At 38.5% G+C, this 57,884-nt stretch overlaps 2 protein-coding genes across 2 annotated transcripts; one reads left to right on the top strand and one right to left on the bottom strand.

Moving 5' to 3' along the window:
- Positions 1–16,303: 16,303 nt before the first annotated feature.
- Positions 16,304–34,261, bottom strand: gabrb3 (gamma-aminobutyric acid type A receptor subunit beta3). Its single transcript, XM_029501056.1, has 9 exons — positions 34,209–34,261; positions 34,038–34,129; positions 33,886–33,953; positions 26,570–26,790; positions 25,500–25,582; positions 24,756–24,893; positions 23,359–23,511; positions 19,051–19,295; positions 16,304–16,651 (listed from the first exon to the last, which is right to left on the bottom strand). The coding sequence occupies exons 1-9, from the start codon at positions 34,223–34,225 to the stop codon at positions 16,304–16,306; spliced, it is 1,365 nt and encodes a 454-aa protein (XP_029356916.1). The 5' UTR covers positions 34,226–34,261.
- Positions 34,262–38,684: 4,423 nt separating this feature from the next.
- Positions 38,685–54,379, top strand: gabra5 (gamma-aminobutyric acid type A receptor subunit alpha5). The gene is made up of 9 exons (XM_029501054.1): positions 38,685–38,767; positions 38,999–39,123; positions 40,365–40,432; positions 40,647–40,867; positions 43,955–44,037; positions 48,820–48,963; positions 51,992–52,144; positions 52,489–52,700; positions 54,089–54,379. Exons 1-9 carry the CDS (start codon positions 38,685–38,687, stop codon positions 54,377–54,379), a joined length of 1,380 nt encoding a protein of 459 aa, XP_029356914.1.
- Positions 54,380–57,884: the final 3,505 nt, after the last annotated feature.

Below are 57,884 nucleotides of genomic sequence, written 5' to 3'. Positions count from 1 at the left end.
GATGCTCCAAAAGGTACAGTGCAGACTTAATGCAGACTGTAGAAGAATATTCAGAGGATATTAGGTCTATGTGGTTACTTGAACAGAAACATTTCTTCAATAAAAAAACATTTGACCTTGGCAAATGAATAGGAAGGTTTTTGAAAACAGACAAAGGTTAGTATATTTTCGTGTTTTCTGACCATCATCATCAGTAAAAATGAACAACATTGGTGTGGGACATGGAAATGTTGGGAAACCGCGATGATCATGTGTCCCCCTGGCAGCTTTCACATGACTCGATGAGCAAGAAAGTGAACAGCAAACTATTGTCACTGTGTTGGCTGGGGGCAAAGTGAAGTTAAAAGTGAATGATATCTTATTCTGGAATTGAGAATATAATCTGGGTGCAGACACACATTTATATTCGAGAATAAGACATTTGACCAAGGTCCATGTTCATTATTTACAGTCCAAAAGTTATAGGTGCTCATGCCACTTTAAATTGTAGCCAGCCCCTCTAACCTATATGCTTTGACCTCATTTAGAGTTTGAATGAGGTCAATACTCAACAACCTAGTTCATATGAATTGCTTGTCCACTGTTTGGTTCGAAGGACCTGATTTGTCCAGTTCTTCTGTTCGCTTGTCCATATATGTATAAATGTAAAATATGTACATATATTGAATTCCTATTTATATATTTATACACACATTCTTCATATGTTGACACATATATTGATTCCATACAATTCAAAACATGTCTTTATTTAGGTAGGTATGTTAATATGCCTGAGATATTTTTCTAACATAGGAGGATAAGGACATTTAAGAATGATTTAAAAATTCTATGTTAACATTACAGACTGAATTTATGCTGGTCTATGAAAAAAAAAAAAAATTCTGCGAATTGTATATAGCATTAGCAGGACTTGAGGTAGATAAATATATTTATACATCATTTATAGACATTCAGTACATATATTAGTATAAAATATTTGTATATTCATAGCAACACAAAAGTTAACAGATCATTTTAGCATACAGCATTAACTATTACTGTGTTTATTTGTTCATTTTCTACTATTTGGTAAACCATTGCTTCAGTGATTACATTATAAACTTTCAAAAAATGATAAGAAACAACAATGCAAAGGAAACAATGATTAGAGCTGCCATTATGGCAGCTGTTGGACAAAGATGTTGGAGGATATTAGCCGACCCAATAATCCAAGGAGCAGTGTGCCCTTGGTGTAGTGAGGTGTGGAGGTCAGGGTGGTTTGTGGGAATGCCACTCAGCAGACTTTCATGCAGGAGAATGAGGTTCTTGTTTTGTCACCCACGTCTGCAATTTAGGTTTACAAACCACAATGTTTCCCTCACTGTGTTTAGATGTCTCAACCTAATTATACATTACCTATCATTTCCTTACCATAAACACGCTCTGTAACGACCCTTAACTGTCATGAGTATGAGTATGAATTTTTAGAGTGTTGATATGTGAGAAATGTTGTTTGGCTCTGGTATTGCAGTGCTTATTTTATGTTGCTTATTACTTAGTAATTTCCCTCAATGCCTGACACTCACTGTGTTTGATGGAGCAAGGGCATCCAAGGCTCTGTGACTACCTGTCTGCATCAAATTTGTCCTATGCAGGACTATGACTTTGATTAGTTCAGAGCAGTATCTCATGTTAATTAATTAATTAACAAATTAATTCTGTTTGACAACATTTTTCTTTTTCACTTGCACGCTTCTTAATGGATGCCATGATGTCATTTATATTAAATAAAACTCATTTTATTCCTGAAGACTTTTTAGATTAAAATTTGCAAGTCTGTCAGATTTAGAGCCGTCTTCAACGTGCTGATGTCTGATTGTCAGATATAACTATAATGATATAACCTGACTATAACATAGTTCAATAGCTGTGGTTGTATGCTTTTATTAGTGAAATGAAACCCTGTGTGCAACGAACACAGGGCCTGATTGGTGTTTAATGAGAAAGCTCATTAAATTAACATTTCTCCTGAGAGTTCGTGAAGTGGATACCGGTCTGCTTAATTAAAGAAACATGTTGCCATTTGACGAAGATGAGTTTAAAATTAGTATCTTCCTTTGCTGCGACTGGGAATCATAATTTAAATTTTGTGTCTTGGAGAACGTGGGCTGGTGTGACACAAACAGGGCACCAGAAGTATGAAGGGATACAACATAGATAATATCTAGCAAGATAAACATGAGGAAAGACTAGTGGGTGTTAGAAATTTGGCAATTAAAAATAGACACCTATGACAATACTGATTCCAGTTACCAAACTAGGATAGTTATAGGAATAAATAAGCCATATAAAATACAAGCTTTCTGCATAGTGATCATGGTGTTGGAGATGGATGCAGAATACCACTGTGCTAGTACAAACTCATAGATTTTTTTGTTTATTCTCACTAATGCTAACAAATTATTCACAGCACTTCTCTCTGTATGTTACTACCAATTCACAGTACTTACAAAAACACACGTCACTCACTGCTCTGAGTCCACAATTTCGTTATCAAAGAATTTATAGCTGACTGCCTCTTGAATGTGTAATGCACTCCGAAGTTCACTGCGTAGAGCCCCAAATAAATCAAAGTAATTAACTCTATAATTGATTTGATGAATGGATACATTTGTAAAATGGAGACATTTTTGCTATATCTGCAGAAATGTGCAGCTGACGGTGCTTGGGGAAATCACAGAGAAACTGAGAGAGAACTTACATAAACAATAGCCACATTGTGCCACAGGGTAAAGCACTTTTAATTACAGGACACTAGAATCTAAGGCCACAATATAACTCTTTAATCACTCATTGAATGGTGGACAACTACCAGCTGGATGTGAAAATTAAAGCAGCAAATCAACAGTACCACCTATGAAGCAGATGAATATTATTCTCTAATTTTCCTAAAATAAGACTAATATTTCACTTTATTGTAAGATATACACAAACTGGATGGAGTGATCATTTTAGAGTTATGGATATTGGTCTTTGCCTTTAATGCCAGTCTTATTTAATGGGATTTTATATCATTATGAGGCATATAAGACAAAATTACCTTTTCGAATGCCAGTGTAATGAGTGTAATCCATGCATCTAGTCAGCGATGCTGCCTATGACAGTCTCTTGAGGCCCATAAATCTTTGCCCTTGCACATGACATTATAAATTTGCATATACACCCTTGCACTGTTTCATAGACACTATAAACTTGTAGTGCTGGGGCATACTGGACTGGGTTTTTTTTAGTTAATCATTTTATCTATAATTTTCCTGTATTAGAACAAGTACATATACCATAAACACAAAAGAGTCTTTTAAAAGCCAGGCTAGGCTAATACCAACTGACAGGGAGACAAGAGATGCTAATGCAGAGCTCCGAAAAGCTCCAAAGAGATATATAAAAAAATGTGAACTGAAACAATAATTTATATGACGGCTGCACACTCTCAGCTGACATCATCCTTTGTACTTCCTCTCTGTACAGAAATAACAGGTCTCTACACCGTAGCTGAAAAGTCAGATGGTCTTTCTGTTTTCGAAATAGCATATCCCAAAAAAATGAAAGCCAGAACACTACGTCAAGTTTTAGACCCCCTCCATTCAACTCTGTCTCTTACGCAGTGATTCATTTTGATAGTGACCTCTCAGCTTCTTGCAGGAGACCTTCGATGTCAGTGCATTCTTCTCAAGAGCCTCTCTAAAAAAAAAAAGGGTTCCAGGAGAAATGATAAATACATTTATAGAAATAGTATCTTAATGCAGCGTGGTACACCGAAGGCAATAATAAAACAAACAACTAAGTTTCAGAGGGAAAAAGCATGAAAATGACATGAATGAAATTTTCTCAGAAAGTATATGTCATGATGTCCTTAATTTACTGTAAAAAAAAAAGACTATTATCAGAATATCACACTACAGCGCAGCATCTCAGTCCAAAATATGCTAAACATACTAAACCTCTGAGCCTGCCACCCTTCACCTGATTCTTCAGTGTATTAAGGACCTATAAGTGGTAACATCCCAAATTAAATGCAGTTTAGTCTCAGAAACGTTCAAATTAGTACATTTAAACCAGCGGCCCCTAAAGTGTAAATTACTGAGATCTGTGAATGCCAGACAGAAACATTTTTAGAAGACCTCCGCCGCGCTCCGGCTGTTTGACCCTCACCGTGACCCTTACCGCTCATTTTGAAAATGGCGGCTGTAAAAAAAAAAAAAAAAAAAGAAAGTTGACTGCCGGGGCCGCCGCTTCCAGGTCAGGTGGACAATGGAGTGTGTTTTCACCGAAACACGGAGCATCTGTGTTTGTCTAGTTCGGTAACAGACTGTGGTTGTTTATAAAGTGTTCAGTGTCGAAACACCACCGGCTGAAGCATGCTAACGGATGTGACGAGCTAACAGAGAGCGAGAAACTGAAGCTACTAAGCTGTTTTAACGCCACAGCAGCTTTTTGACAAGAGCCGGGGAGTCACATTAAAATGCCTTCACTCATTTTACTGGAGGTCACTTCTGTCAAAGTCTGTCAAAGACTGAACGGAGAATATCTGTCCAGAGAAGAAGCCGGAGTTTGTTGGTGTTTGTCCGGGTGCTAAAAACATTGATGGGATATTCAGACAGCTGGACCCGGAGGACTGTGAACGATGAAATGAATGAATGAATGAATGAATGAATGAATGAATGAATGAATGGAGAAACTGCTTTATTCAGCTCTGTTTGTTCCGCCGTGGACGCCATGAAACTCCGGTGGAATAAAGTCAGTGGGATTATTTCGGAGGGATCAGATCTGCCGTGGCTGGAAAACGACGTGGATCATCGACCGTAATCTGTAAAACAAAAATCAGCGGAGGAGGAGGTAAAGGTATTAAACTCCATTGTATTATTCACAAAGAAGTCTAAGATGATTATGCTATGAATCCGGTGATTAAAAACGTTTAATTGTGCTAAAGCTGCTATGCCTTCAAAGGATGGGTGGCCCTCTGAAAAAAAGTTTGGACACCCCTGAAAAGAAACCCAAAATTGAAAATGTATTTCATGTGAGGTGCAGTTTAATTATTTAATACAGCATATCAAATTCACCATTTGAAAAGGAATAAGGAAATAAGGAGCTTGGCGGTGGTCAAAGTTAAGTGCAATTGCAAGTGAAATTTCAATTACCCCCTTCAAAATAAAAGTTCAGATAATAATTCGCCATCCGAAACTGAAAATGATATTTTTAAGCACTAATGCAGTTCCTTTTCTAAAAAAAATGTGCTTGTGTGATAGATTAAGTGGACCTTTTTTCTTACGATGATTGATGATTAACTGGAAGAACTACAACCGGTTCTTGTAACTTGACCTTTTGAATGTAGTTACATCAGTTTCCTGTTTCCTGTCAGGAAACAGGCAGAGAGAGAGGGAGGGGAGTGATCTGCAGTGTAGGTGCCAGGCTGGAATCAAACCCAGTATGCTGTGATTACATGGCATGCACTCTAATCACTCAACAGCCAGCATTCACCTTCAGCCTGTGTAGTAAAAAGTTGAACTAACTTTATGTTTGATTTGGAACCATGAGCTCTTGCAATGTGCTGATGGCCCCAATTAATTTGTGTCACTGTGGCGTGAACTCTGCCATGTAGTCCAGTAAAATAAACATTTTGCTGATTTGATAGTCCAGCTGTCAGGTCCTCCAGAACCACAGTATGAGCCCTCTTTCTTGGCCCAAGTGGACCTGGGCTATGATCCCAATGAGTGTGCTGAGCCCAGTTTATCTTCTGATACAGGCTTGGGTGAATTCTGTTGGTTTACTCCCTTCCTCCTGTTCAGTTTTGTTGTCAGTCTTAAAAATTGCCACGTGTGGTCATACATTGAGTTTCAATTGATTAATTTCAGCCTTCGGGCTGGATTTTTTTATTCAGGCAGCATATTTAGTTGTCAGTTTATACAATTCAGTCTGTATTTCATAGACATGTTCTCACAAATATATTCCCTGATATCAAGCACGGACACAATGGAGCTGATAAGTAGATCTGTGTCTGTTTTCCCATTCAACACAACCTTTGTGAAGTCACTTAGCCACATGTCAGCAGCCTTTTGTCAGAGATTGAAAAGCTTAAAGAAATCCAAACTGGGGTATTTACTCAAAGCATAAAAAAATCTAAGAGATCAAAACTGAGCTACACCTATTTTGCACAACTATTACTTGAAAACATAGTAGTAATCAATTTCCATTCATAGTGAAAGTGTGACATGTCTATTATCTCCAATGATTCTGTCAGGTAATCTTTGCTTGGGGGCAGTGTTAACAGCTTCTCTTCAACATCTACTTTGCCGGGACACTCTCTGAATAGCAAACATGGAAAGTGAAACCATAAACTCAGAATGCCATTCAGAAGTATGCTTACTGAGGCTTAGATAATGTAGTAAGATTATAATGAAACTAATTTTATGGGACATTTATTGGCACAAAATCATTAATTAATTTTGTACTTATGAGCCAAAGGGCATATCCTGCATTCATTTACCTCTTTCGCTGTGCACTTCTTTGCTCTTTTGCCCTCTTCACATCTGTCAAGTCATTTAATGGTATTTGAGGTAAGGTATCAGAGGATAACAACGTATTTAATTTATTTTGATATAATTGGCTGATTGCGTTATTTAATCTATCATATTTTCTGTGCTGTTTTCTGTGCAAAGTTGAACATACCAAAGGCTGGATGCATGAATAAGGATACTGAGGAGAGTCCTTTAATATGCACCAGGAGGTAGACTCAAGTGCAGGATGTAGTTCAACATGCTTTGACATGTTAGAGATAAACATTAAGGATTTCATCTTATTCTTGTAATGTCCAAATTTAAGAGAGATATTCAGGTCTATAAGGATAATACTCTACGTTGAGGGATGCCAGTGGCTGATTTGTGAAACCAATCAAATTCTGCTGGCATTCTCCTCCACGGCTGGACACAGAGGCTTGTCCCATGGGCATGCAGCTGTGTACCACAGGTCCCTGTCATACTACAAGCAATGCAGTATGAGAAATATATAGAGAAACATCACCCACAACCATTTCTTTCTCTTAATACGAGAAGTGAGACCTCTTATATCAACCATCTGGCTCTGCTGTCTGTGTTGCCTCAGAAGGAGCATTGCGTTTCTCATATGGTAACCTCTGCGAGGAGTTTGTTTCACTTGGACACATCTCAAAGAAAAGAGAAGGAAATCATTTAATGAAAGGATTTTTCTGTCACATTCAGCTAATGAACCTCTTTTTGAGTTCTGATTTTAAAGAGGCTATGGTAGACATGTTAGTCAACAATTAAAATCACATAATAGATTTTTCTTCCCTATTGTGTGAAAGTGGCATTTCTGTTTAAAGATCACAGATGTCATTTGAAAAAAGGTGTAATGTAAAAATTATACTTTCTACTTTTTCTATTATTGGTTTCTATTATCTAGGTTTGTTTTAAAACAAGTCAGGCAATGACATAAGAATGCCGCATCAGTTGAGGGTGCTTTTAAACTCATAACCCCTCAGTTACCTGCAGCCCCTTGGGGTCCACTGAGCCCACCGGGTCTTTGCCTGTTGGAGCTCTGGTAATGGATTGCTGTTTTGGATGTGAAAGCAGACACAGACACATAACAGGCATTAAGTGGCTTTTAATGAGAAGATTTATATGGTTGAAGGGTGCAGGGTGAAGTGGGAAACGGCTTAGAAGGGAGAAGAGTGGATTGCAACTGAGGCGACGCAGGAGTTAAGGCACAATGGAAATCATAATAATCAGTACAAAAACACAAAATAATGTGTCTGCCATGTTACAAACTGATGAATTTTGCCACCAGTAGAAAAAAGGGTTATTGAACAGTGACGTTATGAACTGATTAGCAGCATGTCAAGAGTGGAGACAGAAGAGAGTGTAGAGAAGAAGGTGAAGGCCACCAGGCTTCACTGCTTTCATTTACTTTAATAATTAGATCAAACCAATGTGTGTGTTTAAAATATTAGGCAATTGATGCATTTACCTTTTATTGTAAATAAGAAATATGCTTGGTTTGCTGGCTGTGTGTCTATGATGATAATGATGATTCAGGTCATATAAGATATTGAGCAAAGTATGGTCAGTAACTTTGACTAAAAGAAGGACATGCTCATTCCTGTGCAATTACATAAATCAGGTGACACAATTTAAAAAAAAAAAAAAGAAAGGAAAAGTATTTTCTGAATTCTCCAGAGTCAGAAGAAGAAATACTTAATTAATACCCAGGGTCAATTTGTTAAGATTTCATGCAAATCTTAAGAACAATTTCTGCAAAGTGAACCCTGTCGCCAGGTAGCACAAGTATGGGCTGGGTGACTCAGGTGAACACAGCAAATGCACATTTATCTTGCTAAATTAAAGGACTTCTGGGCAGCCTGCCAGCACTAATGGATTATGCCAAAGTAGTAAAGCATCCTAGAGCTAATATTATTCTGAGATATTACAATAATCTACAATATGCTTTATTACAAACAGGGTTAGGCGTAAGTGTTGTACAGGGATGACTTTGCTTAACTGCTTGACTCTTGACTCTGAACGCTTACCAGAAGGGTGGTTGCAGATATTGAAATTCATGCTGTGTGCGTATTTCATAGAACGATTTATACAGAGTAACAAATCTCACCATGACAAACTAGATCACACATTTGGAGTGCAGTTTGTTAGACAAATTTGAGAACAACAGTGCAATTTATTAAAAAATATACAGTAGAGCTGAAATTGTTTCAATAATAATCAGAGTTAATAATGGCAATAGTTTAAATAAACTGATCATTATTTATTTAAGTCTGTTGAGTTTACATATAACACGTATATATAATATAATCAATAATGTTAGAGTACACGTATCTTATTATTTATTTATAATTTCTGTATTATTCAATTATCTATTTATATATCTAGGTATTAGAACCAGTCGTCCACATGGATTAAGACATGTCTATGAAAAACGAAGCATGGAAAGAAAACAAGTTTCTTGGTTTAAGCCCCTGGGCCTCTTTGTGTGGAGATGTCAAAGGTTTCCTGTGGTGTGTCTGGCTTTCTTTCAGAGGTGAAAGGAAGGGAATTATTGAAATGTATTGTTCGTGACTTTTAATTTGCAGAGAGAACTTCTTTGCTCCTTGCAGAATGTAAAAGCTACCACAGGGTTCAATATTTCACCGTGATCATGGTTGAAATAACAAAAGCCATTCAGTCATGTTTCCAATCTGTCATCTTCGGAAGTTGTGCTTTTGTAATGTCTCTGCACAATCTTTGTAAATCACTGTCTGCAGAATTAGGGCAAGGATGATACATGCCTTCAATTTGTATAAATCTTTAGTCAGGATTGTGGGAAAGCGGTTGTATTGCTTTATTTACATAGTTAAGAAAACCAACAACAAAAACAAAAAAATTATCCAATTGGAAGAACACTGCATTTGCTTTCAATCTGGTCTTACCTTGCCTATAATGGATGCCTTTGAGGTAACCCTCCCATTCTTCTGAGCGTGATAACTCAGGAACAGCATGCGAAAATGTACAATTTGTTAACAACATCCACTTGGACTCAAGATGAAATGATTTAGAATTTGCTCGTTAAACATCAAAGTCAAGATTGCGTCACAAAACACAGTTTTGGCCTCTTGCTCAGGAACACTTTGAGAGAATTTGTTTAAAGTCACTCTGAATGTGGTATCTCAGTTATAAGTGATTTAAGAAAAAGTCAGATTTAAAGCTAACTTTCATCAACCTTCCCATCTTGTATTAACTGTTTTCAATTAAATATTAGATTCATCCTAAAACCCCACACAAACTGAAAAAATAATAGACAGGATATAATTTTTACCATTAAAAACTGAAACAACTACATACAGCTACAGAATAACTAAACCCAATGACGAGATGGACTGCACATTCAAGTGCATGATTTATTATTTAGAAACACTTGACTAACCATATTCATTTTATGTTCTGCTGGAGTCAGGCCATTCAAAATGATACTCGAAGACTTGGACATTGCTGCAAATTAAATAGAAAATAATTGCATGGATGTAGGTGGGTGACAAATACTCATAAAAGGCAGTAATGTCATGATTTCCAGAGATTTTCTAAAACCACTGTGATAATTTAAAAGTCTTCTCGTGTAATGGGTTTTAAATCATTTTAAATTCTACACTGATGATCATTAATCATGTTTCCACATCACTGAATTCTGCAAAATTCATCTAAAAATATCTGCTATTATGGTCTACTTATTATGTTGGCTACTGACCTTGAACTAATGGCGCACTTTCTGGAGCACACTAACTGCTTACCAAACCCTTTTCAACTCCATGCTTATAACTGAGGGTAAACACCGACGTATTGCTTTTGTACTCACAAACACACATACACAAACAATTTTGCTGTGTTGCTCAGTTTCTTTTTAATTCCACATCATTTCACTTCAGCTTGGAATTTTTAGTACACATTGGTTTTACTGTATACTGATAAAACAAGTTCAAACCAGTCAGCTGTTGGCTATATGAATGCCTGATGTCACTTGATTGGTTTAATACATGAATGGACAGGTAATTAACCAAAAACTACCGTAATGTTACAATTACGAAGCACCTCTACAATATTTTTAGTGAGTTTAGTGCATAAATAAAAACAAAATCAATTGAAACACTGAAAAATATTTCATTTGGACATATTTAGCATTTTTCTCAACACTCTGCTAATTAATTTTGGCGGGTTAATAGAATAATATCTCATTATAATAACAGACTATATATCTGGGTGCAAATGCAGCAGAACCATCTGGACACAGTGCAGCCCAGCTGGTAAACAGCTGCTCTCTAGCAGCATGTTGTGGTGAGCTAACAGAAGTGATGGGCTCAGATGGTTTGCTGTAGGTGGCAGGATATTGATACCGTGAGTCTTTAGTCCATTTGTCTGATGAGTGTACAGTGTGGCCAGCTTGATGGTGGTCTTGGTAATGAGAGTGCAGAGCTTCAGCAGTGGATGCTTCACCTTTCTCTGATTTCTACCAGTCATCAAGACTGAGTCATTCCACAGAGAGTTTGACTTTGGAAACAGTGACAGGCGACATTAGACAAAATGTTTTCTCATAGACAAGTATTTGATCAGAACATGGTGCAGTTTCTCCAAACAGTTTTCCTACTCATGCACATTTTGTGTTGTGTTATGATCTGTATTTCTGGCAGTATACAACTGTGATATCTGAATACAGGACATATATGAAAGAATAAGATTGCTATTTATTTTTTAAACATAAAGAGAAGGACAAGACTCCGTAAGATAACTTCTGCTGTGATTTGGCATCCTGTGACTAAAAATGATCTTAACTTAAAAACATTTAGTGACCAAAAAAACAAGTGGTTTCATCCTTTTTCATTCACAGGGCTGTTAGCAGTGACTGAAGCAGAGCTGTTGAACATCACACATTTAATCTTGAGACTTTGCAAAGATGACAAAGCTGAAGGTGAATTATCTGAAGAAGGTCTTTTTGAACTAATGGGGAGCTTTTCACATCATGTGGTTGTACTGCTTCACAGGACAGACTTTCCCAAAATGTCTGGGACATTTAGGATGAGGCTGCCTACGATGATATCAGTATCATATATCTTCTTCGTGGTGTGCTCACACTCTGCTGGTGATGAAGAGCTTCCTTGATGAACCCGGAGATCCAATTTATGTCTGCAAACTTGAGCTTCTTGTTTTGGCTCCATCGGATCCATAGGGAATTGCTCGTGTTGCGGCTGCTATTGTTCTGACCACCTCCAGTTTTAATATCACTCATTTAGATTAATTATCTAAAATCTAAAAAATCGAAACATTTTCAGACCATTTCATTGCATACAGAAATTAATTATTTCCTCAGTCTAATTCAAATCTTTGTGGTTTCCCAAAGAAAACCAATTTAGTCTCTGATTTGTTTCTTTCGTTGCTTTTTATTGCATTTCTTTTTATTCCAATAGCATTCATTTATTTCTTCCTTCTATTGTACCTTGTTCTAATCTCAGGGTTAAAAATATCTCACTTTAATATCTCATTCTAGCCTTTTAGTCATTCTGGTGTACTCCTTTAAAATTCCCTCAAGGGAGCCCTGTCTTTTTCACTGGCCTTGTACCATCTGATCCCTGATTTGCATGCCAATTACTGAACAAATCTGTAAAGCCTGATGATTTTTATTTATTTATTTATTTATTTATTTATTTATTTATTGAGTGACACTCTCTCACCCACCCATCTGTCAGTTTCCTTCAAAAAACCCTAATTATACAGTCAAATCCTCAAAGCAGCAATTTTCTGGGAGCTTTCACTGTCCAGCAGCCTCAGGGGGTTTCTATCAGACAGGAAGTGTTTTGTTTTCCAAAAGTCATGTCTGAATATACTACACGCCTGCCTTTATGTGTCAACTTTATTGCAGTTTTATTGTAATTCAGAAGGACTTGGTTGACATCTTTTAAGGTTTGTTTTGTTCTTAAATCATAGCTTGTACAAAAGTGTTTGAAGAGTGGCTTGGCAGCATGTATTGCTTTGTTAACGATGCACAATACATTTTGAAAATTAGAGTAATCCTCTTATGGATATTTATTCATAGTACCCTCCCTTTTTACAATCAACACAAAAATCAGTCAATGAGGTTTGTTTGGTCAAGCTCTTTGAGACATATTTCCCTAATAAAAAGGTTGCATTGTAACTGAGTTAAGGGCAAAAGCTGTGATTTGCAAAATCCACTTTGTGACCTTTGCCTTTGAATGCTAAAAATCAGCTCGGCTCATCTTTCAGTGTAAGTGAAAGTTTTCACCAAGTCTGAAGAAATCCCCTAAGATTACAGGAATGGGATGAACAAACATACAATTAGACAGCCTGAAGGCACAGTGCCTCCAACTGTGGTAAAGAGATGAGCTCTTGAAATTAGGTGCCTGTGTGTCATGTCAGAGTAATGTGGTGTGCTCTGCAAAATACACACCTGCTGTTCATTTATTTGAGTTGCAGCCCTGTAAATCAGATGTAATTAGCAGATTGAATTATTGCTGGCCCGGCCTATTATGTAGCTCAATACTCCGAACTGTTCATCCCACACTACACCAATCACCACATTAACAGAGCAGAGTAAGGAACAAACAGGCGCAGTGGCAGAAATGAGATTTGAATGACTTACATTTGTAGAAGTGTATCAGAGCAGTAAAATGACAGTGAGGATTAATGAAGAATGTAGATGACTAATGTATAAGTAACAACACGGTTACAGTTGCTTTGCAGGTTATGAGAGTTGCATCAGCATGGCTCATTTGAGAGCTGCTGTGACCTTGATGGAGTAGATGTAAATACACAGTTTCTGTTTCTAGGTTGAAATATACACCGCTGCAGGAGGATGTTCAAGCTGTAAGTGTAACAGAAAAGACACACTACCGTAACTACAGTTTTTTTTTTTTACCATGAATTTGAGTTCGGAAGATCTCAAACAGTCCATCCATCATGTACCGCTAAACTGAAATGTCTCAACAACTGTTGGGTCACTTGCCAATAAACTTTGTACAGAAATCTGTGGTCCAAAGTTGATAAAACCCCAGTCAGTATAGAGACAGACATGAAATAAGGGGGATCTTTATGGAGCTAAGGTCCTCAGCAGTCAAACCATGGACTTTACCATATGCTATTAAATTTGTTTAGCACTGTATTGGTTTGCATGCCTCCCTCGTCATAGCAATCTTGGTTATCAGATGTAGGTCATTTTAATGGAGATACTTCCTTTAACAGTTTTTTAATAGTTTTATATAAACATTTGATTTGTGATCGGTCCTTTAAATTTTCACTGTATACCTTTTTTTTTTTTAAAAGGAAAGTAGTGCTTCATTCGTTTATGCATCAGCTTCTTTTAACCTTTCTGAGTCACAGCTTTGCTGAGCAGGTTAATTTTATTCATTATTATTTAGCCAGCACTGTTTTTGTTCTGGGCATTTAGTTTTATCCCAAACCAGATGCCAGCTATGTCAGATGCCTTGTCTTTTGTTGTTAAATACACAACAGCTTGAATTCCCCCTGTGCAGACTATTAACTTGCATATCATTGTGATATTAATTAATTGATATGTTCATTTGTGCCCAAAGCTGGGACACAAGTGATTATATAAAAAATTAAAATGAATTCAGTATATTTATCTTATATTTCCTATGGTTTAATGCATTAATCAAAATGTCAACATCCTTCTTTGACAAGGACCACTGTTATCCCTAGTGAGGAATGAAACCTGTGAGTCTTGATATATAATTAAATAGCCAGCCTGCCAAGGGTGCACTCCACCCTCACCTGACATGAGCTGGGATAGGCTCCAGCACCCTCCGCAACCCGGAAACGGATAAGTGGTAGAAGATGAATGAATGAATGAATGATCAAAGAATTTTAAGTGCAGGGAATATTTCAAGCTTCTAGGCTCATTAGGCAAATGTTGCAGAGTGTTGTGAGTTTTTTTCTGTGGGGTATTAAGCTCTGTCAAACAACTGATTGTTGGTTTCGTTAAGCTGAGTGCACTCCTGACAGGTGGTGTCACTCCTACGCCCTGCAAGTTACTCAAGCAAGTGTTGCACATGTTGCACTGTGAGCTGGGTATGCCAAAAGTCCATCACTTTGAAAATAGTGCTGTATATGTCCCGTCTTCCCCCTTCACTTGTATTCTTCCTCCACACTATTTTTTCCAAAAGGCAATGAAGGACATAATCAAGGCTATGATATTGTGTTTTATATTTACAACACAAATAGGAAATCATCATGTTGTGTAAAGACTAACAAAACAGCAAGGCCAAAAATCACTGAGAAAAACATTGGTGACAACAAAGCCATGTAATCAATGTGAGCTGAAAGAAAAATTGCAGTTACGGTATGTACATCAAATTTCTGGGAGGATCAAGAACTTGTGAAAATCTGATCTGGGAAATGTAACAGTGCGTCTCCACTCATTCCCAAATAAACATGCAGTCTAACAGAAAAAAGTCACCATGTGAGTTACACTGTAATGAGTGAATCATTGTAATATTGTGACAGCAATCCTGAAAACACAATGACCATAATAAACAAATAAATAAATAGTGTAAACTGATTTGATATTGTACATGTTTACTACAGTGTGTCATGTGACACGACATATTTTCCAGTTATATTGGGCCATTTGACTTTACTCACAAAAACAATAACAAATAACTTCATTTTAAATGTTGCAGAAATGGTTGGATATATTTAGGAAATATTCACATTCACTGTTGCTGAGCTTAAGATGAGAAGATTGATAACATTCACATGCCTGCACTTTAAATGAGTTAAACAAGTTTAAGCCCGTGACTGGTTTGCCTAATTTAGCATAAAGGTTACAGATGGGGATGCATTTACGGAGTGCCTGCTCAAACTGTAGGTAACCAAGTCTGCTACCAGATTACTTAAAACAAAGCAAATGAAAAAATTAAATCTAGTTTGTTAAATCCACATACCAAAAACTGTAAAAAAAAAAAAAAAAGAAGCTGTTAAACAGTAAATAGCTGTGGGATGTTTTTCAAACCCAGAAGAAAGTCAAGCTGTGTTCAACTGTTCCTATCTTTAAGATAAACTATCACATGGTTTTATGGAGTGGTGTCAGTCTTCACATATATCACTCAGCAATTAAATGAAAAAGCACATTTCCCAAATTGTTAAAATATTCAAACCGGGGCCTTGAAATTATTTACTTTTGACTTCCTGACAAATACATTCCTGCAGATTACAGGAGAACAGTCACAGCAGTTCCATTGTGCATGCACCAAACAGGAGCTTGTGGTATCATCTTCAAGGCAAATTAAAGGAATAGTTTAGAGATTTGGAAAAAAAAACAACTGCTCTGCTGTTTCATCTGTTTCATATGTTTCCTGTCTCTGTGCCAAGCTAAATTTACCTGCTGGAGGCATTTTTACATCTGTTGTACAAACATAGGTGTGATGTTTGTCTTCTCATCTGACTCTTGGCAAAAAATGTATTTGTCTGGTTTTAGTACAAACTGTTTGATATCATAAAGTTTGGCCAGTGTGTCCATGGTCACGCTTGTCCGTAGTAGGTAGAGAACAATTTAAATTTAATAATAACCCCATCTACTGTAAATCTTTGTGAGTGTGCATGTAATGATCCACAGTGATTGACAGTTCTGTCATCAGTCTGATAATAAAAAAAAAAGTTCAATATAGTTGTGCCATATCATCTTCTCTCATTCAGAAAAAAACAAGAATGAGACAGAGTATGGTTTAAAAAACACCAGTGCATTAGTTGACATAATAAAGCCAGTAGATTAAGTTGAAGAGGGAGAAGGTGCAGGGGAATATTATCCGTGACCATCTGTCGATGGCGTTCACATCGGTGAGGTCTGGGATTTTGATTTTGAGCTGTGAGGATCGTCTCCTCAGACGGGCCTTCTTTAGATGTGCATTCCTGTCTAGGCTGAGGCCGCCCTGGTCTTGCGGTGCACTTGGCTTCCTGCACTGGAGCCCGGAGTTGTCGAGCACCATGGAGGACGAGTTGCGAGCTTCGCTTACAGTGGTTGTGATCTCATTCCCTCCCACCTCGTTGTGGATCTCCAACGTTGCCAGCAAAATATTCCCCTGGGAGTTAACCTGGGCACAACAGGAGAGAGGAGCTATGTCAGAAATGGTCTGTGAGCTAAGGCTTCGGTGACTGATGATACATGTGCAGCATGTGTCAGGCCTGGGGCTGGCATCATTTTGCAGGTTGATGAATTATAGCCAGGGAAACAGAGAGTGGCCTTCAAAAGCACATTTCCTGTCCCAAAGTTAAATCACTTCTCACAAATCAGCTCAAGGTTGAACTGGATCACTCTAATACTAATGTCACAGCAAGTGTTTCTTCTCACACAAAAACAAATAAATCATTCAGACCCATGTGGAAAACCACAAGTACAAGATATACACAGTAATGTAACAATGTGGTCATGAGGCACATGCGAGGAACTGGCAAGGTGAATATTTATTTTCCGATTCTGTCAAGTTTGGTGCATTTGACCATATTTTATCTGATCTATTTCAGGCTGTGACCATTTTACCATTGAAACAACTGACCCACCTTCTTCTTACTTACTTATTTTTAAACAAGACAGGACTGAAAGTCTGAAAATGAATTTGAGTTCATATAATTTATAACTGACTTTATGTTCATAAGATACTGTGTTCAATATTGAAGGAAAGATTCATGATTCAAGATAAATTGTAGAATGTCATTTTTAGTTTTATTGTTTTGCATATATCATAGGTGTGTTGCTTAATCCTGGTATTAGTTTAACAGGCACTCATCAAAAAAACAGCATGAGTTCATGTGATTCTACATTAATCTATATTCATTTATCATATTGATTTGTTTTTATTGTATAACAACAAATAGAAGCCTTAGGAATTTCATAAGAATTTAGCATTTTGAAGTGAGCTTTGTTCTTTGGGATATAAATAATTTTGGTCTTGATATTGGACGTTAGATAGTAGAACCTAATCACCTCCATAATGAGTAGGATAAACAGACTTATTCTTTATGAACAGTCTTGGCAATAAATTGCAACTTACAGAGTTTCAGGAATCCCACAGCATTATGCAATAGACATTTTAATTTGTGCTATTAAAAAGCCACATAAACAGGAGGACAGAGTAAAACAGCACAGAGGAAATGATAAACTTAATCATTATCACAGCCACTTTGTTTTTTTTTTTATATTTTTTCTAGTACTTCTACTCCTTGTTTCCATTCTTGTATGTTTTCTATACCTGTGGTTGCTGCTGTAATGATGAATTTCCCATACGTGAGATAAAGTACTATTTTAAAGAGGGGGATGCTGACTGGCAGAAACAGCTGCTAGAGATGCTGTGGTGGAGCGTGTTCGTTTGCTAAATGAGGAGGTCGAAGTTTGCCCTGAAGCAGCAAAGTTTAATAGGAGTTTCACAAACATGACACGACAGAAAGTGACAGACACTCACCCGCTGTGAGTGACGACGTCCTTCTACCTGATTGGACTGTTTAATAGACGTTGACTTGCAATTGCCTCCTTCCAGAAAGGACTAATGAAAAGAGACAAACACAAACCCCCTTTGTCAGTCTTGTTTAGATATTAGGTAAGTTCAAGAGGAGGAGGAAGAGCAGAGGGTTAGGGTTAGACGTTGGATGAAACCTATGGACCATTGAAGCCAGGTGTGACAATTACTTTCATGTAATTTTAAATAAATTTTTTCCTCCCAAAGGTTTATATTGTAATATATTGTTTATATTGTAATAACTTCAAAGTCAGTTTTTTTTTTTTTTTAACAAGCAAGCAGTATAGTGTGCTTACTATTAATCCTGTCTCATCTAAAAGAAAATGTCATTTGATGGGGCCAACTCTGCAACAGAGGCTAATCTTGGCAAGAATGTATTTTTTTTTTTTAATGCAGTTTCATTGATGTGCACTAAAATAGTGATATACCCAAAGCATAGCATATTTGCAAGTTTGCAATTTATCAGGCAATTTCCTTTTGCATGGATAATGACTTCCATTTTAAATATGAATACCCTGGAATAAATTGCAAATTATATATTGTATATACTTTCACAGCAAAGATGCTGCTTTAAAAGCAAAATGAGCAAAATTAAAATTTGATGTTATGATTCAGGACATCACCTACACACAAATGGTAATGATCACTTTGAATTATGCTTGCAGCTGTTAATTCAGAACCCATTAACACTTTTAATAGAGTTTATGTGGAGTTTAACTGGCTGCTCCATAAGAACTGTCTCTTACAATATTCATTAGTTGAAAATCAAGATTTATTTAATTTTCCTGATATATATCTACTCACTATTAGCTAATATTGCTATCATTGTCATCATCATAGCAACTACTGGCTTAATTACATTAAACTGACATTGCTTGTAGACCTTGTAAATCCTAAGCCTGTTCTCCTGATCCTTTTTGCTGATCTTAGTGAATTGATAAGAGTGACTGAATTTCCTGGTGCATGGCAGTAATTCTCACCTTGGACCTGTCAAATTTATTCTGGTCATTATTCGCCTTCTGTGCCTTCTCTGCCAGCTTTTTCTGCATCTGAGGACCTCTTCCAAAGAAAATATAGTTGACAAAGGCATATTCCAGCAGAGCCAGGAAAACAAAAACGAAGCAGCCCATCAGGTACATGTCGATAGCTTTGACGTAGGGGATTTTAGGCAGAGTCTCTCTTAAATGTGTGTTAATAGTTGTCATTGTCAGGACAGTGGTGATCCCTGAAAGAAAAAAGATATTAACAATTTTCATGTTGATCGCTATGATAACACAAATAACTTTAAATATGAAATACATATGTGGTTATGAAACAACACAGACAAGCAAGGCAAGCAGTACTAGCCCCTTGGATGACAGTACAGCAACAGAAGGAAAGCTGGCGCATTACAGTGCCAGCTGTGTGCATTGTTTTCCACTTCCCTGTCCCCAACATGGTCAAGGTTGTTTTTGTCAAAACTAAATAATTCAACACTCAATACAGCGTGAATGAATACCTGAATTTGCAGTTCAGTCCTCAAATTTGTATAAAATATGTGAGAAGTTACAGGTTATAATTGTAAATAAGTCTCCTTTTTCAAGCGCCTGCTAGTGATAGCTAAAGTGTGCTTGTCAGGCTGTCCTTGACTGAGCTTCTACAGTTTTATGTTTTGAAATAGCAGCATTGTACGCATATGAAGAGGCGTGTGAGAGCTGCAGTAAGTTTGAGACAAAAAAGAGAGAAGCAAGGAGCGAGATCGTGGAGAAACTGGAAATCTGAGCAGAACATTAGAGCGTTAGTTAGCATTTGGATTTGTGTCTCTGAATGTAGCAGAGCTACGTATGAATACCTACAACGATCACAGTCATTGACCTTTAAATCTTTTGAGAAAAAAAAAAAAAGAAAGAAAAAGTGGCATGTACTTTGCTGTTTAGAAGACAATCCTAGCCAGGGAGGAAAAGTGAGCATCCACCATTTTGAACACTATCATTTCTTCTATTTATGGCTTTTGGTTTTCTGCACAAATACAATCCCTCAGGGACGGATGCAATTCTACTGGTATATATTCCACTAGTGAGAAACAAATTTTAAAAAAGGAATGAAAAAGTTTTGCAGGTTCATTTTTTTCTTTTTTCTTTTGACTCTTTAGAACCAAAAGAAAATTTATGTTGTTTATATGTCTCTGCTTTTTCTGCTGCATTATTATGCTGTTAATTCTATAAGAGGCTGCAGGCTTTAGGATATTTCCAGCCTTTTATCTTGTCGTAAAAAGAACACTCTCCATTGGTACTTCATTTTCCCAACCTTTAATATATCGTATTCCTACGCACAAGCTCATAAACATTGAGCAGAGTTAGAACTAAACTTTTCTTTATTTTGGTGATGAAGATATTCCAAATATGGGCATTGCAATATATATTGGTTTACTTTGGTAAGCATCATTTGAAAGTAAGTAAAGTAAAGAAATACGCATTGCATCCATGCCAGTCACTCATACCACTCAAGCCCTGGAGTGGGTGAGTGTGTAGTAATTAAAAGATCATATTGCTGACAATAGACCTCTATCCATGAAGTTTGCTAATAGTTTCTCTATTTTCAACTTTAATTATATATACTTAAATTACAGGAATGGAATAGTCGCGGCTTGGTTTTATTTATCTTCATTTATCTTTTCCATATCTTTCTGTAAGGGTGTTGATGATGTTTTTGCATCATCTTCATCTGCTGAAGATGACATTTCCTGGATGTTTCTACTTGGAAAGATTAAATTTATTGAGCCTAAATACAAGGAAACCCCTCATTCCCCCTCGTTTTACACCTCACGTAGCACACAAAGAGAGAAGAGAAAATGCCAGCAAATGCCGCAATTAAATTAACAGCAATGTGTAACTCTACTGAAAATATGCAGTATCACAAATATACTGTATATTCCTGCGCTTTTTTTTATTTTTTATTTTTTTAATTTATTTATTTATTTTTTTGATCTACTCGATGGCTTGCCAACCTGGACAATGTGACTATTTCTGTCGAGTCAGGCTTACATAATAATAACAGTAAAAGCAAAAATGTTTTACAGTTTAGCAGTCCATAGTGTGTGTGAAGGTGTCAAGAGTGCTGGTGGTACAGGGCATTGATTTCTGCATAACAAAGGAAGTAAAAGGAATCTAAACTCTCTCTGTGCGTCATGTTTTCACTGCAATGCTTGAGACAAAAAAAAAAAAAACAACATTAGAACAATAACAAATGACATCTTCTACATCGGTCCCGTCTTATCATAGCTGTAACATAACTGTATATCAAAGTGATGTAATCTGTGAATCTGTGAGTCTGTGAATGCAAACATTTTTTGTACTTTCACAGTTTTAAAGAAATTGTTGTTTTTAGCATCCTTAAACCAGACATGAAAACTCATAAGCTGCAGTTGTTTGCTTAGAATTAATATCAGTTATATGTACTACAGCCAAATGGCACATCAATAGCTAAGTTCATTAATTCATGATAATTTGGTTTAAAAACCAATGCTTTGCCAACTAGAATTATTAGTATGCAATACACTTTAGCATTTCCAACAGTGTAGAGACCTATTTAGGCAAATGACAGGCCGGCAACAGTTTTACAGTAGCAAGGGCTCCGTCAATCACTCAGTCAATCAATCAGTCAATCAGACAGAATGGAAATCTAGAGTGAAACATCACATAAACAGAATTGAATTTGGTTTTGATACTACAGTAAGTGTAAAAGGTTTCTAAATTGCATTGATCTTACAGTGTCTCAGACTGCGGTTCTGAATGATGAGACGTTATTTCGTACAGACCACAGAATTGTGTTCCCTGAACTGGTCTGACCCTGAGGGAGCTGCTTCCAGATCTACCTGATCACCAGGCACCAGGCCCACGTTGTGAGTGTATCTCAGCAGATAAGGTGTGTCTTCTTGCACACAGCATGAGTGTATAGATTTACATTAAGGAAAATATTCTACTAGAAATCAATGAAATTATTAGATCTCAGGTGTTTTCCAGTGATCCAGTCCAGAGGCGAGTGGAAAGTGTGAGTCTTAGATCTAATTCAATCTCTTAGTACACCACAGAGCAGCCACCTCATCCAGACTTAAAGGCACACAGATAGAATAACACCTTTAATTGAAATTTTTCTTTTTGTATACTGAATGACTGACGTGTAAGGATTTACTACTAGTGCTCCCTTCTGGTTAGGTGTTGGGAGTTTCTTTAAGTTGTACGATTATTACCACAACCACAGGGGGCGCTGCAGACCAAAGTGGTAGCCCATTGTATGCCAACATTAGATACAACTTTCACAATACGCATTACCATGTGATCCATCATTATCATAAAATATTTGTTGATATTTGCAGCTTTAACTACATCCAGATAGTTTTGAAAAAATATTGGAAAGGTCATAACTTCTGTTTACGTCCGCTGCTGGCCAACAACAAACAGCCTTTCATCCTCTCAGGTCACAGTGTGGTAAGTTTTATGAACATGACATATCATCACAGCAAAGGCTCTCTCAAGTGTATAATGTCTCTGGGACGGTAGAGAAGCCATGAATCATAAATATATCCCATGTAACAACACAATCGCATTTTACACTGTGTAGCTATCCATTCAGCCCATCCTCATTACCTCCCACCGGAATATCAGCTTCTCCTTTTTCCCCTCTTTCTCCTGTTCTCTGCCTTTGTGAATGAGTTAGTGTACAACGGCAGCAGAGCAACATCGTGTTGGTGGTAGACAACTGACACAATGAAAAGTGATGGAAGAGATTCACAAATCGTGTTTGAACTGTGGAGTTGGAGCAGTGAATATAAACCTCCTTTGGGGAGACAGAACAGCTTAATGTTATTTTTTTCATCAGCATCAACGGAGATGTTGTAGTGTGGTGCTGTGGTGTGGTGTTGGTGTTTATATCAAATGAGTCTTTTACTGTGTAAGCCTGTGTTTTTTTTTTTTTTCATTTGTTTTTTTTGTAGTTAAGCTTTTGCCCTTTGTGTCTTATTTCTACAAAGTCATTGGATTTAGTTTTTCCCCTGAGCCTCCCTAGCGGTTGAAAATAGACTTGGATGCAACATGCTGAGGAAGTAATTCATAGCAATTTGTAAACAAAATGAATGGAATGATTTGCTTCAAGAAAATAATTTTGTGTGGATGTGCTTCTTCCTATCGCTTTCTGTCAGGGGCTGTCACTGTTCACCAGCCTATAGGCCCAAACCATAAAACACGAAAGACATCTATCTGAAGGTGAAACTGTAGACCTGAGGTCAATCTATTGCACGGGACCCATCATACCTAATGCAACTCTGGCAGCCGAGGCATCATAATTTATCCAGAATGACACCCAGGATAGGATGGTGATGAGAATAGAGGGCATGTAAGTCTGCAGGATGAAGTATCCAATGTTTCGCTTCAGCTTGAAGCTCAGAGACAGTCGAGGATAGGCACCTGCAACATAAAATATAAGGTGAAGGTGAAGGGGAACTGGTCCTTTTTAATTGAAGAGGAACACCAGAATGTGTTGTGTTTTGCTTTGTTTTCTATGGCAATGGACACCTGAACTAGTTTAATCACCATGGAAACAAGTGGTTTAAGTGCGATTTAAAAAGTCTGATAAAAGATGGCCTTGAGATTATTTGTGTGTGTGCATCGCCGCAATGCAGGTCACATATGAACTGTTTTAAAATGTTTACTTACACACACACACAATAATGAAGTCACAGTTTGATCAATTGGAGCATTATTTTCATCTATGGAAACATTGATGTCTATGTAATCAATGTGAAGTTGTACAAGCTACTAAGACTGAAAACAGGTTGAAGCTGCCTTTTATTTTACACATTTTCCTGTGTTTCAGAGCAAGGCCAGCTGTTGGCTGATAACCGTCGCTAGACTAGCCTTGTGTCAAGTCTTTGTTAACTAAGCCAAAGCTGGCAGAAAATTTTGGTTGAACTAGCAAATTAACATTTAGTTAAAAACAAACTGGTCTACTTTATTATTTGTATTTAGCAGTCATGGGAGAACTAATACATGTGTAGCTCTGGTAGAGTGACAATATTTTGTTTTCTTTCATATATTTGAATAGGGACAACACTGCTAAGAGCCTGTATGTGAGAGTCTGTGAACACTATTCAAGAGTTAGTTCTGTAACCTAACTGCCCGACGTTATATCAGATGCTCCTGAGAGCTCATTTGTATCAAGATTTGAATCTGATCTCAATCAGCTTTAATACATCTCATATTATTATCTCTAATACAGCTCATGTATTCTATGTACAGACAATATCCATTTTACTTGACACTAATTCAGCAGTGGGAATAATCACTGTTTTGGTGCCGCTGAGGTTTTGTATTATAAGAGAATAATTAATGCTGTCGGCACGCTGCCTCATGAATACATTATACTGCTGTAAGCGCGGACAGCATTCTTTTATCAAGGGCATGAAGAAACAAAGGGATAACTGCCTCTCCATTATTATTCCCAGCTCTGGTTTTCTAGTGAGAGAGGTCATGGGTTATGCAGTAACGTGGCTCGTGTGAAACTTGATGCCCTAAAAACAGATTTTTTATTTTTATATAACATAATTTTCTGCCCACATTACAACAGTCTTTGGTCTTTGTTTTAGTCCATTTCATGGATTGAATAATAAATATAATCAATGACTTCTGTCCCCTGATGACTCTTAGCTTACCTGTGGAAAAGACCACATTCCTGGACACCAGTTTGTAGTCGACGATGGAGAACTGAGGGAGCTCAATGCGCGTGACCCCTGTCACTGCATTATCTCCTCCTTTCCAATAAAACTCTATATCATCTGTAGTGTAACCATCTGCAAAAAAAAAAAAAAGACAGAAAGTGAGTCAAGTTATGATTCTTATGAGCGTCATGGCGCTGAAAAGACAGCTGTCACATTTTTGTTACAGGTTCAAAATTAATTTTTCTTTTTTGAGAAATCTTGGTGTCTAATTCTTACAGTTGATTAACCATAAATCCTGTGAATCACATAGAGTCGGCTTTGAGTGCTGATTGCATGGGATGTAATGGTTTATGGGATGTCGACGTGTGTCAGTGTAGGCAGACAAACTATCACCACGTGCTTGGGACTGTCAGTGTTTTATAGCAGCTCAGACAGCCTTATATATCATCAAGACGTATGAAGTTGAACTTGGGTATGATTATCATACTCGACCGTGAAAATCACTGCCTAGTTAAAACCTTTGTGTGGTCTACATGGAGACGGTGAGGCAAGCAATCTCACTGAGATACGACATCTTCATAAATTGGGAGCAGTTCAGCAGTCAGTGCATTTTCTATCTTCATGAGAGGAGATATTTTTTAGGAGAATCATGCTGCAGTAGATATTTTTAAGTGATGGAAAAGAGGAACAGTCTTCTGTATTCCTTCGCTTTGCACAACACGCGGGGCTAAAACTTACAGCTCTCAATTTCCAGAGTGCAGTTCTGCTCATCCAGTGGGTATCTCCTTAGATCCATCATGCAGGCTGCTGTCGTTGTGATTCTGAAAAACAAAAGAGAAAAATATGCATCACAAGGAGATCTTGCTTTGGTTGATGTATGAAGATAAATTAGCAAAACAATAGATTTTAAGAAGAAGGACAAGAATTGCAATTGTATGGAGCTGTTTTTGCTTTCTGTCTCCTGTAGAAGCAAAATAAAATGAATTAGAAATTTACATCGTAGAACATCGTAGAATTGCAGTGGTGTTCACTATTAGTTCTTTCAAAATAAAATTTGCTGCCAGTTACTGCTGATGGCACCTTGAGGCTTTTCAGTTGCAGTTTGAATAAACATGAGCTGAGTTACAAGATGAGTTGATGTAATACCTGCTGTGTTAACATTGATAATCCCTGTTTGACTCAATGGCCTGAGGAGCACAAATTAAGCATTTAGTCATTCTAATGTCTTCGGCAAATAGGAGAGGTATGATAGTATACAAGCTGAAAAGGTTTTATTAACTGGTGACAAAGTTGAAGTGATTAACTTGTCTTGTGTCAACACATGGAAACAAGGTTTTAGTTGCTTTTGTCTGGGGGATTTAGTGTTGTGAGAAATGCTCGGACTTTCCTGAGAACTGCCTTAAAGGTTCAGAGAATTATGATTTCAAATGAATGAATTTTACAGTATTTCTGCAGTAAATGGCTGGTTACAGTGCTGAAAGACCAACAAATGTTTCTGTAACACAATGCAGTGCTACAGTACTGTCATAGTACTGTGGGCGAGTCCAATGCGTTTATTTGATGAATATACAAAACATTTTCATGACTTGTTAGTATGAGTCAGGTCAGAACTGCATCAACACAATGAAACGTGTGTAGAAACAAAGGATGTTTGTGCTAACACAGTTAAAGACACTAATTTGTAGGGACAAACAGTTTTAACTGCATCAAGGGTGAAGAGTCCAATGTCTGAAATGCATCGTTGATGCTACTCTGCACAAAGACGTTGTTGTCTTTGATAAGGAGGTAAAATAAAAAGAAGTGCTCACCTAAGGCCATAGAGAACGGTGCCATCTGGGTGGAGTCGAATCATACGGTTCTTAACAGTGACACCGTGGACAAAGGACTTCTTGTCATTGAGGAAATAGGTGTCAGGGACCCAAAGCTGATCTGCTACTCTGTTGTCCAGTGTCAGATTGAGAGGGATCCCTGCGTAGGCCAGCCTCTTATCTCTCCAGTACTGCTGAAAGTACATAGTCAACGTGTAGTCCTGTGGGAAGGAAAGCAGTATGGTCATGCCGCTACACTTGATGATGCAAATTATTCAGAGGAGTGCAAGGGCATTTTCTGAATAATTATATTATTGTTTGACATGTTTGACATGTATGGCTGGTAATATTGCCATTTCCATTATTTACAAGTGGATGCATCAAACACAAAAGATTTTCCTGGCCTTTTAATGGAGTTCTTTACCAGTTCACTTGGTTTTATTCTGCTGACTAATGTTGTCTTGAATAAATAAGCAGGTCTCGGGAAGTAAACAAAGACTTGGCCGTGCTGAAAATGCCTACATTACAGTCTTGTGCAATGGCATGTTCATGATGAAGTGTTCAGAAATGCTTGGATTTTCTTTGGTCATAAAAGCCCATATGTCTCTTCTCAACACGGAACTCGTAGTTGGTTTGTGTGATTCTTGACCTCAGAAACTGCTAACCTGGCTTTGACAAATAAAATAAAATACATAACACGCATAAAAGGAATATTATGAACGTTAAACCTTTTAAATCTTTTCTCATTTCTACAGAATCTTTATACAAACACAAATCCACAGGCGTATTTTCAATTCCAATTTTCAATTCCTCAGAGGAGGTTAAGCTTGTTCAGTAAGTGATGTACTGATTATCTTTCCAGAAGATCCCTGGCTTGAGACCTGACTCTTTTGTTCTATGTGTCTCTACAGAAATAGTCTTACCCTCCCAGTTCTCTTTCACCCCCTGTGAACAGAACATGCCCTCATTACACTCCCTCCCTCATACAGCAGAGGTGTGGGCGGAGTGAATCAGCTTTACGCAACATCTCTTATACTACAGAGACAGAGCCAATCCAGAGTACCAACCCTCTCACTCGGAGTCTGGACCACAGCTATTTTAGTCTGTTTTACATCTTCACATCCCGCCTCAGCAGTTGTCTTTGACTGCCTTAAACACTGCTTTGGCCTGTCATAAACAATACTGGTGTAGACCAGCCTCAGTGTACACGCTGTACAGTCCGCCCTCCTGCTCCCACAACCTCATGAGACCTGCAGGGTTCCATCGGGCTCGATTCCAGGCTTCATCTTATTCCCTTCAGAGGACTTTGTGTTGGTGTTCAGGGAGACAGCCACGGTGGAGGTCGGTTTTGCAAGTTTTGCAAAATAAAAGATGCTAGCTGCGCAAAAACTAGCATATACTAATTAATTTTAATGAAAAAAAAAAATATATATATATACACATATATATATATACATATATATATATATATATATATATATATATATATATATATATATATAAAATGCTACAGTTCCCTGTTATTGAACAACTGTCTTTCATTTCACTATAACTATTTCATCTGGTTGACTTTATTACACTTTTGTTAATTACACACTTTCTTTTGGGCTTTTTGTGTTTTGTATATTCAGAGGAAACACAAAGTACAAAATTACATTAAAATAAAGGAGCTGCATCCTATTGACTATGTTTTCATTTAAAAAGCATTATAAAATGGCATACTAACCTATATTAGTACTATAACCAGCACATACTATAAGTTGGCGTCATACCTGTAAGTTTTTAATTTTTTTCTTTAGACATTCAAGGGGTTGTGTTTGTTGTCAGATATGTGAACCACAAGAGACAGAAAGTGCTTTGTTTCTGAGCACCAGTGAGTAAATGAGGCCAAGTGGGAGGATGACACTGACATGTCATCTTCAGCTTAGAGAGTTCACAGTCTCGTACATGGTTACTGCGTTGCAGTCAAATGTCGTCTACATTCAGTTAACACAATATCAGCTGGGAATGCAGGAATAGCACATATAGAGATGTTCACCATACAGGTTGAGGGGCTTTTCATCACTCCATAGGACAGCTGAGTGTTCTCGGTAGGATTAAGAGTATATTATATATATTTTACAAACAATCTGTTTTAGAATTTCAGTCTCTGCATCCATCCTCTACATGGCTTTTCACTGACCTCTAATCAAATGACTTTATCTCTTTCACTATCTTAAAAGCGGGTCACGGGTGAGTCAAGGGTGAGTTATTTTTGTGTGATCAAGAGAAAACTTTTTCTTCCCTGTTTTATTATGGGACATGTCAAAAATAATTCTCTACACTGCCATCATCTGTTCTGTGACATACCTGAACTGATAAATGAGACAGATATGATGCTGGGCCCTGGACAGGCTGAAAGCTAATGGGTCTATATTCAAAGGGGTTTCTTCAATGGAAATCAAATCCATCCAATCCCCTTATCCCACTATATGATTAATGAACATGTGAAACGTAAAACTCACCCATAGAAGCAACAGTTTTAAACAAAACACTGTTGTATGATAAATCGTTAGAACAGCTTTTCATCACGTATTTATGGCACATAGATACACAGACGCCTGGAGCATTGATGGATGCTCATTAAAAAAAAAAAAAAACCCTCTCTCTCTCCCCAGTAACGAAGGAAATTAAAAACATTAAACAAATATAGCCAGTAAGAGAGGTTTTCAACCTGACTGCAGGGGTCTTTGGTAGAAAATTATGACAATGGAGTAAATAATAGTTCACTGATTGAAACTTTAATTAGATTCATTTAAATTCACATAGCTTTGCATTCTCAAATTGTGCACTGATAAAATGACAACTGCATAGACCATCAGTGACGACTTAGAGAAAATTATGCTGATAGTCTGAACAAGATGCAATGCTCATTTTTACTTTTGGTTCATTAGTATACAAAGGTCTATTTTACTGACTGCGTAAAAGTTCCTCAGAGACAATTACTTCCCCCTGGAATCGTATGCCTCTGCTTAATAAACAGCCTTAAATTTCATCTTTATACTAAACAACCCTGTTCAAGAATTGATTCTTCCGAACTGAGGTTTTATATTTCTGAAGCGTCACATTACAGGGGCCACTACTATTGTGTAACAGTCAACACAGCATAGTTCAGGCACAGTGTGAAACTCAGCATGCTGCATTTAGGGGAGTACGTTAGTATTTGTAGATAAAGTTCTCCTTACCTTAAGAGCAGCTGAAGTCTGGTGCTATCTGTAATATGTGGCTGACTTATTACAATAGCCGAGTCCTTCAATATAAATCTGGGAGAACTGGAATCTGGGAGATTTTTAAGGTCTCCTTCCTCCAGGCAGAAGGCAGATAATGTTAAAGTGTCAAAATAGATGGGTCTTAAAGGATAAGATGGATTTGTCTTCCTGATTTACACTGTGGCCACTGAATAACTGTATTACGGTGATGCTGGGGGGATCTGCTTTACAGCTTAAGGTGCTTTATACGCCTGGAAAGGTGCAAGATATAAAAAAAATCTGTGGGATAATGTCCCTAGGAGTGATTCCTCATTAATACAGAAATATTGCATTTTGTTTTTGAGGTGCGACATGAATGCCTGGTTAACAAGAATTATTAAAAATAACAACAGAATGTAAAAAGGCAGAGCAATCTTAATACTGAAGCTAAAAATAAAGGAGGAGCGCGAGTAAAGTCAGAAATATATTAATAATCTGATCTCCTAGACAACAAGCTCCGCAGCTCACCCACACAGGCTATAATGGGCCAATACCTTTTGTAGCTCTTTGAAAGCATGCCACCAATACCTTTACACTCTCCATGTCTCTGAGGTAGAGAGCAAGTTCCTCCTTGTTCTGTACACTACAATAACACTGAAGAGTCATCAAAGCCTTTTACATTGATTTACCATTTCAAATACCTTGAGACTGCGATGTATGCAAGCATCCTATGAAAACCCAGGAGGTAAATTACACATGTACCAGAGACCTTAGTCAACGTCAGAACCCAGACAATACATAAGCCAGACAGATCCAGTGGCCAAGGTTAGCTCACTGCAGATACATCAGTCAGCTGTTGAGGTGCGACCAAAAAAAAAAAAGAAATTTAGAAACCGCGTCTGTATTACACAGTTTGCACAGCATGTTTCAGTCAAATATATATTGACATCAGAAAACTAAAACGTCCAAATAGCTATATCCAACCTCAAAAATCCATCTGCTAAACATCAGTGATTCACTTGACTTCTTGGCTGGTTCGATGAGAAGACTGTTACCATTCTGAGCCGGTTAGCTGAGCCTGACACAGGCTAAATGTATTGACTGTTCTCATGCATATTGATAGTACCATCTAAGTCTTCTAAAGCTGATCCACTTGACAGTTTTGACCACCACTCTGTCATTTATTCAAAATGTTACATAATCAAAATGGACAGACTGGAGGTCTCAGGGATGAGTAAAAAGCTCCAGTAACAGATCTTCAAGCCATCTTTTAGTAATGTCAAACAATTCCCAGTGGGGGAAAAAAAAACCTTGTAAAACCTTGAAGTAAATGATGTTCTTACACAATGTGGGGTGTTAACAGTGTTGTTTATCAGATTGAAAAAGATTTCAACTCTTTCTAAAAGTCAGGCAGATGAACTTTATCTTGGGCCAAGTTTTCTTTCCTCGTCACCTCACCAACCTTTACAACCTGCCTGCGTCAGGTAACAATGTGCAGTTGATATTGTGTGAGACTGCAGTGGAGCAAACTGATCCTTCAATTGGGATCAGTTTGTTTTGTAAACAAAGTCCTTTCTAAAGAAAAAAAAAAAAAAATTTTCTCCTTTTTCATGGATCACTCATTATTAAAGGAGATTTTCTTGGCATTGTTATGAGTGTCAGTGAAGACTGTTAAAGCTGTAACGTCACATTTCAAAACAGAGAATGCAGTGTAATGATTATGACCCAACAAGAAATGATCCCTCACCTAATAATCACAATTTGGGGTGTTTGGAGAGACATTGTTTTCATTTTCCTCTTAACAACGGAAGAAAGACACATCTAACAGCAAAGGTTCAAGATGACTCAATGAGAAGAGATGGACAAGTTGAGCAATTGCTGTTTCTCACTTCTCTTACAGCACAAGTCTAAACTCAGCAGTAATAACTGGCACTGATTTACTAAACCTAGTCTCTAATCCCACACATCATTATCAAGGTTTCCATGATCAGACTGGACACGATCCATGATCTCATCGGGCTGCGTTAGTGTTTGAGTCAGGTTGTTAAACTGGAAAAACATGGCAGCTGCTGCGGAAATGTCACATTTCTACTACCAACCACTCAAAACCAAAAGTTTATGAACAATTTTTTAGGAGGAAAAAAATACAGTTGCAAACAAGCTGAAGCATTTTAACCAATGAATAACACGCTAAGCTTTTATGTAGTGGGCCCTTTACATCCTCTTTCCCCGTTAAAGTTAATGGAGACAATCGAAAACTGTGCAAATGTCGCTTGAATAAGTACGAAGAAAACAGACGAGACAAGGTCGCTTTACTACCAATGTTTGGGATTTCAAGTGAATTCACAGGTATCACATGTGTGTTGTTGACAGAAAGGAGGCTATTTTTGGACAGCTAATAAATTACACATATAGAGCTTCATCGATAGAATGCTCTCAGCTACATGATAGAAATGTTCGGACATTTGGATCATGAGTGAACCATTTTTTTTGCACATGCTCAAGTGTCGCTGGGAGTATTTATTTTCTAGCAAGGCCCAGTTCCTGCAGCCTGAGGAAGAGCTGTATTTCCTCTGTCCCATCTGCATGCCTCAAACCATTAACAGAGTCTGATATAATCGCCACTGAGGAGGCCAAATGCTCTCACACAGCGCGGCTATAAAGAGAGCAACTCTCCAGCTAAAAGCAGGTGCGGTCCCTAATCCGGAAATTAAGTTTGGCCCGTGGACCGTTCATATTTACTGAACTGATAATAGATAATTTTATAGATTTCCATGTGTATTTCCTGTGATTATGTGTGTGTCTCTATTTATGTGCAATCAAAGACTTTACATTAAGGTAGTCTCAGTTAAGTGGTCGAATTTTGAACATGAAAAAACAACTGTGGCTTAAAGGCATGCATTATTTATGTTCAGTTTTAGAAGAGCAAGGCTAGCTAGCTGATAAAGGAAGCTATTCATCTAGTAGTTCATGTTACAAATGAACCAGAGTATCCAGACAGCTATCACTGGATGATTTTAATACTTCGGAAAACTTGAAAAGGGGATGATTCTCATCGAAGTTTGGGAGTTTGGAGCAACTTTTTTTTTTTTTTCTTTTTAAGTTTCATAGCTGTTTTATGTGTAATGGAGTGGTTCTCACAGTCCCTGCTGCTGTGTAGAAGTGCATTCAAATGTGGCTACATTTCATCGCACACATTCGTCGGCGCAATTTCCCCTTGGTGCAAATTGATCAGGCTTCAAGCTTTGTCAGGAGTTCAGACCAGTGACCAACGGCATACAGGCACTATAGAGCGAATGGTGCCAAACATGCCACCAACACACAAACGCACCCACTTTTGAAGGGGCTTGTATTTTATGGGGTGAAGACATGGCAACAGGACTTCCTGACCTTATCTTACAGGACCATTAGAGCATCACTGCTCACATCCAGTGAATCAGGATGTAGAGTCATTCAACAATCCCCCTTCATCTCATACAGCAGATGAACAAATTACTCTAGACAACACAAGAGAGCCTCTATAAACAGGTTTTATACATCCGACTGCAGCAGTTCAGGAGGTTGTGTTGTATGCTGTAATTTTACATCTATATTTGCCGTATTTTCTCAGTCAACCTTTATGAGCAGTTTGTAGATAAATACTTCATTTATAGATGTTTTACAGATCAGTCAGTAGCCATTCACTGTCATGCTTTTGGTTTTACAGGTTGTAAAACTCAATTATGCCAAATGTTTTCGGTGGCAGTGGTTTTATTAATCAATACACAATGATTTATAGATCATTTAGAGAAAGAGTATAAAGGGCCACTTACTTTAATGACACGCTACAATATCACTGCTGACATGAGCAGACATCCCAAACTGCAAAGAGTCACTTTGGGAAGTGTAGACCCCCTTCCTACCACCCACCCCCCATGTGAAACCCATCATTTATTACCTGGCTGCAAACATTTAAAACTATTCTTTACCGAACAAGACAAAAAGAAGTTTTCGCCTAATGGACAAAGTGTGGCTTTTGCATTAATGAATTTAGGGGATCTTATCAGTAAAAGCAGTCTTAAAAAGCTGAAGAAAATGTCCGATACTCACCATGTTGACCTCTGACACCATGTCTATGCTGGCCACGTCTATACTCATACCGACAGCAACCGGTGGACCTGCAGAGAAACACAGTCAAGTTTGTTCTGGACTGGGGGGGTCAGACTCCGGAGACATCCAGGGAGGCATGAAGGAAGACATACCTCCAAAGTCCGGCCGGAGGCGGATATCATATCCTTTCAATAGTTTGTCAACAGTCTCTTTGACGAAAGACATGTTCCCCGGCTCGTTGACGCTGGAGGGGGAAAGACAAAGCGGATAATGACTGTCTCTGAAGACGGACATGTCTTCCTCCCCCCGCCCCGGACACTCACCTCTGGGCGCAGCACATCAGCGCCACGACCAGCGGCAGAAAGAGAGTCCGGAGGCGGCCGGAGCTCCGGGAGCACCGCATCCCGGAGGAGGTGTCCGGAGGGTCGGCTGCAGTCCGACTGACCGAAGAAGCCCCGGTGCCCCCCCCCCCCTCCCCTCCCCTCAGTGAGGTGAGACTACTTCCACATTAAGCCCCCCCGCCCGCCTCCATCTGCGCCAACACGCTTCCAGAGGCGGAGACGGGTTGACTTGTATCTGCTCATCTCTGCCTCTGAAGCCACGGAGCCTCCGCCGGACCGCTCACCATCCTCCGGGTATCACACCTCCATCAGACCCCCGTCAGAGATCCACAGGTCGGTGCCGATAGAGCCGTGCAGAGAAATCCCCCCTCTTTAAACAAACTCTGACTTTGGTCTCAGCCAGCGAGAGACCGTCCCGGTAATGATGAGAGGTCACGTGACAGTCTGCACGCAGGACCTGATTAATGCGGCCGGGTTGGCTTAGAGTCCCGGAGCACACATTCACTCAGCCTATTCTGAGCTCAGAGACATTTTCTAAAGCCTGAGGGCTGTAATCTACAGGAGCTGTTTTATAAAAGAACACTTCTTCTTAACAATGAATTCAGCAATGATATACACTGTTCATTTACTCAGTGGTTACATTCAGGATTTTCCCTAATGATTGTACCTAACATTACCCAACTCTAACCCCTTCTCACTTTGTGTTTCTCCTCATGAAGATGCCATTTAAAAAGAGTCACTGACTCATCTAGACAGAATCTGTATGACTTCAGCTTATTGCATATGTATATATGAAGAAAGACTCTTTTAAATGTATTTTTGGGCTAACTTTATTTCAGACAGTAGCGAGGCGGACAGAAAACAGCAGCATAGGGCTCTTGGTCAGATTTGAACCCAGGACGATTTGATTACATGACGTGCATACAGATAAAAACACCGTAAACCATATGCTTTATGAAAAGAAAGAATGTGTTTACATTCATTATTTTGAGCAGTAATCACTGGCTTTGTTTCCCAGTGCCCACTTAGCTCCAAAGTCTCTCATGGTCTAAATATCTTACTTTTCACTAAAATTGTGGCACTGATCCAATTTACTTTGGGTATACAAACAACTGACAGCCATAGGACTCTGAGGCAGAGATTTTGCAATTAGTCTGTCTAGATTGAAAGACCAATCAGTTTTAGTAGATATTTCCTTTACAGGTGAGTCCATTTATTGACAATTACTCTTTGCCAGACTGCTACTGTTTCCCCACGCATGCTTCACCATTATCTAAATTCTGTGTCGAAAGCAGCTGCTGCACGCTTTCACAGGCAACTTTACTTAAGACTGTTTTACTTTTACTTTTCAGGAAAAAAAAAAAAAAGAAAAAGGAATCCGTTGTATTGTTCACAGGGCTCACATTTCTACTGCTGGCTTTTTAATATTTATAATAAACTGTATTTGTGGTTTTAAGGATCAGAGATGATCTCAATACAGTTATAATTTCCCATCACAGGCTTCTCCCTAGAGCTCAAACAATAACAGGACATTTTGTTTTGAGGCCTGTAGGCTGCTTGGTTTACAGTTTTATGCCTCATGCAGAGCCAGGCCAAACACAGTTAATGAATTATAACCTATTGACCGACTGGAATAGCCATCGGAAAGCCATCGGAAAAGCACAAAGAGGTCCAAAGTGGGCTGCGGTCAATTGGCAGTATCTGTATTGTTGAGACATCAAAAAGTTGAGGAAGTCACGATGGGTAGGTTTAAGATACAATTTCAGAATACACAATGTTTTCATTTCTCCCTTGGCTAAATGTTTTGATGCACTTTCAGTATTCATATTGCAATTACACCTGCTTTATGATAAAAAAAAAAAAAAAATAGACACAAAAATCTCACTGAAATAATTCAATGAATGAAATCTGACCCTGAGGACTTTGGTGCTCTGCATTAACAAGTGAGAGAGAATGTCTCAACTGGCTGTGGAATGCTTTTGTGTCACACAATTTCAGCCGTTGCTGCAACGAAAATTTTGTTAAAAAAAATCTGTACTTCCTCTCTGAGCCCTTATTTCTGTTTTTTCGGCCGTTTGCTGCAGTTTAATGTTACTGCAGGGGATGCGTTGGAGCTTCATCTGGAATCTGCCCAATAAAGACCTTCTGGTCTGCAGCTACATTTCAGAATAAACCTTCTGCTACTCACTCAGCTACTTTCGCCAGGTTTCTTGTTTTTTTGGGGTTTTTTTTTTTCTTAAATATTTTTAACATTTAGGGAGTGGTTCTTACCTTGTGTCATAGATGACGTACAACTTATTGTTTCCATCAACAGCATTCCTGTAAAAACAAAAAAAGCAAGGTGTTATTTTCCAGGTTAAGCGTTGATTTTAACTGACTGATCCTGACTTTTCCCAAATCACTGCTGTCAGACTGTCAGGAAACAGAAGCGCTGTTTGTGTCCCAGTAAAACCAAGAACCAGGAAACCAGGAAGAAAATGCATATAAGAAACCATAACTTTGGTGACTGGAAGTATATCCTTCCAACTTTGACTCTCCTAAATCTGATGCCTGAAAGCAGGATATCTATGATCAGGACTGTCTTTGTTGCCTATTCAAACTGCATTTGACAATATCTTCATCCGTTCGATTTTGGGATCACAGATTAGTAGCAGTTTGTGCAGCCGGAGCTCACAGAGCCCTGCATTTAATGTAAATGTGACTTGGCCGAGAGGGACAGTATGGAGTTGAACCCGATCCAGCAGTTTAAATCAGTGCATCCCAAATCTCCATACAATCCCGTGCTTGTAAAAATGGCTCAGTTTTACCAGCTGACACAGCATAAATAGCTGGCACAGCATAAATGGGACCACAGTCATTCATCACCATGAAATTCCAGTGCTGAGTGTTCTCCTCTCTTCCAAGTTCGCTAGAACCATGGACTAGGATGTTTTTGCAGAAATACTCATGATATAATGACAAACACCATTAAAGGTTATAAGAGATTTAAAGGGACGTGATTAGATTTTTTTTTTTTTTTTTTTTGTAAATCTGTCCTCTCCTTCCTATCGGCTCTGTTTCGCCATCTCTCCTCCCATCTCTCCTCCAGTCTCTGTCCATAAATCTTGCTGCTCTTCTGGCCACACTGCACGCTCGTCTGTTCAATTTCGCACCAACCCATTTGCATTGTCCTCTGCCTTTGGACACACCGTCGGGTTTCTTGCAGCGCTTGCTGGGTTGCGGAGGCTCCTCGGAGAACAAACTAACGGATGGTCAGTCAGCAGAAGTGTTGGGAAGCCTTTGTGTTGTTTTTTTTTTTTTTTTTTTTTAATCGATCTGGGGTGAAGTAAACCTCGCTGACAGTGAAATAAGTCTTTCCTCTTTTTTTTTTCCTCATCCTTTTCCTCCACTCTTTCTCTCCACCATGCAATCATCAGTATGCGCGGATTGAGGTGACCGCCTTCACAATTGATGCTTGATACTAAAAAAAAAAAAAGTCCAATCTGCGTTGAGATCATCTGCGGAGCTGGAGAAGTTTGACTGCGCATCTTCTGCTGTGGTGAGCTCGGCGCCTGTGCAGCAGAGCGCTGTTACAGGCCGGCGCTCTGGCCGGGATGTTAGTGGGACGGGTTCGGGGTTTTTCGGCGGAGATCAGCCGCTGTCTGGGAACAACCTGCACCGGGCCGGCGGTGATGAAAGTCAGACAAGCGGAGGTAGTCACGCTTTCCAGCGGGCTGGAGGAGAAGGGGGGGTGGAGGGGGGGATGTGAGGGAGTCGTGAAGGGAAACTAGGGGATGCGGTGCAGGGTTGCGTAGATGCTGTGTGGTGAGAGTCCGACTGCGGTGCAGGAAGGATTGCGGGTTTGCACGGTGCGTTGGAGACATCTGTGACGGGGCGTAGCTGGGAATACGGTGGGAAGGCAGAGACGTCTCTCACGTTTGGATTTTAGTGGAGGAAGACACAGCAGAGCTCATCAGGGAAACTGAACAGCAGGTCTGCTAGTGAAATGGATGGGGGACAACTCTGATCTAAGAAAGGGGAACTTAGCACTTTGCCTAATCCACACACACACACACACACCATCTGCAGATGTTACCTTGTTTTTGTGCCTACAGACGCATTTAGATACATGAGGACATCTGCAATTTTGTGTCAGAGACACCTTTTTTCCTCTCTCTCTCTTAGTAAAGGAAACATTTGGCGCCTCATACAGATTTAATGGACATTTCTAATTGTACGCAGTGAGAGAAAAATATCTGACCTGTAACAACAGCTCATTGCAACAGCCTACAATTTGGGCTTTTCTTATAACAACAAATACAAGCATGTGTTCTCTGCTGTTTAATATTTAGTGTGTCCGTTGCAATGGACACAATTCACAAATGTAATTCTGTGAAAACTGCTTTCATTTGAAGTGTCAACACTCAGCAGCACTCTACAGTTAAAGTAGTTTAAGAGTGAGGATATCTTGTTTCAGGAATGGACGATGGGATGTGCCACAGCTTTGCAATGAGTCGTGTGTGGGTCTGTATCTTGTTTGTGAGCATCACCTGCTGTCTGAGGTAAGGAACTGACTGCTGTAAGACCATTATAAAGGCACAGGGCCAACAATACCTCCTACTGTATTCATATTTATGTGAACAATCAGAGTTACAGCTTTAAGTGAAATCTTATTTCAATAAGTTGGGCTGTTTTAGGTCATGCTAGATTATTTTTCATTTTACCATTTCAGTCTTTTTTTTTTTCTTTTTTTTTTTAAGAAAAGTCATTATTTGAAACTGTTTTGTGTGCAGTTTCTGTCAGGAGGTAACTGGAACTCCTAAAGAGGCAGAATTAAATGACAACATCACTATCTTCACACGGATCCTGGATGGACTGCTGGATGGGTATGACAACAGACTCCGCCCTGGACTGGGAGGTAAGCCCACTGAATTACCCATTTCAACACTTCTGCTGGGGAGGTAATTAATACAGTCACACATACAGGATGAGAACTGATTATGAAATCATGAAAACTGATTTTAAAGTGATGATTATGAAATAAGTATCTCTTTTCGAACAAATGCCGAAAGCTCTTCCCTAAACCAAAGAAAATTGTGCTTTTTAGCATCTATATTGGTTTCGCTGTGTGGAAGGTGACAGACTGAGTCCATACAGAAGAAATACTGTGTATTGTATGTTGCTAAATCCAGACAAAGAAAATGTGTCTGTATTCTTGAAATCTTCTCTTCATACCTAGTTTAAATATGGTTAAATTTGCACTCTAAACATACATTGAAGCCCATATTTATGACTTTGAGTAAAACCATTACTGTATTCATAAAAGTGTATTATTATGCAGGTTAATATGGGTTAGGATCAGAAAAGTCTTATCTCTAGCTCTAGATATGGATTCTGGTCATTAAAAGAGAGGAAATACTTATTTTCTTCCTGCAGATGTTTGTCCAGAGCTGCCTGGGTTGTTGAAATTAGCCCTCTCATTAAATTACTATTATTAAACTACGATGAACTGTTCAAGTTTGACATAAAGGTCAGCTATTTTCAGATCCCCTACAATGCTAGGACTTCAATTTACATTTGCATTGTGCAGATTTAGATTTTGAAGTGAGACATTATCTCAGTTAAAATGTTTCAAGTTTCAATAATTACTTGACAAAAAATTGTTTGTTGTTTTGTTTTTTTTTTTATCTCATCGAGCCATCTGTAATCCACCCATCCACATCACAGGCAGAGGATGATAAGCGCTCTTTGGAAAATAAACGATCCTTATATATCTGTCATCAAACCAACTATCTTTTGTCGAGCTTTTCACTTTAACAATCTGAATGTAGAGGATGCTTACTGCCCTTTTTTACACTGCCACATAGTTATTTATAATTGTTAGACTCTGAATATTCTGTCAACATTTGGAAATTTGAAAATCACATTGAATGGCAGCTTTCAATGTTTTATAAGTGTAACAGCTTTGATCTTCAGCCTCCATCACCGACAAGAAAGTGTCAGCCAGACTGATATCTTGGAAAATTCAGAATCAGAGAAAATGTTATGCCAGTATATGGATTATGTGAGGGATTTACCAAATTTGTACATGCTGTAGAAATTGTCCTTTTGTGTAATGTCACAGGGTAAGACTGACTACAGCCGCTTTTATTTTTACAGAAAAGGTGACAGAAATCAAAACAAACATCTTTGTCACGAGTTTTGGTCCCGTGTCAGACACTGAAATGGTAAGAGACTTTTTTAAAATTTATTTTATCATATTACATTGAAGGTAATTTCTATCTCTAACACGTGAAAGCTGTAGTGTGACCGCAGGTGTACACACGGTGTGCTGAACAGATACACACCATAATTCTTTATTATCCTGAAATGAGGTGCCACGTTTACAAAGAGTTGGAGTTATCCTTCTGAAATTTATGGATGTAAATATGTGTTGTGTAGGAATACACTATTGATGTGTTCTTCCGCCAAAGTTGGAAGGATGAGAGACTTTGCTTCAAAGGACCCATGGAGATGCTTGCACTGAATAACCTCCTGGCCAGTAACATCTGGACACCAGACACCTTCTTCCTCAACGGGAAGAAGTCCATTGCCCATAATATGACTACACCGAACAAGTTGCTGCGGCTAAAAGATGACGGGACTCTTCTCTATACCATGAGGTAAGCTTTGCCAAGGCTGACCTTTAATCCCGCCTCACTCTACAGAAGGATAAACACATCCAGTCAGCTTTTCAGCTAAACCATTGAGTCATTAGACCTGGCAAGTGCTGTTTAAAAATGTTGTATAATCCAATTAGAAGTGGGGCGATGACTAAGACCTCCATGAGCCTCCATAATACCTCTTTTGTAATGGATTTTAAGATGCCTGCTGCACTAATACAGCCCACGCACTCATAGTACATGTCTCAGTGGTGCGTTAATGTGCCATAATTTTGTCCTCACACTATATACTGGAGGTCAGAGGAACTTCAAATGTTTGCTTTGACCCAGCGCTATGACACAGGGAGCTCTACCTCCCCAGTGACCATGCTGCGTCACAGAAACCTTTACTTTGACAGGAAAACAGCAGAACATATTCTGTTAACACCCAGTTGTGGTTTCACATCTTGCAGCTTTTTAAAATGCAGTATGACCCACTAAGATAGGTGTAAAGTTGATCTCGCTGCTCCTCTTTAGAGCTGAAAACAATTTATTGTATCTTTTAGAGTATACTAGTCTACTCCATATTAGTGTTTGCATGGTTTATAGGCGCTTTGTACTGTAGAAACAGATAGTAGATCCCAGACAGGCTCATCTAATTTACATCCACTTTCAGTTCAGTGCTGTGTCATCATCTTATCATGACAATAACTCCCCCAAATCAAATATTAACAAAGGAAGTTAGAGGAAATGGCTACGGCTGCATGTAAAAAAAAAAAAGGACTATTGATCCACTGACTTTAAAATTGCTACAAATCTGCAGTACATTTGCGAACACTACAAGCCATTAGAAATGAGTTCACAATGGGCCTGTTAATGCGTTTGTGTTCTGGGAACAAGGTTATTAGAGGAACATTTTATGCATGCATTACTCTCCTACATTGGTTGTTCACAGAATGAGTGGTGTGCAGTGTTCAAGCTAGTGTAGCATGAAAATATTTCTCAAAGGCGAGACAGAGTTTTGAACCAAGCAGAGCGTCAGAGTACATTTCAGCCTCTTACCGTACTTCACAGCAGATGATCTAAAACATGGTCTGGGGTGAAATAACATGGGCGCCAGCAATTTCTGTTTTTGCTCCATTGGTTTATTCTTCTGCTTTTCTGCACTGCACTTGTTGGTCATTGTGATGTATTAGGGCCTCAGTACCTTATATTTTTGACCGATGAAAACCACTGAAGCTAAACCTGGAAATCATCTAGTAATTCTTTACTTTAATAGTAACACTAATTCATTTCATTTACAATTTGACCTAAAATAAACCCAAATTAAAAAATTGCTTCTTTTCCAAAACTGAAACTGCTCACAGAGCAGTCTGAGGAAACAGAGGATTTTTTTTTCCTATTAAATTCTCATGGGCAAAAGTGACATTTCAAAAAAAGTTTTTTTTAAAAGAAATAAAAACAAACGTGTTTACAAGGTAAGGTGATAAGTGTACAAGGCTATATAACAAATATGAGCTACAAACTTTTATGTTTGAGAAGAAATTAAGTAAACTTGCTAATTGCTAATCCTGGAGAGAGTTTTATGAAGTTCTTCAATAGAAAATGAAGACAAATGTTAGTGGGGCTCTTACAGTCGGAGCAGTCAGTTAGGCTTTGTTTAATGGTCCACCAGGGGGTGATGTATGATATAAGACAGATCCTCCATCTGAGCCAGTAAGCCAGACTGTTTACTAAACATCAGAACAGCATTTGCTTGTTTTTCCTTAGAGGGTCAGTTAAGTAGATTTTTGGAGATTTAGTTGAGCCAGTAAGTGTTCTTTAGTCTGAAAGTAACAAAATTGAAAATATTCAATACGTAGAATGGTTCCAATCAAATTAGTTCATCATCAAAGTGGAATGTATAATGTTGAAAATGAAAATGTGATGTTATTTTGATTTCAATCATTTTGTCATTTAATCATTCATAACATGCAAGTAGTGTCTCAAGTCATAATTGAGTGACTGAGCAGATAATTAAAACCCAAGAAGCAAAAACCCAAATTTTTATCACTATACTCATCCAGCAAACAGAAGTATTGAGGTTAAACATTAGCAAATCAATCCATGAGTTTATCAGTGGAAAAGTAATGTTCAACTATTTTGATAGTCAAGCCATCGCTTCATTCATTTTCCAGGCTAATATAACCCAGCTAAATATTCTTACTGCTTTTCTGTCAGGAAAGTAAATCTTTTTATATTCTCTTCAATATTTGTACAAATAGTTGACTAAAATTAATGGGTAGAAATGAAGTGAGCTGAATGAAGACAGATTACTTGCAGCCTTGATTCTAGATGCATTATTTCACGTAGTCCCTACCACAATCCAGTGTGATTTGTTTCCTGAAGTCTTAACTCAGTATCAACATTAGAATACAGTTCCGCAAGCAAGTACTAATGGGTTAAGGTCTTTAGCCTGCAACATGTCATCAAAACCGCTGTGAAACTGTGGACTAAAAATATTTCCCCCTGAATTCCAATTGAGGTAGAAGTAGAAAGTAGCAGAAAGCTGAAATACTCAAAGACTTGACGACAACTCCCTTAGCGTCACTGAGAAATGTTGGTCACCACTGCAGAGTAGGCTGTCATGTTCCTGTTTTGTCTCAGTGACATCTCCGGGTAATTATGAAGACAACACCTCTGACTGTTCCAAGTGAGGCCAGCAGAGGGCAGCATTAGATAAGGCGGGCAGCACACAGGTTCATATTCTCTGATTTGTTCCTCACAAAGTTTTTGTTTGTGCATTATTGCACCACAAAAGGTAGGTGGCAGTCCCACTACATGAAATAATCAGTTAATGTTTCCTCAGTGGTCAGAAGGCTATTTTTACTTGCAAAACTGCATAATTTCTTGTCAGATAAATATCTTAATGTGTCCTGCAGGTGGCTCAGTTGATTATTGGTCAGTGCAGAGGAAGTTAGATTTCATTCAGCTATCGATAAAGTGACACTCGTTGATGAAGATTTTCGTTGATTTACAAAATTTACCCGACTTAATTCATTCATGAAAATCATAGTGTTGATGTTGATCGCACAGCCAATTTAAGTCCTCCTGCGTTTTTCCTTTCAGACTGACTATATCGGCAGAATGCCCCATGCAACTGGAAGACTTCCCAATGGATGCCCATGCTTGTCCTCTTAAATTTGGAAGCTGTAAGTAAAGATAGGACCAAGCAAATACGCACAGTGCACAATAAATTAAAATAATGAATGTGAGACATTATCAAAATACAGAACCATACAAGGTCACTAATGAGAAAAGAAACATATAGCTTTGGTATTACATCAGCCGCCTTCATCCATGCAGGGAACATGGAGATGGATGTATTTTGGTGTGTCTGACAGCCCGTGTCCCTCAGGTGAAGACCTATTGTTATGGCGCTGCAGGAGATAGCCATGTAGACACTGACACACTGCTCCTGATTAAACCATTAATCAACATGTCGAGGCTGCTCTCCTGCAACCTTCACTGCTTCACTGGCATTTAATAGGAAATATTTCAAACACACACAGCAGAAACAGCTACAGTATGAGCACACACACACACACACACTAGACCTGTAAAGTATTCCTGCACATTGCACAGGCAGAGCTACACCACACTTGGGCTTGTAGCCAACCTTACTTAGTTATTTACTTGCTTAGTTTGTAAGCTAGTTAGATTACCTCGCTCATCTCCACTGGTCCAAAAGTGTCTGGGGAGCTCTTGTCTTGTAATCTTAAGATTAGCATTTGAGGTCCTCCCTGCTATTAATGTAGGAAGGGTTAGTTCTGGACTCTTCAAGCCAGAGCACTGTCTGTGCCCTGTGTCATGACATTTCGCCATCCCCATGTCTGCTTTTGTCAGCTCAACCTCCAGCTGAGAGCATGGAGATAATCAGAAAAATTAACACGGACTACATTGTCCTGGACGCAAAGCTAACTATGTCAATCAATTTATCTGGCCCAGAAAGTCAAAAGCCGCTTGAATTAATTAAACAAAGTGTAAACACAGAGGTCTTTTCTTGGTATCCTTTAGATTCACTGACTGAGACTACAGTTTGCTAACATTCTTGAATTCATACACATTTAATTAAGGATAAATGTATGGAATAGCACTTCACCCAGCTGATCTACATACACAAATGATAGCGGAGGAGAGAAAACAAAGAAAGTGAACATCCAGCCTTGTGTTTTTTAATTCAATGAATAAAAAAGTCTGGATAGAAATGGCAAAAAAGTGTAAAACTTTGGCTTCATACAAGTATCATGTTCCTAAAGACAAAACATAGTGCAGTTTAAACAGAAATGTGAATTGTTGGTCCATTCATGTTTGAAAAAGTGCATTAATCCACTCTATCAGTTTCTGACCACCAGTAAAATCAATTTGGACATTAACATGACTAATGCTTACCACAAAGCCAAAAAGGCAAGAAAAAAAAAATCTTTATAGCCTCATATCATTTCCATCTCCAATGGAGATGATATGTTGCTCACTTGAGGGTAATCGTACTGTAGAACATCTTTTAAAATCTAATGTGACAGTAAGAAAATACAGCCTATGCAAGGTTATAAGCTGTGAAAGTTACAGTGGAACAGTCTATCCTGTTTTCCTCCACTCCATTAACCCTAGCTAATCCTTGACCTAATGGACTGCATTCATCGTGGGGCTCGAGGCTTTCAGAACAGCAAACCTGCCCTTTGCCATTCTGTTAATCACTTCTCCTGGGCTGAAATCTGTCTCATTCTCTGCCTCATCATTATTTTTCTGTAGCTTGTAATGCACTGTGGTATAATTGTGTTTTTGTGCATTTTACAGGAAATGCGCGATTGATTGAGAAAATGTTTAAATTGTATAAATGCACTGAAAAGGAAACATATTTTATTTGCTGCTACTGTTGAACTTGCCACATAACTTGGTCTTCAACTTTTTGCACACAATAAATCTTCGCTTTGACATTTAAAATTTGTATTGAGGAAAAAAAAAAACAAAAATGCGGAAGACCACAGATATCATGACAGAATTAGACAGATTTTTCCAAATATATTGTGCTATTGTAACGGTACACACGCAGCAGATCAAGGCAAAGGGCCACATCTTAGGCATCTATGGTAAATAGGCACTTGCATGGTCACACTGTTACAGACGCCAATCCAGTCTGTAACAAAATTATGTCTGCACACCTTTCACACTGAAGGATCGTTTGGGCAGATAATCGGTTCAGAACAGTGATTGTCAGGTGAATAAGTCCAAAAATCTGTGCACTTGTCCTCTACAGAGCAGCCAGCACTGTGCAGATGTTTCATTCATGGTGCGTGGCAGTATTACATGTCTTTCCTGCTATGAATTAAAACAAAAAGGTTATTTCCGCTCTCATTACAAATCTAAACTTAGAACACTGGAATCTGGCATAACATAAACTGTGGTAGCAGAGGGAAGGTACTGTAGCACACATGTAGGAGACTCACTAAAACTGAAACTCACTATAATTAACTGGTAATGTGTGTGTTTGTGTCGGGGAGGGGGGGACTGTAGCCTATATTACTATTGACTAATAATAACCAAACAGCTAATTAGCTTTAAGTGTCTTTTTCTGCTCAACTGCTCTCTTCTTGTTAATTAAACCTTTATCCTGCTTTTTATATAGTTTTCCTTCCCTTCATGCACCTTAATTGATAAAAACATGTAAAGATTGTAATTAGGCGTAAAGCCAAAGTGGGGTCTTAATATAACTTGAATTGTGGGAGTGGAATTTGTCGTTTTTGCTTGGGTTACATTTGTTTCCAATCTTTACAAGCACATCTGCCGGTTAAATATAGCAATAAACTACTATGGATCATAGTTATTGTATTTACCCGAAGCTGTGAAGAACGACAAGGAAATTCAGATCAGAGACAGTCCTAGTCTTTCTTATATATATATATATGTAAACACTAAAGAAAAACTGATTAATGTCTCCATTTTCATTAATAGATTAATTCGGTTTTAATTGATACCTTTATATTTATACCTTTATCTTGTATATTTTATCTACTTTATATGCATTCATCCAATGGAACAAGCCTATTAAAATAGTTTAACTTTGTTAAAACTTGCTTTTGAGAAATAAAGCCATTTATTCTTCTATTTAATTTCACCGCAACAGTAACACAGATAACCAAACACTGTGACCGTGTTTGATTACACTGGCTTTAAGATCTTTTTTTTTTTTCGGTTTGTTACTTTTAGAGCAATGGATTGCTAAGCCGTTACATAATGTGTCTTTTATCTTCCTATGTGCAAAGCATAGTCTTGATCTTCTGAAAAAGCTTTCTCAAATGTCCAAGGTAATTAATTTTAAGTAATATATATTTTTAGTCTTACAAGCTGTGTGTGCGAGTCTAGGAAAATAAACAACTCAATTGCTTGTGTAATACACTTGTACAAAAATATGTTTGAGACAATGTGGAGTGTCTTTGACATGATAATCCACAGACTGGATAACTGGGGTCAGTCTAAATTGCTCTGCAGGCTTCTAACACCACAGTTGCTGGATTAATGCAATACAGTTAGATTGGATGCTGCGCTGCAGTACAATTGCAAAGAAGAAGCCCGTACGCAGATTTAGAGCATCTACAGTATGTGTTCAATTTGCAACACGGTGACTGAGTGGGACTCTGTTTGCAGGCTGTTGGTTTTCTAACTCAATCTGAATGAATGACTGGTTTTGAAATAGGCCAACAGACTCATTGCTGATAGTTAAACATCAATTAAAATGCCAACTAAAGTATTAACTAAACAAAGCCATCTCTTCAACTGCTGAGCGCAAACCCAAAGCTTTTAAGACAATCTGTCTGACTGTGCCAAACTTCGCACATTAAATCGTACCATTAGTAACATCTGCATATTGTGATACACTCAAACTGATTACATCAGATCCAAACAGCAGCTACAGCAACAGTGACACCAAGTTAATCTCAGTGTAATGAAGCAAAGTGGGTGAAAGGTCAAGTGTTGTATCAGAGCCTGGCAACATTTCTTAGCTGGTAACATCAGAGAGGGTTTGAATGAAGAGCAACTTAAAAAACTATTTATAGTACTTGCTATTTTAAAGTAAATAAATAAAAAATAAAACATATCTGTGTGCAAAAGACTTAGTGTCTGGGAGTTAGTTAGTATATAGTGTTTCCCCAGCTGAGACTGTGTCTGTGAAATAACTTTCATGTTTACACTTCTCTGATCATGCTAAGAAAAGTGAAGTGGTATGTTGATTTGTTGATGATTTTTAGCCATAACCTGTGCTGATCCACTGTGTTCCCTGCACATCACTGCAAATGTAACTCTTACATAATTGCACCTAACATGTCTTTTCGTCAAACTCATCTTTGCCTGAGAGGAACAAAAGCTCATAGAGAACATTAAATCAATAGACCGAACATGTACTTGAGGCTTGAGGGCATTAACTGTGACATGCACGCATAAACTCAATCAGTATTTAAACTAAACCCACGAGGAATTCTGATGCATGACGGTGTCAAATCAGATTTGTAATCTTTGTCTTTCCAGGATCTATCTTACAAATGTACAAAGTTTCTCTCTCTTGAACTAAAATGTCAGAAACAGTGAAATTACCCATTCTAATTTCTAATGACTTATTAAAGAAAAACCATTGACACAGTTTAGGAGTCTAAGTCATTATTAGAAGATGCTGTATTAGCTTTAGTACATCCCTTATCTCTAATTTAATCTTCACAACACCGAGTGTCACATGAATTTATGATGGAAACACCTATATATTTTCTCTTTCTGACAATGTTTTCCAGTAAAATTGACTCTGACCCTAAACCTTAATGAAGTACCCCCATGGCACATCGTTTAATGTCACAAGCTTAATTAAAAGACATAAATGGAAATTCTTTTAACAAATGCCTTTGTTATAAGAGTCAAAAATCAAGTTCATCTCTCTGTCTCATTAGACGCATATCCAGTCTCAGAAGTGGTCTACACGTGGACTCAAGGAGCAGCCAAGTCAGTGGTGGTGGCAGAGGAGGGCTCTCGGCTCAATCAGTACCATCTGATTGGTCAGACCGCTGGGACGGAGGACATCTATACAAGCCGAGGTACAGTAGAGCGATCGGGACCAGGTCTGGGATTACAGATGATTTATGCTTCCCTATGACACACACGCTCACTTACATCTTTGTGTGTGTGTGTGTGTGAGTTTACACACACACATGGTAACTTCAGGGAGCAGCTCAGATGTTAAGACCCTGTCTTCGCCCCATTATTCAGATCTGTGTTATTACAGTGTGTGCCATCAAAAGATGTTGTGAGAAGAAAATATTTTCAAATCAAGCTGGATAGAGACAATGAATGAATCACAAGGATTTGAGAATGCCTCCCACACATAGCCAGCTGTCTCTGGGGCTGCCAAGAGAGGCTAGCACAGGGGAGGAGGGGGCAAAAAAAAAAATCACTTATCTACGGTCTGAGCCATTGGGTCTGTAGGGTTAATCCGTATGAAGGCCCATCGGTTGTGCTTTTACTGAGTGACGTCACAGCTCAGGGATTGGCTTCTGTCGTGGAGACACGTGGTGGTGGAGGGGGAAGTGGGAGGGGGGCGTACGTTGCATCTGCTTAATTCTGTTATGTAAAGAAGTATGATAATAAATTTCTAGCACTTGTTGAGATGAATTTATGACAGGAAAGGTATTCCTATAGCTGTACGGTGCAGACACTGATACTGAAAATCCAGCCAAGCTCCTGTTGGGGGAACGCCTTGATGCCAAACACTTCAGGTTAACACACACGCTGCTATATTTTCTGTAACTCCTCTCCCACCCCACAGTGTTCTGAGCAGGTAAAGAGGGATGACACATGGAGCCGACATGGCCTTAATTAGCATTTTGCTAATCTGAGGTGCAAACCCTCTTTAACAAGCCAAGAATAGCTCAGCCAAGTGCTCACACTGGTTGGAGTTGACCTTTCACCTCGCAGGTTGAGCCAAAGAGGATGAAAATATAGACGCAGAGGAATTGAACGATAGGCGAGCCGTGTAATCATTTGTTGCATTACAAACATCAGCGCTCTCCGATCAAAATAGAAAACAGCAAATCTCAACAGATGTTTCTTTTCAACATGTACTTACCAATTGACCAACATAGCTGCATTGTTTTCTGCCATGAATGGAAGTTCCCCCCACGCACTCCAAAAACCAGTCATTAAAATCCACCACAACTGCATTTTGTTCACACCTCTGAGATTTCCATCCACACTCAAGTCCAGCAGGCGGTCAAATCAGAGTGGGGTTTGCCCAGTTGTGCCACCACAGAGCAGGGCTGCTGGCTAGTAGTCCTCGGCACAAAGGCAGCACAGGTGCCCTTTTCCTCGAGGACATGATGCTTGTCGCCGCATCACATAGAGCAGACCGTCCAAACTTTTCCTCCCGTCCCGCTCAACCTCCCTATGATTTAGTCATCTTTGCACCTGCTGTAATCACCACTGATCCAGGCCTGCTTTAGTGCTGCAGCTCAGGCAAGGCAAAGATGTATGTCCCCAATCAAGTGTGGCCTGGCCTGACAGAATGGGATGGACTGTCTGTTACACACACACACACACACACACACGCATTCACATACATAAACACACTCTCACACACATAGAAAGAGAGAGAGGCAGAGACAGAGGGACAGTGAGGGAGAGCAAGAGAGATATACAGGATGCAGATTGTGACAAGGGATTAGTGAGACAGAAAAATCCGATTTTGCCAGGAGAAAGCAGCAGTCATCTGTGGATTTTCTATAGTTTATCAGACTCCACGGCTCGACAGGATTTTTGAGAAAAAAAAAATCCTTCAAATGCAATCTTCAGTTGGTTAGCAGGACACGATGATTTCCCACCAGCCTGTTTTTCAATAATTTAGCTCACACTTTAACATTTGTAGTTGTAGTTTGGCCTCAAGGTTATTAAATAAAGTTTATTTATGTAGTCCTTAATCACATTTATAGTCTGATCAAAGGAAATGAAAACAACATAAACCAAAAAATAGTCACCAAAGAACACAACTAGGTTAATGTACCATTTTCAACAGTAGCAGTACACATACACGCACACACATCCCATGCACATATGTTGTCTATTAAACCTTTTGGCAAAAAATAAACAGGCATTAGTAAGTAAATCATAAGAATGTGTGTCATTTTGTTGACCTAAAAGCTGCATAGTTTTAATAAATATTTATTCGTCTCAGAAATGTGAAGCTTCATCTACTCAACGATGTTCAGTAAGCCAAGCTGATAAACCCTTAAAACAGTAACTGATTTTTTTTTTCTCTCTCTCTTCCCAAAATTAAGGCAGCAACTCGCTGCTGTTTAGCGCTGCAGTAATTTTCAGCGTGCATTTTCCTGTTAAACACGCTGACCAACACCATGCAGCAGACATGCCGCTTTTATCTGCTAAAGAATCATGCATTTCCTTCAGGAACTGATAACAACAGGGAAAGTTAGATATGGATTTTTCACTATGAAAGTGACATGACTCCAAATGAATGTTACTGTTCCCTTGTGTCTGCCAGACGTCTAAAGAGGCAGCTACTTGCTAACACATTGGCCATAACCACTTTAAAAGTTGATGCTAGTGAAGTGCACAAAGCGTGTTGCACTGCCCCCAAGTGGCTGAAAAGTCTGCACTCCAAACAAAGGATAAAATGAGATGATCACAGGGAGAAAGGCTCAACGGTGTGGTCAATTCAGTTTATTTTCAAAATGTTAACTAATTAGATTAAAATAACTAATGAGAAAAAAGGGTAATAAATCCTGAGATGAATTATATGATGGTCACATATTTTGTTGCAGTAATGTTTCCAAATGAAATCTGATTCCAAATACATAGTTTTGCTATTTATCTCCATAGATTGTGTATTCAGCAGGCTGAGATAATACAAAGTCTCAGGACTGTTTTCCTTTTGATACAGTTTTCAAGGCTAAAACCGTGTATTTTTATTCAATCAGATCATCTTTTCCACCACCATCCACATCAGATAATGTTCCTCCGGTTTCACTGCTTCATATTTTTGACAAATACAGTTCCAGAAAATTCAAATGCTAAGACACTGAGACAGACCTGCTCCTCTGCTCTTGTTTTCCACAGGTCAATACACCGTCATGATGGCTCACTTTTACCTGAAGAGGAAGATTGGCTACTTTGTTATTCAAACCTACATGCCCTGCTTCATGACTGTGATTCTGTCCCAAGTTTCTTTTTGGCTGAACCGAGAGTCGGTGCCAGCACGGACTGTCTTTGGTGAGTTTGGAAACCACAGACACACTGATTTTTGGCTTTGGAACTGTCCTACGATTTTACACCTTATTGGAACTGCTACATTTGTAGTAGTCTATATTATAATTTGTCTAATAAACTATTCAAGTATTTTCTTTAACTTATCTAAACATGAGTTAAATCGCATGCAAAATCCATGCTGTGTTTAAGTATTTCTCAAGAAGCCATGGACAAATACATGACGAATACTTCTATGTTCTATCTGTAATTTTCTTGAACGTGCCCTGCTTTTACTAGGACTTATTTTGTTGGAACAACAGGGCCATGACTGTGGTTAGTAAAACTGACCCACTTTTCTTCATCCTTAGGTGTGACCACTGTGCTCACCATGACAACTCTCAGCATCAGTGCTCGAAACTCCTTGCCTAAAGTGGCTTATGCTACGGCCATGGACTGGTTCATCGCGGTCTGCTATGCCTTTGTCTTCTCTGCCCTCATTGAATTTGCCACAGTCAATTATTTCACCAAGAGGAGCTGGGCCTGGGATGGAAAAAAGGCGCTGGAGGCTCAACATCCCAAGGTACGCTCAGTAGGTGTTTTTTTTTTGTTGTTGTTTGTTTGTTTGTTTGATATTGAAATGTGAGGGCCAAGGAAGTGGAAGCTTGTTCACACTCTCTTAAATAGGTCGACGTTACAAAGCATCACCGTGTAGCTTGAGCTGTTCATCTGCTTGGCAATGCTGTATTTGCAGGCTGGGTACTCGGTAACGTCCCTAGTTTGGGAGCAGGGTTTCACTGATGTCATACATTTGAAAACATTTCATGAGGCTTTATCCGTCTGCGCTTGCTGGAAGTTGGAAAGTCTGTGTAGTCTCGTGGTCTTAGTGAACAGACATAAACACAAACACTGTGTACCGTTTGGCGCTACTGGATATTATAAAGTGGGGTTAAACAGTGCCGCCTGTGAAACATAAACAATAGCATTGATAAATATATGGCCCTCTTCATTAGCCTTCATATCCCTCTTTGCTTTCTGGTGCTTGGCAAGTTCCTCATATGGGGTTTATCAGAGGTTTGGGAGGAACAAACATCAGGCTGGAAAGGAGGGTGATGAGAACAGACAGAGTTAGAGTTGCAGGCTATAAATCTACAGTGAGCTAAAAAAAAAAAGAAACCCTGGACAGCTCCTGAGAGTGGTTTGGAGCTATAGAGCCAGGTAATATTTCATTGTGGTAGCTGAGCAAGTCATCTCACATCACATCATTTGAGCCTTTGTTGTATGTGTATGTGTGTGTATATATATATATATATATATATATACATACATACATACATACAACAAAGGCAGCTTTATTGGAGAAAAAAACAAACACCATAATATAATCACAAAAGAGGCTCATTTTTCACATTTTTGGTCAAACGAATACAAACTTACTCATTCAGACACAGAAACCACCATGCTGACATTCAACCAATAGAACATCCATTCTCTGAAGAGTGTTATCATGGTAAACCTCATAAGGCTCCAAGAGCCACCAGTATGCTATGGTTGTTACATGGACCAGTTAGTCAGAGTCACAGCTACAGCTTCTGTCAATAGCATGATAACTGATCCACCGCTCTTGCCCTTTCTTTCTCCTCACTCTGCGTTTCCTCCTTCTAATAAAACAGTGATAGAATAAAAGTAGTTAAGTTAAAAAAAAAAAAAAATGTTCAAAAATGCTGGATCAATAAATCCACAGCTTAGTCTGCCGGTGTTATCGCACAATGCCAGTTCATTATTTCCCAAGGACATTGATCTCCATTTTCATCCTTCACTGGCCATCTCATATTGTTCTCTTTGTGTTTCCGTGACTGTGTGTGTGCCTGTGTCATAAACTAAATGTTCAATGAATGTGCAGCACCGTTTTTGGCTAGAGATGTGTGTACACACGTTAAATCGATGCATTATTTTTTTTCTTCTTTGCAGAAAAAAGACCCTTTGGCTCTGTCTAAAAAGCCGAACAACACCTGTTCAGCCGGTGTGAATTACACCACCAACCTCACAAAGGACACATCTATCTCCACTATTTCAAATAGCACAACTGTCCAGCTCAAACCCTCTGAAACCAAGGCCCCAGACCCCAAAAAGACTTACAACAGTGTGAGCAAGATTGATAAGATGTCCAGGATAGTGTTCCCAGTGCTCTTTGGGACCTTCAACCTGGTGTACTGGGCCACATATCTCAATAGGGAACCAGTGATCAAAGGAGCTGTGTAAGCACCTCAGGATTTGATAACTGGAACGCAATCAAAAACAATGGCAAGCACTTAGTCCTTGTATCATAGTGTTGTGTTTTTTTTTTTTTTTTTTTTTCTTTTTGTTTTGTTTTTTTAAGTGAGCGGGTTACATTGCATGTTTGTCGCTTCAGGAAAATGTTACCATGTTTGCCTTGAGTTTATACATGTAGGATTAACAACTGTAACAAGTTTGGTTTAGATGATCTCGTTTCAGCACTTCGTATGCTGGCCCTGAGAGCTCAATGCAGCCGACTTAGGAGAACACATGCAAACAGAAATTCAAGAAACGCTTTTACCAATTTGTCGACACGTGTGAATCAAATGCTCACTACGCAACCAAATGCGCAAATGCACGACCAATACTCACAACACAACACCCTTTTGCTCAATTGTGCAATGGTATTGCAAAAAGTCCCAATCATCCCAGCCAGAAGTGTGTTCTGAAGCTGCCTTGTATTGAGCTCCTGGGGCCTCTGTGATGTAGTCACTGATTCATTTCTGGCATATATAGGATTTTTGAATAATTAGCATTTGGCATTCATATTTTCTCCTTGAGTAATGGATGGTTTAAAAAAAAAAAAAAGCCAAATGCTATGCAAACATTTTTACTGTGTTAATGCTCAAAAAACAGCTTTTATCTTTATAAGTCTGACTTTGTACAACTGGGCTAGAAGTCCTGGTATGCAAAGCTGGGCCCTGGCAAAGGGAACTTTGCTTCCTTGTTGAAAGCAGATCAATAGCCATGCTAAATGTGTTGCCTTCAGAGTGTGATATCTCATTATGAATGCACTGAAATCTCATGCAATTACTTTTTCAGAAGCCAGAGTGAAAACTGTCATTCAAATGTTAACTCCTTTTGTTCAGTCTTTGCTTTTGTTCTGGATGCAGAACAGGAAGTTTCCTATTAATACGATTTTTTTTTTTTTTTTTTCCTGTTTGTGTTGAGATTAAACAGGGACAGATTTCAGGCTTGAGTGATAGTGGCAGCTTCTGTTTCCAGCTCACAGTGCGAAGGTATGTACGTATGGCCATAGAAGAAGACAAATGTATATATGCCCTGCTTCAGAAAAGCTTCACTAAGCCATTAACATTAGCTTCTATGTTATGCATATGCAGCAACACAGCATTACTCTAGTCTAGATATTGGAAAAAAGAGCAGAATAGCTTGAGCTTCAGCGTTTTTCACAGAATATACAAACCTTTTTTAAACATTTTCTTTTGTCGACACGTTTGTTGTTTCCCTTAACTTTGGCGATAACTTGCAAATATTCTTGATATGTATTTGGATGCTTTGAGCTGGATCTCTTTTCGTGTCATAATAAGCTTCTGTAGTTAAGAGACAGGCCTGACCTTCTCAGTGACAGAGTTGTTGAACTTTTTGAGCATCATCATTTGAAATCATGTTATGGTTGCTGAATTAGTCATTAAATAGTGAGGTGTTATCTTAAAGAAAATGTTTTGGCATTTGGAAAAACTTGCTAATTTGCTTTCTTACTGCTAGAAGAGAAATTTAATATAATTCACATGTCAGTTTAGAGCATGTGAAACTACCTGTTAGCTTAGAATTCAATTCAAGGAATAACTGTGACTTTTGGGACATTTTCCAAGTTTCCTGAGTGATAGAGAAGATTGATCACACTGTCATGTCTTTATGATTAATATGAAGTTATAGTCTGTGTTTTTCCTAACAACCTTACCTTTGAGTCGACATGGAGACATTAAGTATTCAATTAAATAAATACTTTTTGGGACATATGTGTCCTTTCCTCTTTTAAAAAACGATCGATAACACTTTCATGATGCTACAATGAGTTGTGTAGCTTAGCGTTTTTGTATAGACTCTATGCATAAGCTAAGCTTGATGTTCTGAGACTGAAGCTGCATAATTAATGTCCAGGCATGACAGTGGTATTGTTTCTTCACAGGTATTCCTTTAGTGGACCCCAAACACTTTGAGGGTCTCCTTACCTCTATGTAAAGTGAAGGTTTTTGCATGAGTCTCACTGCAAAAGGCTGCATGCACTCCAGTCAGGTCAGCAAAGTTAAATTCAGTCTTCATAGTTTAGGCCTCTTGTCTCTATGGGCAGTTTAGACATGAGCATGATCTACTCATGTGACTTTATGCCTTCTGTGTGGTCTGCCACTATTTAATATGTTTATGGACACCAGGTATATCATATTATTATTATTACATTTAAGTGAATTTTAGGCGCAGGTTGTTCTTTGAATGCAATTATCTGAAGCAATAAACAATACTCGTATGAATAATGTTTATGATGATATGTTTGAATCATTTGGCCTTCATTGTTGATGCCTTTTTACCCAGATTTCATCCCTTTGGCAATAGTCCTTTTCTATATATTGCTTATAGTTTGGTTCATTTTAGCTCCACCCCTTGACTACACATTATTTCATTTCCTTATCTATGTATTTTATCTGATTTAAATACTCGTCCATTTATGTAATAGGTCGGTGCGGCTGACCGATGTAAGTGACTAGGCGACTGTTGAATCCTACACTTTTTTTTTTTTTCCCCCTTTCTTAATTGTTATCCATATCTGATTCCAAATAAAGCTTCACTGACTCAATCTGTTGGGTGTGGATGATGAAAAAAGCTAAGTGATACTCCAACATGAGAAGCCTTCATCATCAGCAATCAGCTGTAGCTCAGTCTTTATGATATGGAGTGTCATGTTGCAGGTCATTTTCTGTTCACAGACGTTTGTACAGCTGATGTGATAAACCATGGTCTTGATCTTGTTTGATGGAGAAATTGTTTGCATGGGCTGTTTCTCCTTTGATTATACAAATGTGCAGCCAGATCGTGCAGCTTGTACAGTCGGTGGACTGTTAAATCCATCTTGAGAGTCTCTGTTGCATTAACATCTGGCTCACATCTGTTTGCCAAGGATTTAGCTCCATCTAAGTTGCTTTTTCCATTCAGCATGCCCATACTCTGCGCCAAATTAAGCTGCCACTGATGGCACCAAATGACATCAATCACAGCATATAGCTTTAGAAGCAAAGATGGGCTGCAGTGTATGCTGGTGTCCTGTTTCATGGCTCTCTCTGGGTGCTGCTCGCTACCGTGTATACACAGATTTTACATATGACATACTGACCCAGGCAGCTAAGATGTTTTTAGTAACACATTAATGATGGAGATGGATGAACTCTGGATATGGTGATTATTAAGACTTCATCTCGAGATTTTCTCCCAAACAATTCTGAATGTGTCCAATCCATGTTTTTTATTATTATTATTATTATTATTATTATTATTATTTCACTTGATCCAACAAACTAAGGTACAATTACACAAGCTGCTTCTCTATTTGTTTCTAAAAAAAAAAAAAACCCATACAAACATATATTGTGTTACATTGATGTCAGTTTAGTTAGGCAAGGGTTAGTAAGTAGTTGTCGGAAAGGTGCGTGGAGCGGAGTTTTTGGTTCAGGATGATGAGGTGGACTGAAAAAGCTTC

This window comes from Echeneis naucrates, chromosome 4 (genome assembly GCF_900963305.1).
Source record: "Echeneis naucrates chromosome 4, fEcheNa1.1, whole genome shotgun sequence".
Taxonomy (NCBI): Eukaryota; Metazoa; Chordata; class Actinopteri; order Carangiformes; family Echeneidae; genus Echeneis; species Echeneis naucrates.
The sequence above is the reverse complement of the archived record's forward strand: the minus strand, read 5'-3'. Positions and strand labels throughout refer to the sequence as shown.

Coding starts and splice junctions, on each gene's coding strand:
- gabrb3 (XM_029501056.1), bottom strand. Junction 33,954..34,037: donor CCTCCGGCCGGACTTTGGAG/GTATGTCTTCCT, acceptor GTTTCTCTGCAG/GTCCACCGGTTGCTGTCGGT. Junction 16,652..19,050: donor ATAAATTTGACAGGTCCAAG/GTGAGAATTACT, acceptor TGTTGTGCCCAG/GTTAACTCCCAGGGGAATAT.
- gabra5 (XM_029501054.1), top strand. CDS start 38,685: ATGGACGATGGGATGTGCCACAGCTTTGCAATGAGTCGTGTGTGGGTC. Junction 39,124..40,364: donor ACTCCGCCCTGGACTGGGAG/GTAAGCCCACTG, acceptor TTATTTTTACAG/AAAAGGTGACAGAAATCAAA. Junction 40,433..40,646: donor CCGTGTCAGACACTGAAATG/GTAAGAGACTTT, acceptor TGTGTTGTGTAG/GAATACACTATTGATGTGTT.